At 34.9% G+C, this 72,089-nt stretch overlaps 7 protein-coding genes across 7 annotated transcripts; 1 reads left to right on the forward strand and 6 right to left on the reverse strand.

The window, feature by feature from the left end:
* Positions 1-28,037: 28,037 nt before the first annotated feature.
* On the reverse strand, positions 28,038-28,828 carry LOC128723221 (protein G12-like). The gene is made up of 3 exons (XM_053816939.1): positions 28,486-28,828; positions 28,251-28,417; positions 28,038-28,162 (listed from the first exon to the last, which is right to left on the reverse strand). Exons 1-3 carry the CDS (start codon positions 28,826-28,828, stop codon positions 28,061-28,063), a joined length of 612 nt encoding a protein of 203 aa, XP_053672914.1. The 3' UTR covers positions 28,038-28,060.
* A 6,017-nt stretch (positions 28,829-34,845) lies between these two features.
* On the reverse strand, positions 34,846-36,661 carry LOC128724181 (uncharacterized). Its single transcript, XM_053817947.1, is given in 2 exon segments — positions 34,846-36,231; positions 36,326-36,661. Coding segments are annotated over 2 exon segments (1,722 nt in total).
* A 590-nt stretch (positions 36,662-37,251) lies between these two features.
* Positions 37,252-38,607, reverse strand: LOC128724182 (uncharacterized). Its single transcript, XM_053817948.1, is given in 1 exon segment — positions 37,252-38,607. A coding segment is annotated over 1 exon segment (1,356 nt).
* A 13,036-nt stretch (positions 38,608-51,643) lies between these two features.
* LOC128723012 (uncharacterized) lies at positions 51,644-52,064 on the forward strand. Its single transcript, XM_053816714.1, has 2 exons — positions 51,644-51,729; positions 51,788-52,064. Exons 1-2 carry the CDS (start codon positions 51,644-51,646, stop codon positions 52,062-52,064), a joined length of 363 nt encoding a protein of 120 aa, XP_053672689.1.
* A 76-nt stretch (positions 52,065-52,140) lies between these two features.
* LOC128723007 (probable serine hydrolase) lies at positions 52,141-54,105 on the reverse strand. Its single transcript, XM_053816709.1, has 3 exons — positions 54,081-54,105; positions 53,943-54,011; positions 52,141-53,329 (listed from the first exon to the last, which is right to left on the reverse strand). The coding sequence occupies exons 1-3, from the start codon at positions 54,103-54,105 to the stop codon at positions 52,482-52,484; spliced, it is 942 nt and encodes a 313-aa protein (XP_053672684.1). The 3' UTR covers positions 52,141-52,481.
* Positions 54,106-54,921: 816 nt separating this feature from the next.
* Positions 54,922-55,676, reverse strand: LOC128723010 (exosome complex component RRP40). Its single transcript, XM_053816712.1, has one exon. The coding sequence runs from the start codon at positions 55,636-55,638 to the stop codon at positions 54,922-54,924; it is 717 nt and encodes a 238-aa protein (XP_053672687.1). The 5' UTR covers positions 55,639-55,676.
* Positions 55,677-57,136: 1,460 nt separating this feature from the next.
* Positions 57,137-60,951, reverse strand: LOC128723002 (solute carrier family 12 member 9). Its single transcript, XM_053816704.1, has 7 exons — positions 60,666-60,951; positions 60,446-60,580; positions 58,771-60,382; positions 58,316-58,693; positions 58,161-58,239; positions 57,972-58,102; positions 57,137-57,844 (listed from the first exon to the last, which is right to left on the reverse strand). The coding sequence occupies exons 1-7, from the start codon at positions 60,949-60,951 to the stop codon at positions 57,646-57,648; spliced, it is 2,820 nt and encodes a 939-aa protein (XP_053672679.1). The 3' UTR covers positions 57,137-57,645.
* Positions 60,952-72,089: the final 11,138 nt, after the last annotated feature.

The raw sequence follows: 72,089 nt of genomic DNA on the forward strand, positions 1-72,089 counted from the left end.
TTTTTTTATTCCCTTATATTTAATCTCTCACTTCAGCATCGGTACCATGGACATCTCCTCCCTACCAACGGATCATGCATATACTCCCACACATGGTCTGAATAAATCCTTATCATAATCATACGTATCGTACTCATCAACATCATCAACATACTAACGCACAGCATCACTGGGTACTGGTCGACATGGTGACGGTATCATCATAATAACACATAATTCCACAAAATCGGTTTAAAACGGATTAAAATATGTTTTATTACGGACATTCCCTTGGCCTCCTTGGTGATTTTTTGTATGTGTGCCGTTCAACGGACAACGACAATTTACAGACAACATGGCTTTATCAACCTGCTATGAAATGATATTGAAAGCATGAAGGATGCAAACAAGCTCGTTTAAACTCAAGAACCATTCCAATGACGATTCATAGAAATGCCCACCTTAACAGTAGATTATCGGATAAAAATTATAGTAATCAAAGACTTCATTCGTAAACATTCGTAGTAATCAAAGACTTCATTCGTAAAACATACCGGGTGGTACACTTTTCGCCCATTTTTCTCAATTAATGCATTATTTTTTTATGATGTAATGCAACTTTGCAATTAATCACGATTCATTGGCAGGTATTTCAACACGTTGTTTAGGTAGATAGTTAATATGTTTCAATGTTTATGAATATTTTAACGCCTTTTCACTCAAAGTTTGCAACGTGTGCAGTAATCCCAATCCGTCCCGTTGCCAAAACACATTGGAAATCAATCCCACATGGTGCGTTACTTACGCGCTTTTTACCAAACCAGGTAGGAATAACCTCGAAGGACTCACAAGAGAGAACATGGATAAAACAAATACATACGCTACACATGAAGAGTTGTGGTGGAAAGTGCAAACGATAATACCCTGGTGATCCCTAGCATGCTATGCAAGACCTTTGTCGGTGTGCTTGAGTTTCTTTTATGGTATTCGCCGCACATCATGTTTTGAAACCTCTTCCAAAGAGACGACGGTTTTCGTTTACCGGAGCCCGAACATTGTGCGGAATTATTTTTCAAGGTTTTCTTCCTTGAAGATACTTCAACAGCGTTCTGTATTGCCCTGTTGTCCCGCAGAACAATAATACAGAAATTGGAATTCTAATAATGCTGGACGGCTGCACGGTTGTATGGTCAAGGATTATTGTTTCTCTGTTTTACGGCTGACTGTTTTGTATCCAAAAACGCGTTTCAAGAGCTCGTGAGAACTTTATCAATAACTTTGCTTTGCATTGAGCTACAATGATGGTATCTTTCTGCAGCTGCAAATAATCATACCAGCGTATGTACCGCTGGGCTTTCGTAATGTATAATGAGAAAACCATTTCAGATACTATAATAGTTTTTTTATAAAAAACATTCAGAAAGCACAAGTATGATAAAACTATGATATCTGTTAAACGCAGTGTTCAAAAACCTTTACTTTGATAAACCTCAAACCTCAATGACTAGAACATAAAAAAGACAGTTTTAGTAGTTTGATAAAGAAGCAAGCAACAAAGCAAAGGAGAACCACAAATTCATGGAAATAAATACCTGGAAACCCTCTATATGTTGAGGTCAAAATGGTTACATAGATAATAAAAATGTGTTCGTTTGTTAAAGCCCTTAACTTGATAAGGTTCATGAGGTAAAGATGTAACAGGGTTGTCATTTTATAATTTTTTTTATATTTTTCATCTTATTATTATATGATAAATGAAAAAAAAGCACACACACATAATGGATTACATTCAATTATCATCAAAATCTAGGTAATTAAGTATATCGATACATATTGTGCGACACTATACTGCACTGATCATCTGTACATGTTCCAGCCTTCCACCGTTGTTCAATTCATTCTTGGTAGTAACAATCAACATTAATCCTAACCATCGTAAAGTAGAATGTGTTGCAACATTCAACGAGCGGTGCTGCTATTAGTTTCTTTAAATATAAAATACCTTCAATCTGATTGTTCTTAACTAACATTTTGCATATAGTTATAGACGTGAAAAAAAAACTTATAATTAAAAATGTTTTTTACATTCTTCTGTAAAATGTTGAATCCAACTTATTTATTTATATGCCCTGCCGGTAGAAAAACTATTGAGCAGCTTATGAAACGTTTCAAAACAGTAACTTTTTTTAAACTTCATTGTGGAAGTGATACAAAAAATACCCCAGGGCAGAAGATATGGCAATGGTTACTTGCAAGATGAGTCTACCCAAGTGAAATAAAAACATTTCGTTAAGCCACTTCAAATCTCCTAGGCCTAAGATCGAGCCATCAATTTCAAAAGAAGGCGACACTCCGTTTTTCGACTCCTTGTCAACCGTTTGACATTAAAAATTATGCCATGTTTATGTTGACATAAGCATCTTCTTCCATTTGTTGAAAGTGTTTTTGTTTAACGTTCGTCTGGGCTGCATTAACGGCAGAGCTAGTTCCTAGGCGTCACTTTCTCTCAACACCGCTGCGTGCTGTTACCCTAGATCACAGGCATGGGCAAACGAGAGGGATTAAGTTATTTAGCTCGTTAATTTATGTTCGTTTTCTCGAAATCAATAAGCTCTTTAGAGCCCTTAACGAAGGATAAATGTGCAAAGCTTTCATGAACAGCTCCGTTCCTTCGAACCTGCTGTTTGAAGTCATACATCACTTCAAATACCAATCGCCGTATACTGTCTGATAAAAGACACTCTGATAGCGGAAACGGTGCCACTGTGTCAAACATGACTGGCGTTGGATTTTTTTGCAAGTTAGCAAGGGACAAATACTTTTTTCAATGCTTCGCACAGAGACGTAACAAAAATCGTGCCAAAAAACATTACCGTTCTCGCAGAGCATAACATGGCGAAAATGATATTACTTATACTATTTCTAATTCTCACTTTCCACCTTTATTCAATATTTTCTAATCGCAAAACTTTCATAACTAAAACAAAATAATACTACGAATATTTTTTTCAAATTTAAGCGATTTCACTTTTCGACCCGTCAATCTGTATGTGCGCTGCTTGAAATCGGGAAGCGAAAACGAATGCTTGCCTAACTAACAATATATATTTTACATGAATTATGTACACCATGCAGCCGACGAGTCGGAAACTCGTGACACCGCGCTATAAATGTTCTGGACGTGTGCAGGATTTAGTGAAAGGTTAGTTTTTGCCCCCTGGTGACACTTTCATTACCAACGGAAATGGAGGAGGGAACATTTACAACGAAACGAGCGTGGATGAGGGTCTCTTGGACTTTTCCATTGAAGAAATGCCGCGCCGTTTTAAAATCCGAAATCTCGAGTCGCTATTACAAACAGCTGACACCTCACAATAGATTAAAGAAGGGAGAGAAACACAATCATAGGGAAAATCGGAACATGCTTTATTTACAGAATTCTTCAATCGTCTAAGCCCGTGTCTTAACACTGCTCACATTGTGTCTAGGTAAGGTTGAGGTGCATTTTATCTGTGCTGAGCTATATTACTAGGTTGGTTATTCCATTTTGCATATGAAATGCATTCTTGAAGCCTACGTTCACTTGTAGATAGGTGGTCATAGAAAAAGACACTTGAAAGAAATGGTGCTATAGTATGGTAACAATAGTCTCATTAGAATAGAGCTAGAAATACGCACAGCCATTAACGAAAACCACTTCGAACTGAGAATAAGCGAGAAAATTGCCGCGAAGCGAGTTCATGGTACAACTGTCGCTTTAGATCAATCGTGGAAAAGGTGAACCATTGGGAACATGGAGAAAACTGGTTAAGTGCGTGACTTGAACATGCATTCAGAAACAATGTTCTATTACCGGAAGCCTTTCCACATACAGTAAATCTTCAGAAACAGTTGTATGTTAGGTTCGGATGTCTCTCTGGGTACTCATTTAATCTAGCGGAAGCGCTGTTTGTTCTATTGCAATCAAACGCTTCAGTAGGTCATTCGAACAATTTTGTTGTTGTGTTCTAAAACTGCAATTATTCCACTTTTATAAATTAAATATGTATACTTAAATATGTAATTAAATATCTATACTCATTTATCAAGCTTCTCAAGATTAAATGCAAAACTAATACCAAACATATTCATAGTGAAATAACATTATTACAAGTCCTATCATTAATCAAATGGAAACAATAGGCTCTCATCTGCAGTGGCTACTAAAAATCAAACAATACACGAAGCATATCCGTCTCGAGCTATTGCTGGCAATCGAACTCACCCCTAAATATCCTAATCGCAACTCATAACGGCCGATGCCATGCTATGACCGAGTGCACATGCGTTATAATCCCCCGAGAATCATGATGAAGGAGGAAAGTAATTCAATTCCTATTCGCCATACCCGCGTCGAGCAATTGCGTCGGTCATGTAATTACAATCCCTTTTTTTGTCAATATCCCTTGTCGTTTGCAAGTTAAACAGTTTCACATCTGCGAGATGTATTTGCAAGAGCTGCTTGCAGTTAATTTAGTAACCGAGGGTGCCAATTATCGAACCTTGTGTATGTTAAACCTCGAATATCATCAACGTTAGCCAATCTTGGAATATTTTGGGTGAACTCACACATATATAAATATAGATTTGAAAAATGTGTTCGAATCAGTTTCTGCTCATTTTTTTCGTGGAACATCAAAAATATGAATGCCGTTTTTTTAACATTTTGCTGCCATGCATGTTACAACTTATGTTATAATGAGCCGATTTAAATCAAAAAGTACAAAAATGTGCATCAAGTCTATATTTCTTCAGAACGTGAACATTTTTGAATTTTCGAATCATGAAATATTTGCCTAACGATCTCAAACATTTTTTCTCACAATTTTTCACAACCAATTGTTTTATTGGGCAGAGCAAATGTCATTGATTTTAGAATAATAAAAAATATGTGTTCGCCATCATACCCCGTCTTCTATACTTACCTTTTTTGGCCGTATGTAATTTGGTGAATATTTAAACACTTTTGGCAGTTTTTTTTTATTTAAAACACATAAAGAGCAAAAACTAGAATGTTTCGTTCTCGCGGTGTTTTTAAATCTGATCGATTCATAACATACTAGGAGAACATATTCTCGTAAGTGTACATTAATACTTTTATGCATGATTTGTATTTGTATCAGTTACGGCCTTTTTGGCGGATGCTCAACTCCATCACTCTATCCCGTTTTGGGCCTACCATCCCTCTATGGGAATCTTTCTTTTCATTTCATAATAGGCTATCCGGTACAATTCTAATGCTTTATCCAACACACTTGTTTTGATACACATACGAGGTCAAAAATCCTTCTCCCCGATTACCGTATTGTAGTAAAACACTGTTCAAATCATCAATCAAATTTATCAGCGAGTAAATCTTGCTAACCTATTTGTCTGATATTATGCTGTTCTAAGGGCCTAAAATGTTTGATTTTATAATCATAGCTTGAAGCAACAGACAACCAGCTTGGAACAGCTCACTTATACTCCGTAAAGCAAAGGATCGTATCACGCATCTCTTGGGAGATTGTGTTATATGCTTATAACAAAACTTCACACAAAATTGCTTATGATTGTCTAGAGACTGCTATAAAACGTACGATATCCATATCAACGAGAAGAGTGTATGGGTGTAGGGAACCAAATACCAGAGCTGTACAAATAAAACCCAACAACAATCGCCAAACTTTGTTTCAATCTCTTTACCCTATACGGCGATGTTTTAAAAGATTGGGAAGCGATAAACCCCCTCAACATTTTCCGGCAATATTTCAAGTTTTGCAACAAAAAAACACAGTTCTCGTACAAAAACGTATTTGGTACAATTCCTTACAAAATTTGAAAATATTTTCGCGGGTAGAGCATCTCTGCGGACGAGGAAATAAGTCCTGGAGATGAGCAAAAAAAATGTTTTGTTTTACTTCAGTGCTAGAGATATAAAATATCTCTCACCCACATTATATATAAACCCTTAAAGACACTCTTCGTATCAATGGCAATGAGGTCGACCAGGAAGAAGTTTATCTATCAAATCAACGCAAATCCATCGGTGTAGTTCATTAGTGATAGTGAAATAAAATACTGTTCTGTTAAACTAATTATGCTCAGCATAAGGCATTTAACTATATTTTTAATGCATCTTTACATGTCAAATGTTACCCTTTACAAGGAAGCTCTGTAGCAGGAGCTAGAAAGCAAACGGATCAAAACCCGCGTGGCTGACTGCAACAAAACTAGTGACAAATGTTAGACTACCCTTTTAAAAAGAACCAAAATTCTGCGATTTCACAGCTACAGGACATTTAGTGACGTACGACGGCAGATGAGTGTTCTTCCCCTCGGGGCCTCGGTGAGCACCATTACGGAATAACATTGTCAGTGAGCCCGTGGCCAGAGACGAGGATCAATAATGCGAAACAACATATACCATGCAGTGTACCCCCTCACTAAAATCGTTGCAATTGCGTAGATCTACGTTGGGTTAAGTCCCCTTCAAAACACCATCCATTAACAATCCCGCGAAGATCTACAAAATCGTTGCTCTTCCGGGGCCAGGTCCTCTCTTTCTCTTTTCCACACATTTTCTTTATTTATGTTTTCTATTTTTTTGCTTTATTTCTCTTTTACTATCTTTCTTCTTTCTTTCCATTCGCTTTCCATTCTATCCTTCTTTTTCCGGCTGTTTCCTCATTGAAAATTTTTCATTATGTTCACCGTGGAGACAAACGCCTCGGGCTTGCGCTCCTTGCTTGAATGTCACTGATATTAGAAATGTTGACAGTATTTATTTTTAAATGTTTTAGAAAATAAGTTATTACTTTTTTCGGCAGTCTGAAATCTGTTACTATTTGAAAAGAATCACTGGTTCTCAACTAGCCATGCATTCGACCAAAATGCGAGGTCTTTTCTCTCTACCAACGGATGCAAATTGATGCCAAAGACAAAGTTTCTGCTACTTGGCGATGCGAACACGACTCTTGTTCAATATGTTTTGTGTAATTAAAATATTACTCATAATAAACATTTAAGGTGTTTTTGTTGTCTTTCCATTGCATAAGCATCAAACACACTAGAAGAAAAAACTAGAAAAAAATGTGTTCAAGATTATTTTCTTGAATGCTTCTTGCGGCTTCTTCTAAAGTTTCATGTTTTATGTATTTAAAGAGATGCAATCAAACAAATTCTATAAATTTGTATTAAGCAACTTTGTGAAAAACAAAAATAAATAAAACATTTGTGGGCATATGAAACGCAACTCGTTTGATTTAGCTGTGTACTGATGCCCCATGTTAAACATCTTTCCTTTACATCTGACCCGCTCAATCATCAACATCCTTTCCGACCCAAAGACATAAAACTAAACATTTCCTTTCCTGCCGGCTCTCTTAGGAGGCTCGATAGAAATGCTCAAGAGAGAACACGTCCCCATTTTCGGTTGCTGCCCAAAAACCTGGGGCCTTATTTATAGCAATTACGTTGCTAATCTAAATCAAACGAAAAATCAGAAACAAACCCTCTCCCCGAGCTATAACCAACCAATCGCTGACATTACCCAGCTCGAAAAGAAATAAATTGATTTCTACACCACCATGCAGCAGCTGTGCTCGGAACGGCCGCACGATTGTGACTAAACGTCTTCACATTTTCAACGGATCTTTCCTATGAATCCACCTCAAAGGAAACATGATAAAACAGTGGGACACAAATCCTGTTTCTACTATCGATCCGAAGGAGTTGGAGCCAGCCCTAGTATACCCCTCTAAATGGAAGTGATAAACGTGATTTCCATCACAAGTGACCAACTGTGGCTGACGTATACGTATGCGTACCTGAAAGCATCCCATGGATACCCACATCCCATAAAATAGTACACATGAAAGACAAAGAAGACAAAAACACCCGCTGGATAAATAGAGCTACTCTGTAATCGTCTATTGATATCGTAATATAAATCACCATCATACTGGCTGCAGATGTTTTTGAAATGCAGTAAAACATAATGTGTCAAAATTGTTCAATTATATATCACTTCCAAAAAAAGCACATAGGATAAAATAGCAGGGATATATGGAAAATCTTCCCTATCATATGCACCCACATGAACATGTTAGGATTTCTATTTGTCTAGTAAATACATATGAAACATATGAAAGTGATTTATTTTGTATAATTTTAGTTTAGTGAACATCAAAAGTATTTGATGTTATCATGCTATATCGTGAAAAACATTTGGTTTTTATACGGTGGTCAACAATATCAATCATATTGAAACTATATTTCAGATCTATTTCAAGGACATCAGAATAAAATAATTTCTAACAAAACAGCGTGTTTATATGATTATAAACCAAGAACCGTAGTTCTCAGAAATAAAACTATCGAATGATAAACAAAATTATCAAAATAAAAAATATCAAAGCTAGAAGCCTGTGTGCCGTTTTATCAGTCAACAAGCAATTGTCTATCTCTGTTCCTGGATTTTTGCATAAATAAACCAGTGCCTGACAAGGAAAACCATATAAATGTTAAACTAATCAAAACGATCGCTTAGACAACCGTAAAGGAACTCGTTCAACAATCACAAACAATAAAATAAAATAGTATAAATACGTCCTTTTATCTTTATAAATGTTGTATATAATTTTAAATAGCAATGCTCAACATTCAAATGATTTAAATTTTAAGCCAATAGGCTCGAATTTAGTCAAATGGCTTATTTCACGAGTGTCATAATATGGTAATGTTCAAAGATACTTGGTAGAATTTCAAATTCTTTCGCCTTATGGAACAATAATATACTATCGCCTTTTCAATTGACAATGTGCATCATATCCTTTTTCGTAGCATTAGCTAGCGTTTTACTTATCATCGAAATACGTTCTTTTCTGTGTCTACTATGAACAATATTATTTTAATTATGTCCCAAACACTGACAGAAGAATTTTCTTAGTAAAATTCATTTGTATTTCTTTTAACTAATCTAAAAACTGTTTTGAGCGGGCACCCGTTTGATGGGGAAAAACATAGGTCTACTGCATCTGGGCAATATTTGCGAATATTTGGCTTATTTAGATACATGTACAAAAATGTTGTGACATACTACCAGTGTTTCTTACTTACTATTATTCGATACTGATTGTGATGCGATACGATTCTGATGTGATGATACTAAAATACTTATACAATATATCATTCAGAAGCATTGGTAATGCATATTTTCACAAAGGTTGATTTGTGGATCAATGGAAGTTCTGTACTCATTGGGTCAGAAAGGCTCTGATCGATTTGCTATTATTTTTTCACTTGATAATATTTCAACAATTTTAAGTGTGTTCTTCGATTTAATTTATTGCACAAAAAATCAAAACTTTTTTGATTATGAAAACAAATTTCATAATATTCCTATAGCCAATAAAAAGTATAAATTATGGTTTTACTAATACATCTTTTAAAATATGGTCCATCAAGCCATTGTTCGATATTTCCTTTTTGTATAGTTAGTAGCTCATGTTTTTTTATCATTCTAGGATTTTTATTTGATTTTTTAGGAATATGTGGAACTAGTTGATGTATATGTAGTAATGCTAAATTTCGATCATCAATATTTGTCCGTCTAGCAAGCGTTTATAAGTGAAAGTAGTAAACCAGATAATTACTTCGTTTAATGTTTCCAATCCCATCAAATGTGCGGGAAAGTTAAACGATTTGATTTTAGTGTACTTGTACGAAACACACCGTTGATTTGTAGGGCACAAAAGAAATTCTATTATGGCTCCATGAGGACAAACGATTATTAATTTTGAACTTTTTACTCATTTAGCTCTGCTAATATTTTTATTACTCAGCACTTTAATCATGATCGTAAACATGCAAGCAATATACATCAGTCAGTTTCACTCATTCTGTTTTAAGTGCCCGGTACCAAGGAAATGAAACGTCTCCCATACAGCTTGTATGCCGATTCCTCAATTGGTACCGGTTTCCCTTGTCACAGGTTTGAGCCCAGCCACACGAAAATCTTCGGTCTTAATTTTATTCCCTGTATTCAACGGTTTTGAAATCTATCCAACACTTGTGAAATCGGTGAAGCGCAAGAAATTGATTCATGCATGCACCGCCTTGTATTGTGGTGTGGCGCATCATACCGTATCCGTAACTAAATATTTCGTGAGTCCCTTGCAGTTTTGTTTCATCCTATCTGCTGCTCTGTTTCAGAAGTGCTAACACAAAATGTCCTTACTGACACATATTGAAGTACGCAATCGCCTACTTGAAAATATTTCGATCTCCATACGCAGTTCGATTACCACATGGTGCTTCTGTTACCATAACGTTCAAAATACTCGTTTCAACAGCAATGAACGTTCAAAACGATCAGTTCAGCTGTAAAAACCGGTATAAGCGATATTTATATAAATTTCACTGCCATGCTCACATGATATGTCCAAGAAGTGTTGCTAGTCAGCTCTAAATATTTTTGGACTACTCAAAGACACACTTTATTTCAGGCCCCCTTGTGTTTATTGAAATTATTAAAGGCTCAAAAAAATATTATATTACCCAAGTGGAGCTTAAATTTTATATTTGAAATTAATAGGTACATAAGTAAGAATTTAAATAATAAACAAAAGTAAAAACTGAACAAAAAAAACAGATTTTTTTACGTTTACTGATATTTTACTTTAAAAAAGAATGTTTTTATTTCATACGTACATTTGATATTAAATACCACGTGAAAATACTTTGATGTTAGTATTATTTAGGATTATGAATTTATTATCATACAATAGATGAATAAAACTATACGTTTGGTAAGATTTATGCATCAAGCTTATCATATGAATGTTTTTCGTTGCACGCTGCCGCACAAACGCACATCTTGTTCTAAAGATTATTTTGATTTTCGTTAAAGAATCCCTACGAATTTTAATTGCCAAATATCCATCTTCAACTAGTGCGAAAAGCTCTTGCATGTCGACCACGGTTATCTCCGTAGTTATAGAACGATGTACCGAATGGAGTCCACGTGCTTGATCTGAAGATTTATTTTAGTTTTACACCCCTCTTAATCTCAGCAGTTGAAGGGTACCACTGAAATGAAACTGTACCAAATCGAATCGAAATGTGTTGATACTTTTAGCAACAGATTTACTAGGCCAACCTTCTCACCATGGCCGTGCATGGTAGCAAGCAAACGCTTAAGAACAGCAGCGTTGTTGGATTGAGAATGGCCTATCGCAGGTCGCGTGGCTAGGTCGTTAGGAAACGTCGCCCTTTTAATTTGCCTGAGAAACAGCGTACTCCCGTCGCATTTTTAACAAATATTCCGACACCCTACTGGAATACAATCGAAGGGAGGTTTCTTTGTGATTTATACGATGAACGTACAGATTATTTTCCCGCGGCGTGATGGAAATGAGACTCATCGTAACAAGACTTTCAATTGCACAAGCTTATAATAATATGACAAGTTTATAAAACTTTAAAATTTGGCTCAAAATATTTAGTATTCAAAAATTGCAATAATTAACATACATTTTTTTTTGTTGCTTACGTTAAGAAGTCAAGAAAAAATTAATTATTTAGTCAATTTTATTATCTATCATGAAAATAATTTGTAAAAAAAGATTTTACATTTGAATTATTTATAGGTTAATACATATCTCTCCGATTGAGCTATCTTCTCTTGAAAATTATATAAAAATACACTTGTAATGCTTAAATATTAGAGCAAGAAGTTTTTTTTAAAGTTACGGTCAACAATCAACTTTTATCGGTATCAATGTTTTACATTTTCAGTCTATGCCTAATGGACATGGTATTCAAAAATTATTCCCACGCTTCTGACGAGAACAACAGCTAGCTCATGAATTGCCAAGCAAAAGATATATTGAATTTTGTTGTTTGCCGTTAAACTTTCAGTTGTGAAAAAAATAAGATTAGGTTATTTATGTCACCCTTGTTTGGCAAGGATACTCGTTTTTAGGATTTTTGGGAGATTAGTCATTTTTAGGATGACTAGTGAATAAGGCTCACAGTTTACGTTCAGAACTCGTAGTAACCAACTAATATCAATGCTTAATTTCGAACATATTAAATTACTGCTCTAATGCCTTTTCTGTTGTTTAGAGCTAACCAACTAGACTCATTACAGAATACGAGTGTTATTGAAAGAGAGATATACACTCATAGTGTTAAAACCAATCAATGCACATTTACAAAGAGTTGCGACAAGTGTTGCCAAACAACACATCATAATGTGATTAACGCAACTTTCTGAGTGAAAAATAATTAGGGCTCCCAAATTGTCGCCAATTGTTTCCAACGCTCTCGATGTGAAAAACAACGATGTACACCACGAATAGTATACCAATGTATGAATGTGCCACGTAATTTATACGCTGCATGCATGCAGAAAGAGTATGCAGGAAAGGATCATTGAGCTAGTTACTCTTCTCACGTTCATATAATTAGTGGTAATGGTCGTGCACATGTAAAAGAACTGGTCGACGAAACAGAGAAAAACTGTTGCATATGCAGCTTGCGAATTCATAGAAAAGTGACAGCAGCACCTGTGTGTAAAACGGAAGCCCTGCGTGTTTTTAGTTTTTTCCAATTAGTAATTTCTACTGTTTTACTACAATCGATAAATACACAAGTCATTCGGTCAAATCCCTGGGAATAAGGATTTATTTTATAAAACCATTTGGTACTTTTACGTTAGTAGTAATAATCAGTGAGTAAGTAAGTAAGTAAGTAAGTTTACTGACATAAAAAAGTAAGTAAATAAGTTAGTAAGTAAGTTCGTAAGAAAGTAAGTAAGTAGTAGTGGTTTTAAATTGATAACATTTGTTCTAACATACATTCTAGTAGCTTCTTTTTTTTGTCTTATTTTCATTACTTTCGCATTACCGGCCATATAAATTTCACCAGTGTTGTCATGAAAACTGCGTTCCAATAAATTTTACCGTTCTGCATAACTACAAATACAGCTGCAATCATCCGATAATGTCTTTCTCAAATCCTTCTGCATTATTGGATTGTATTTCAATAACATTTCGGCTCTGAGAGGATGTTGGTTAAACTTGCTTATTTGTGCGATTCAAAAAGGATATGTATATTTTTTTGACATAAGATAAATCCATTTTACAATCAGCACACAAATCTAAATTGAATTGTAATTTCGATCCTTCCAAAGGGCTTATTGAACGTTTGTTGAAATCAAAATGATTCGTTATGTCAATTTATTTCAAAGATGTTATACACAAATATTTGAAAAGATATTTTTTTAAATATATTCCTTTAAAACCCATGTAAACATTAAATGTACCTCTAACATATTTTACGAAAACCTGTAGCTCCATTCTATCCTTGGTTACAAGTGGATTATATATTAATTTAAAAGATGAATTATTAATTATGTAGTGTTATGTATTATAAACACATTTCAGAGTAAACGAGACTTTGTTAATTGTTTAAGATCCGAAACCGTCATGAAGGTTGCGCAGGTACTTTTTTCAACTCCTATTCCATTACGTCCAAGTCGTTCAGCCGGCTAACATCGAACATCATACATCTAGCCTTGGGCCGACTGATCGTATTGAGAAGGAGTGAAAAGGGAGAATTTGTATCATAAGCGTAGAAACAGTCAACCTTTCTGACATATAAATCAGACTTCAGAAAGCTTTAGAAAACTACTACAAATATCAGAACATATTGAGGATGCAACATCTATTTCATGGAAACTAGTAATGGGAAATCTAGAGATCCTCTTCTCTCCATACTACAAAGAATTATTGAACTTGAAATTTCTGTGATGAATAAAACCTACAAAATTTTCTCATTTGTTCTTGACGAAAGACGACTAACTATAAAAGAGATAATTAGACACTATCAGAGACTTAGAGCTAAAGAGGAACATTTTAGACTCAGTAGTAAAAATCGCAGGGATTTTCTCGAAATCAATACACTGATAGACAGAGATACAAGTTGTCAATGACACAACTCGTAGAGTCCTTTAAGGTTGCGCACATGGAAAGAGGAGGGCCAAACTGAAATGAAGTGGTAATGTTGATGTGTCCAAACAGGGTAGAAATATTGTTTGACCGAGGGAAGTCCATCCTAACTGCTAAACGCCGGAAAAAAAGTGTGTAAATTTTAACAAGGTAATCTATCTTGACAGTGAATAGATATATATTTGTATAAATTCATTACACATAATTTTGTCGTAGATGCATCACACATATTCTTGTTATTGTGTTTTAGCCATATAAAATTTCGTTTCTTGATACATCGGTTATTTGCAATTTATGTAAATTTATGTAAAAATCATCAAATATGTAAATAACAACATGATATTTATACATCAAATTGGCCAAAAAGTTTAAAGAACCCTGTATAAGAGTTACAATCAGCTGAAAGCTTAGTAAAACACATACAATTAGAAGCATCTTCTAAAATCAATACCTATGTTCGGCATTTCTCGATGTTAACAGCCTGCGTTAATCAATTTCAATGGTTGCAGCAAAAGGGTAGTCAGATGCTCATCAAATTTAGATCACAGCGGTTTGTTCTTAATTTGATTAGTTTAGAAACAGCAAAAGGGCGGTTCGCCGAATAATGCACCCTTCAAAAAGTCAGGTCAATGATTCTATAAGACACCGCGTAGCGCGTTCCACGTGCATATTTCACATACGCCATTGCAATGACAATGATTAATGGGTGGTAAATCTCTTCTTCATAATTTTGCAACATTGTATTTTACTCAGTTTACTGATAAATAGTCAAGTAATCATGATCAACAACATGTTTAAACTGTATAGTATATAAAGCAATAAGAAAATCCTTGCAATACATGATGTACAGTAAATGAAAAGCTAGACCTTGATTTGAACTTCTGTAATTTTATTCTCACTCTTAGATCTTAACTCTAATCTCTACCTGTTTTTATATGTTCTAAAGCATGAAATGTGCCTTAAATCTAATAAATGAAAACATGAACAATTACAAACTCCAAAGAGTTTTTATGTTTTGATGTTATAAGACTTTCTTGCAATATACGATCTTTATCACAATTAGAGCAATTTAACAATAGACAGGTAGATTTAACAATATTGCAAGAAATATAGTTATAGCATTTTGAAGTTAACTAAACTCCAAGTGAAAATACCAACCAAATGTGTTGAAGTACAAAACAGTTTAATTTATATGCGTTTCTAACAGATGAAGTCCATATGATGGCTTAAAAAAACAACGATTTGTAACTAAATATTATCATGTATTAAAACATTCCTGATTTCACTTAATAAATAGTCACTTTAGTAATAGTTAACTTATATTTACACAGTATGTTAACTCTAAGCTTGAATGAACATGTTTTTCACGATATGGTTTTAAATTTTATTTCTTGGATTTGGTAACACCTTGACCATACAGCCGGTACAAAAGAAACAAAGCTAAAAAATATTCTTCAAACAAAATAAGTCAGTACACAAGTCGCATTCAATAAAAAAAGAAAATGAATCGTGATATCAAATAGTTGTCAAGCGTATATAATAGAAAATAGAATAACGGCTAATTGCGGTTTTGTCACAAATTGCTAGTTGTTCAATGAATTATAATCCAATTGATGTTCCAGAAGGATGTACCTACACGTTTTTATCGTAACGGATCCTAATTTAATTTCATACACCAAATGAACATCCGTTAACAGCAAATGAGTGTAAAAACGTCAAAAACATAACTCCTGAAGACTAACTTCAGCAATACCATTTTGTTTGAAGAGCAATGTGGTTGTTGGGAATTTATCAAGCTAGCTAAACAAGCGACGTGCAGAATAACGCTAAAATTACTGTTCATACAAGTATTTATGCATTCTTTTTACTAACTATTATAATACCTTATTTGGGACTAAGTTGTCATATCAATCAATGATTGAACAATGTCACCATAGAAGAATACAATTTCCAAACAGGCATTTATTATTTTTTAATCTTTTTTATGTATTTCATCTTTGACTATAACAAAAACAATTTTTTTATTTAGTTTAATCTAAATACCAAATCTAGTTTTATTATTCTGGCTATTCAATATAGACTTTCTCTATAATTTTTCCAATTTTTATCCAAACAATATTAGAAGTCCGCATTTAATTATAATTATCTGTTTTTCTAGCCAATTTGCTGAAAAGACATTGTATTTATACTATTCATATCCCATATTTTTATGGCATTATGTATTTACATTATGATATGTTTCTCGATACATTGGTATCAACCGAGCAGGATTCAAATTGATGTAAGTAAGGGATCTCTATGTAATCACGAAATAATTTATTTTTATTATTATCTCTTAATAATTGCTACTTGTGTTGGGCAATTTGCCAATTGGCTTTGTTCGCGGGAAGATCCAACATAGCTTCTATGGTAGATGTAGCGTTTTCTGCTGTCAATACGACAAACGATACTGTTGGACCATTCCAATAAATGTTGCCCGGCTTAATCTATGCGAGAGATGATAAAAAAAGAAACTACAATAAATGATATGAGCGAGGGCTGGATTGTAAATAAAGAGAAAGTTTTCCTATGACCAGCGTTCTTAATGCAGTGTGTACTTTTTTTGCTGGCTAAGCAAATCATCTCCCCAACTATTCAATGTCAAGACTTGTGGCGCCTTACCCAACAGCTTGCAAGCCATGTGGAAAAACGCTTTGGGATTATAAAGCGTTGGTGTACAACAAGTTGCTTAAATATTGTTGTACAACAAAATAGATCGCACATTTTTCAACACTCTGGAATACACAAAACATCTTTTTGAAAATTTAATGCTATACTTCAATTTCATTTATTATTTCTTCTATGCCAACATGGTTATTTTTTAAGAAATCTAACAATTTTTTCAAAAGGTTTAATAGATGTAGATACAATTAATACCTTCTCTGGTGATATAAAAATTTTCTTTAGCAAGCAAGTAAAATAGCCTTGAGTAAAAATATGAAAGATAAGAGTTATATTTTAATGTTATCATATTATTTTCAAGTATAACGCATTTTTGTACGTGTTCGCATGCTGTCTATGCAACATCAGAATTAAAAAGAGCATATGAAACCCTTACTATTGCTTCTGTTTATCTTCCCAAGCATCCGTCTTTTCTTTCTTTCTTGCATGATTTCCAATGAAAGTTGATTTCGATAGCCTGTCATACGCACAAGTTGAAAGCAATAACGGCTCATTTCCTGTACGGATATTGGACCATTAAGAAGTAATGATTTGGATGGCTATAAAGGGAGACTCCTGCTCAAAAAGCCTTTTTACCCTTGATATCGAAAATTTTAGATTGCATAGGAGTAAATTTGTCTTTAATTGTATGTGTATTTTCTATAAGCGCTAACGGCATTTTGTAAACTGGCAAACATGTTAACACACTGTTTCTTTCAAAATCTAATATAACGATATGTTACATTGTAGACATAGCGTTAAATACTCTTCTTCCACCATAGTTAGTTTTAATAACAGAAACGATTTTCATTTTGAAAAACATATATTTTGATTTTTCAATCACTATCCAGGCTTGCGAAGTTTACTGCTCCGCATATTTTTGTTGAATAATATCTCTAAATGCATCACCTATACCAAACAACCGTTTATTACATCGAAGCTATTACTTCCGGCAATCAGTTCCTTGAGATTAAATAAACGATTCGAGTAAAATATATTCCACAAACAGTTCAATTTTAACAAAAGATGGTGAATATAGTTTTTTTTTACTTTCCTTTCGTTTTCCTTTCTCTGTACCACCATCTCTAAAGCGTGTACCCTATTATTTGTCCCATTTCCATCGTTGAGAACGTGCATAGAAAGAAGTTGCTTACGTTGACCAAATGTTGGTCCAACTAAAATGCTAAAGTATTCAGTCTACCAAATACCTGCGTTTCATTCACGTCAACGAAACACATTTCGTGTTTCTTTGGTACGTTCGTTGCACATTGTGCATGCGGCTAGAGTTATGCCGCGCAATTCGTTTCGTTAACGGTTTGACCCTCGAATATTTTTTGCAGCCAACAAATTTCTAACCACGTTTTGCATTATCGTATGGGAGTGGTAACGTTGCACAGGATACAACGAACTCAAAAGTAAAAACGGAATAAACTACCGCAAACCTCGGAAGGGGTTTTGAAATATTCTCGGAAAATCATGAATAAGTACGCAATATTTTTCGTATGCAAACGAGTATTTTAGAGCTGTCATTTAAGGTTTATTACAAATACACCCACCGTTCGTGACGCTTTCTAGGCGTGTTTTCTGGACTGCTTTTTCAAGTATAAGAAGCTGAATATTATAGCTTTTTATCCCAGCAATAAGTAGACTTTGCTTATTCAAAACAATTGAAAATAGCACCAATAACAAATCACTTTTCTAGTTTAAATTCTGTATCTGGTTGCTATAAAAAAACCTGTAACATTTCTTCGTTCACTAATTCATAATCAATATATTCAGATACATATATCATCTTATCGATGCATATGTAGTCAAAATATTTAGGTTATTGATAATCATAAGCATATGATTGAAAACAATATGTAATGAATGTAAACAAAATTAAAACAAACTTATTTTTGTAGCAATATTATCTTAGCTCTTGTTTTGTATTATAAAATTTTAGATATATACCATTTACATTTTGTATATTATTGTTCTCATGCTTTCCCATACCTTTTTTATGTGTTTGAATTATTTTCTATGTATATTATTAATATCAATCGTTTAATCTGTTTTGTTTAGTTCATAATACAAACAAGCATTTGCAAAAATTATACAACTATGTATTTTTAGAATATCCGGGAATACAAGTAACATATCGAAATTGCCATACAAATTTAATTCGGTTGAATTCCATGCCTTTGAGTTATATTTAGATTGATCATAAAAATAAAAAAAATAAAGCAATGTATTGAATTCATTCGATGCTAACTAATTTTAAAGAAATTTGAGGGATTTTTTATTAGCGCACTCTTGCTTACCAAAATTTTTAGTCACTTCTTATTCCTCAAGTCAAATTGAAGAAACCATTCCAAAGTGGCTAAGAACGCTCGACATTCATATTGTGCAGCGGTAGAGAGTATTCTTTTCATTCGTTGACCCTTTTGTTACACTGACGAAGAAAAATGAGGATATCAATAAATGTCGGTCTGGAAATGTGGCGTGGCCCAAAATTGCCCTGACTATTGTGGCTGACAGTTGCAAATGAACAGATTTCTATTGTTTATTGGGAGCTATCCGGAGATGCATAAAGAAGCCACTCAGAATCTGCCCCTAGTTAACCATGATTTGTAGAATCAGCACCAATGAAGCCGATTTGGGTACTACTGTTCAAAATTCATTTCTACAATAGATATTGCTTAAAATAAAAGTAAATAACAAAAAAATGAAATTTGGAGAAAAAAATTAGTGGAGTATTAACGTTAAGATTCATACGCATACACATCATGTGTTTTTTATGATGATGTATAAAGCAAAGATTCAATTTATGTACATTATAAACACCTTGCGATCATCGAAGCCGGAACAGCGTAGACATAATTTGATAACAATGAGACGGAAAATTTGTTCTATATGTCTTATAAAACCGATTCTCATACAATTTTTTCGTTTCTTAGTATTCTTAGTATTAAGTATTTTGATTGTTTGCTTTCATTACTTTTGGTAGCTACAATTCATTCTAGTGGATAAATATATAATATATGAAATATGTGCTTAAGAACATTCAATCCCATTAAGCAAAGGTTTTCCTTTCAACCATCTGATACTGACTAGCTATTTGCCATATATAGTTAAACGCACCAGCTGGCGGCATCGGCGACTACGAAAACCAGATTTGTAAGTTTGTTGACCAAAACTCAAATACATTTGAATCGTATCTGACTCATCATTCGCACTTTTCGGCACATGTGAAGCAGGTTGACGCACGATGCTTCGCATACATCGCTAAACCATGATAAAAGAATTATAGTGAAATCAACCATCTATAGTCACTGAAAGAAGCATCGTTTTAGATAAAGAAGAAAAACATACAAGAAGTCGTAACGCCGCGTTGTTCACAGTTCATTAAACTCTTTCTCAGTTGTTCAACGCCTGTTCCCAAGAAGGTAGCGACATAGACATATTTTCACGAGCAACGCAATCAAGACGTTGGATAAATATTGCACGTGTATGTGTTGCACGTTTGAAAGGCTTTTTTTTGATGAAAAATACGCAGCGTGTAACACAGTCAATGAAGTACAAAATCTTAAATTTACCAAAATATAAGTAAAACGAATAAGAATTCGTTTAACTAATATTGTAAAAGAAAAAAAAATCTTTCCGACGAGAATTTTCCAACTGAAATTTTATATATTTGTATATATATATATATATATATATATATATATATATATATATATATATATATATATATATATATATATATATATATATATATATATATATATATATAAATATATATTTATATATATATATATATATATATATATATATATATATATATATATACATAAATATATATATATATATATATATATATATATATATATGTGTGTGTGTGTGTGTGTGTGTGTGTGTGTTTCTATTCAGTTACCCAAAGCACATTAAAAAACCAAGCGATTTCTCAGTTGTCAAATTATCAAAATTATCAAAAACATATATTATACAGTATGCAACAAAACATATTTAATATAAAATCAACCACCAGCCATTACATTTTTACGAAAACTGTTCGACAAAGTTTTGTTTTATTTCCACAGTTAACTATGGATCAATTGGGATCGCTACCATTAGCGCATTACTGCGACAGACACGAATGGCAAAATCTTCACTGCAGTGGAAGAAAACCGAGTCAAAATAGCAAGTCGTTGCTTCCCATAAACGAAGTTGGATTGGCATCCGAAAACAGATGAACACAGCCAGATGTGACACGGTACAGGCAGCAACTGCGGAAACTCAGGCTTCGAATTACAGAAAGAATATTTTAAATTTCTGCTCTCTAATGGCATTCTATAAATATTACAAGTATGTTTCTTGCGTTAATGTTAATCTCGTTTTTCTCATTCATTTTGTTTGTTTTATTTGTTTAAAATAATCGTTGAAGCTGAATCGTTTCTCACGTATAATTCAATGCGTTAAATTGTTTTTTATAAGATTACTTTATTTAAAAATATTTTACTTAACCTCAATCGTAACCTTAATAAAAAAAGACATTCTTAACTCTAGCATAATAAAGCAGAAATCTTCACAAAATCATTAAATTCAAACTTTTTTCAATTCCCGACTGATTCCTAGCCGATTTTACTCGATTTCATTCGGGGTTTTTAGTGTTGCTTTTTATTTCTTATTCATCAACCATCGTTCCTATTCCCCACCCATTCTATCTTGTACTATTCTCTTTGACTCTCTGGCGAGGCAAAGAAGAAAGTAGGGTTAAATACAGACAATTTACTTAATTTCAACCCAATAGCCCATCTGGCCAGAACCCAGTTAGGGGTCTAGAGGAAATAATTTCGTCACTAACATAAGGTTAGTATGCAAGCATTTCTTGGTTCTTTTTTTAAAGACCAAAGCTCAAATAAATTCAATCATCTATTGCTAAGATGGTAAAGAGCAATAAGTAAAAATAAAGATAAACATGTACTGCAAGCCTCATCTTAATTGATAATCATTTGTGCATTTGACCGTATGTTTCCAATTTGCAACCAAGGGAGTTTTATTGTGCTCCCCTCTTTTAATTCCTTTGGAACGTACAAACTCAACAGTTCTAGACAAGCAGCTCAGAAATGCACGATAGAAAATCCATAAATTGTAAAACCTATTTTAAACCAGAATCTTTAGTACCAAATCATCATTGAATAAATTATTTATAACTAATGATATCACCACCCCCTCCTCCCACGTGATACCAATAAACACTCAAAATAATGCAAACGGAACTAGTTAACGGTTTGTCTGATATTCAAATTAAAAAATTGTCTTCATGCATAGAAAAACATAAATAAAAGAAACTTTATAATTTGAGTACAGGAATGACATTTTTTTATTCTGGACAGGTGAACGTATTGAGATATTAACCATGGTAAAAAACCAATTTACTAATAACAAAATGCTCAAATTGATTTGATGTGTCTAGATAATCAGGATTTGGTTAAAAATTTTAACTTACATACTTATCAGGCGCTACAACCGCTTCGCGTTTTTGGCCTGCTCCAAGAGACACCGGAACCGCTCGGGTTGCTAGCACCTTCGTCTGCCAATCTTTAATCCCGGCCTTTTTGGCGGACGCATCCACGCCATCACTCCATCTCAGTTTGGGCCTACCACGACTCCACTGTCCACGTGAGCAACCTAAAAGGATTTTACGGGCTGGGTCGTCCGGTGCCATTCTAATGACATGACCGGCCCACCGGAGCCTGGCGAGTCTAATTCGCTGCACGATATTGAGGCTATGATACAGTTCGTAGAGCACGTCGTTGTATCGGCTCCTCCATTGTCCTTCCACACATACGAGGCCAAAGATCTGAGCATCTTCCTCTAGAACGCGGCCAACAGGGTTTCGTCAGCTTTGGACAAGGTCCATGTCTCAGAGGCGTATGTGAGTACTGGAACTAAAAATATTTTATATTGTTCCAGCTTCAGTCGTCGCGACAGGTATATTAAGTGGAGAAGTTTCCTCAGGCTATAATATGACCGGTTGGCTGCCAGCACCCTTGCGCGCGTTAAGGGTTTCGGATTCGTAGAGAATTAACTCTTTCGAATTCTAGAGTTCAACGATCCATCTATTTAACAAAATTCGTCTTTTTATACTTCTCTTTCCCTACATCTTTTTAACAAAATTCGTCTTTTTATACTTCTCTTTCCCTACATGTATATGTATAATCTCTGCTGTTTTCGTAGCTTTAATGAAAACTATGAACACTTTGACTTTAACACTTCTCTGTCAAACTTTCGTCATACAATGATTGATGCTCTTTTATTTATTTATTTATTTATTTATTTAAATAATTTTTATTTTTTTATTTTTATTATTATTATTATTTTTCTCTCTTTCATGTTTAAATTTGACTCACCTTGTTTATCACTTGACAAATTCTATCATAATCTGTTACGTTAGGTATTGTTGTATTTATATTGTTATCTGGGAGTACTTGTCTATGTATGCCTCTATGGCGAACAAATTTACAAATACAAATATAAATAAATAAATAATCGAGTTAACTAGGATGTAGACAAAGATGTAATGATACTTTAGGATGCATACAGGTCTAATCATACGTAGTATCTCGTAGTATGTTGTAGAAGATGGTCGTCGAGGCTTCCACTCCTGAGCAACGGATGGCCTGCTCTAACGCCAGGTTTAACAGGAGACAGAAAAGCCCATCGCGCTGGCGCAGATCCTTGGTGGTAGCAAAGGGCCTTGAGAGTTTTCCATCCACCATCACCTGACATGTGACGTTGGTCATGGTCATTTTAACAAGCCTAGTAAGCTTGGACGGGATTCCAAAAGAGCTTATTGCGTCGTAAAGTTTTACCCTGGCTATGCTGTCGTATGCGGCTTTGAAGTCTATGAAGAGATGGAAAGATTGGAACTGTTGCTCCGTCATCTTCTCCAAGATCTGCCGCATGGTGAAGGTCTGGTCAGCGGTTGATTTCCCTTTTAGGAATCCTCTCTGATAGTTTCCAACTATCAACTAACAAGACTAAAGAAAAGATTTTACAGGCGATATTCAACACCGTAATACCCCTGTAATTGATGCACTGTAGCCTATCTCCTTTCTTGTATATGGAATAGATGATATCATGATTCCAATCACAAGGCATCCAATCGCTATCCCACACCTCAGTAATGATTTGATGAATTTCGTGTTCTAGTGCTGCACCTCCGTTTCGTCATTATTAGATGAAAGTAGCATGATATCTCCTACCAGTGGCGTGGAGTTGCACGTTGATCGCTTAGTTCATCAAAATACTGAACCCATCACGAAAGGACCTCTGGCTGGTAGCTGACCAGATTTCCATCCTTATTCCAAAATCTGGTCACCTTAGGTATGAAGGTATTTCGGTGACCTGCTATCTTTTTTTAACTTTTTTCCTGGGACATATCGCACTCTGATTCTTTGGAGTTCGTGCACACATTTTCCTTCCCATTGGGCTTTTTGGTACGGTGTACTCGTTTTTCTTCACGTTTGAGCCGCAAATATTCCTCTGCGTTTACATTCTTCGTCGAATGCAGCCACATTTGATGGTTTGTGCCAGCCATGGTGGGAGTGTAGATTTTGCACAGTTCACTATCTTACTATCTGCAACGTATCACTAAGCCAACTAAATAGTGATCGGAATCGATGTTGGATTCTCTATAAGTTCTAACATTAAACAGACCCGCCTGTTTTCGACAGCTTATCAACATGGTCGATCTGGTTGGAAGTGGCTCCATCTAGGTACATCCAAGTGACTTTGTAGACGTCCTGGTGCGCGAACTTCGTACTTCCCACAACCAGATTACTTGCTGCTGCAAGTTGGACCAATCTATTACCATTGTCATTACTGTGCTCATGTAGACTGTGATCACCAATGTATTGGCGGTACATTGGCTCCCTACCGACTTTTGCATTGAAATCTTCTAAGATGAGTTTAAGGTCATGCTTAGGGCACTTATCAATGATTTTTGCGAGGCGGCCGTAGAAAAGGTCCTTCTCCTCTTCGATTTTGTCTTCGGTAGGGGCGTGAACGTTTACGAGGCTAATGTTGAAGAATTTGCCTCTCAAGCACAGGATGTATAGCCTATCATTTATAGCCTTGATGTCGTTGACCTCTGATTTCAGCCGCGGATCAACGGCGAAACCCGTTCCGAGCATATGGTGGCGGTCGTAGCAGCTGTAGTATGCATGGTAGCGTTCTTCACCACGCCTACTTAGCACACCAATCCCTATCCATCGCACCTCTTATAATGCTACAAGGTCTTTGTTCATTGAGGCTAGGACGTCATCTAGTTGCTTCAAGGGTCTGGCTCTGTGCGTACGGGAGTGCGTACGTTCCATGAGTACATTGTCATTGTCCGGGGGCGTTGCAGGGGTCGGTCATCGTTGAGTCCAGTTCTAGGTATTCTTTTTCAGCTTTCTTTAGTCGATGCACACTTGAAGCAGGGTGACTAGCCCCATAAGTAAGCAGCCTGTAGAAGTTAGCAGCCTGTACAATGCAGTAAGCATAAGTAAACAGCCTGTAGAATGTAGTAAACAGAAAGGGGCAGCCTGGATATCGACAAAAAAATACCTCATTCGTCTTTGGATGACATTACCAGTGCTATCAAGCAGCTGAAAGAAAGCCACACATCTGGTTGTGATAGACTGGCAGGAGAGCTCTTTAAGATGGGCCATGTGAGGCTTACCGTTCTCAGGAAACATGAACATTTTTTTTACGGAGGAGTAAAGGTAAAACACACCCAGTTTACAAAAAAGGACGACCCAACGAACTGATCTTGGACCCCAATACTGTTTCGCAGATTTGAGCTTCTTCCTAAAGATTATGTTGTCAGCTATCAAAGTGCCATCGTTTTCGGGAAATCGATCATCAATCAATGTTTTACTCTGAAGTAAATCCTTCGTAAATGTAGACAGCACCAGATCCTTACGTTTTGATCCGATGACTACTTTGGCAAGTCAACACAACGTGCTTAACTATGTGGACCAAATAAGAAGTAAGATAATATTTGGGATAGCGAAATGGTAAAAAGAAGGTGAATGAGAGCGAACGGACGAAAGATAAAAAGAAGCTGTGAAAGATTTGAAACATGTAAACGGTCAAATGAATTTTGAGAAGAAAGTCATTGCTCGAGATCGTTTTAACAAAGCTGGTAAGCTTTACTGAAATTTCATATAACCTCACTGCATCGTAAAGTTTTACTCTGACTATTTTGTCGCATACACCTTTTCAAGTCTTCTTGATCTTTGCAATCTTTTTGATCGTAGGAGTTTGTAAAGCACGATCTATAGGAGTATAGTTATCACGATCTCTCTTCACAATCCGTCTTCAGAGTACACTGATTAAATTGTTGTCCTAAGTTACATTTGTAACAATATAGCAGTGCTCATCAACTGCAGAGAAATTGTCGCCATAAACTGATACTCTGCTTCCAAGCTAGCTTTACCACGTTCAAAACCTCCGGCAAGCAGGACTTGATCTACGTCGCATTGATTCTCAATTAAATCCTCAGGGCTTTGCGTTTTAGTCTAGTGTGCGCCTCGCACACCATCGCTGATGTACATCCGATGAGGTCTGTGTCATCCGTAAAGCCAAGAATTTGGAGAGAACTGGTGAAAATCATGCCCCTCGAATTGAGCTCGGCTACCACTTTTTATCATCTTTGGTATCCATGGGCGCCGGAAAACGTCTCTATTTATTAACTAATAGAAGGTTTGTATTAGTCTGGTGTTCACGCCATTTGTGTAGGATCTGCCGTAGAGTTTTGTCGATGGTGAATTTTGTTTGAAGGCGAGGACACGGCGTTATTTTCATATCGGCTATCGCAATAGTCCTCCCTACTGTTTTCTGCACCTGCGTTAAATCTCCTGTATTTGCTCCGTGCAGGTGTTCATTGAAATAACTCTTCCACCTATCGATCATGTACCGCTCGTCCTTCAAGACATTCCTATCTGCATTGCGACACAACGCGATCTAGTGAATCCGTTCCGTATCACATTCACATTCAACATACTACAGAACACTACAGTCAAGATGAGAGTTTCCCCCAAGTGAGATAGCTGTTGTATCACTTTTCCGTCTGATTTTTTAAAGCATCGCTTCGTCTCGTGGAAGAGCCGTGTATGCTGTCTTCTCAGTCCTGTATAGTTCTCCACGTTCTGTTGAGTCTCGCGCTGGACCATACAGGCACACGTTGCGTTCTTCTCGGATAGTGAACGCCTGCACTCGTCTTCGACCCATTCATTTCTCTGGTTGGTTTGCTTCAGCCTATCCGTGTTGAGTCTCGGAGTGGACTGACTTCGTAGTTTGATAGTTACGGCAAGTTTCTGACGTAACTCTACCATAATCAAGAAATGGTCTAAGTCAACGTTTGCTCTTGGCGAAGGATTTTCAGGCCAAAGGTCATTATCATTTGTTAGCTAGGGGAAGCTGAAACTTGGTTCAGATAGTTGGTTTGTACGCCTCCTCCTGTCCAAACTGCGCATTCAGGTCTTCGATAATAATTTTAATGTTGTTTTGTAGACAGTAGTATAATAAGACAGTAGTATAAAGTATAATTTTATAATCTTTATAAAAGAGCGAAAAAGCTATTCGGTTTGATTGCAGAGTATTAATAAAGGGTGCACCGTTATTTTACGTCTCAGTAAAGCAATTCTTTACGTTTTATTATTCATATCTCTGAAAGAAATCGTTGAGACGAACAATTTCCAAAAGATAAGTGATTTTGGATTTTGGACGTTTCATTCCTTTGGATCTTTGAGTTTACTCCTTTCCTGCTTATAATAGCAGATAGTATTTCTTATGAACAATTACGTACCGCTTCTTACACTAATTAGTACTAACACTGTCGGTTCCTTGTCACTATATCGAATGAATAATTAGCAGGGCGTAGTTGGTGTTGACAAGAAGGTGATTATTACGTAAGGTTCAACATGAAGACACATCAATTCATAAGTTTTCTATTTTTTTTACGGGAATAATGATCTATTCCTATCCACGACCGTTGCATATCAATACCACGACTCACGTTTCGCAAATAATAGAGAATTAAAAAAATTCCTTAGTTTTAAACTTCAAATTTCTGTTGTAGTCTATAAATAAAAAAATTTTAGATTACGAAATAGCATTTTTGCCGAATGGCTATTAGAAGATTCCCTCTACTCAAATTATTTTTTTCTGACAGACTGAATGTGATAGATGAGAAGTAAGTAAAGAAGGAGCAAAAATATATATACATATATGGGAAAGTTGTGTTTTTATTTGAATTTACAAATGCACTGTGTATCAACAAGTGTTCATTTTTCATTCAATACCAGAATTGATATTTATTTCCATCCGAAGAAAGCTTTAACCAACTCCACTATGTAATCTACATCGATACCATGATCACGTAATTTTTGCACCAATGCTTGCACTTCAGCAGAGTTCTAAGCAAAAATGAAATTGAATAAAACATATCGGTCAATTTCTTATTGTAAAACACATGAACATGAAGGTCGATGACTTTGTACATACCTCGAATAACTCTACTAGTTTCTTGTATTCGAAACTCTGAAGTTTTTCAAACAATTCTTTGAATTCAGGACTAGTTTTCATTTTCTCATCAAACAAAGCCTCTAGCTCTTCGTTTGGCAAAAGAGCAAGTGCTTCTTGTAGCAAGCCGTTCAATCCCCCCGTACGTACTGCTGAAAATAATGGTTTAAAATTGTGTGATTTACTGCATCCTATAAGTGACAATAACTTTACTTACGGCTTCGAACGGATGGTTTCAAGGGTGTCAAACCAAAGAAGTTTGCAACGGCATTTAAAGAGTCATATGCTGGAACACCTGCATCTTCTAAATAATTCAACAAATCGAGTACTTCATTCAGGGCAAAGAATTGATCCCACACCGATGCAAATTCTTCTCCTTGAAGATACAGGAACGCATCCTGAACTTCCTTGTCGGTAAGGAAATAACGAAGGGCTAAATTCACTAGGTCGTCAACAGGAAGAAGTGCGACAAAATCGTCAAAATCATCCGTTAGAGCGCGCTGAGTTGGGGCACAGGCTACGCTGGCGATCAAAGCTATCACGATCACTGCTAGTTTCATTGTTTTCTATTTGCGTACACAGTTCTTCTGATGGTTTCCGAAGCAAGCATCCAATCCTTTTATACCTTGTACATTTCCCACTTCAGTTCATGCTAAACGTACTTCAGTGTGCATGCGGTCAAAAGTCGGCTATCGCCCTTGCCAAACAATGCCACTTGTAAGCCATCTTCAAGTGGGCATCTTTTACAGCTCACCGGTTATCAACAAGAAATTCTTTCTTTTACTGCATGTTGAATTTATTATACACATGGTTATCTTACAACATTATTGCGCAATCACGGAGGAACTATAAATATAGGAGCATTAAAACTAAAAACTGTTCATGAGCTATTTTTGAATTTTGATATGCAAATTAAATTTGTTATTATTTTTTTTTAATTTAAATAACGCAAAACGATGAACACACCCTAAACAGGCATCACTTGAATAACGTGTATCTTATTGCGAACCATTCGGTTTAACAGTACAGGAAGTAGCTTGGATAAAACATGCATTCATAAAAGACCATGTTAAAAACAACACTTATGCTATGTATGAAAGGATTCAATAACCCTCCCATATTTTTTTTTATTCTTTACGGGGTCGACCCGTAGGCGCTCTAGATTGGTATCGTGCCTAGATTAGAAGCTTTGATCTTTCCACTACACTCTTCCTAGTAATTTAACCATACTTGTTCCTCAAAATGGAATCGGCTATTCGTGTACAAACTTCACATCAGAAAGATTTACACTTCTGTGAATAATAAAATATTTACCTTCCAGATAGTATTTCCCTCCTTCGTTGCTCGATCGTTAATAGCACTCTAGCATCTCACTCATGTTGATTGTTTCGCATTCTATTTTGATTCTTGCAATTAACTTTCTTTGCACGCACTAGTAAAAATAACTGTGTAATCTTATATTCCAGCTGGTTTAACCGATGGAAAAAAATGTAAAACGTTCCAAAGTATAGAGTAGTAGTGTCTGAAGAAGGAAGTATGAGACTTGTCAAATAAACTTTACTAAACATAGTATCATTTACGCAGCTGTTACATTTTGCTTAGCTGAAGTATTATAAATTTTAGATAACATTTATATTTACCAATGGAACAGCCAAAGGCTACATTTCATAACGAAACACTGATTTTAACTGCAAGCAACTTTACAAAATTGCTATTATTATTTTATTGTTACTGAGATACAGGTATCATCGCTCGACGGATAAACTTGAGAATTACAAAAGTTACTTATTAATTCTCGTTTTAGTAGGCATATCGCTTAAAGCCCATATTCAACTTATTTGTCGAGCTTGAGCCACCGCAGTCGACCAAGTAAGCTTATAATACATCCCCTTGCATGCAGTATGAAAAAAAAACTTTGTTTACAGCATTTTTAAGAATTTAAAACACTGGTTTTACTTACAACACAGCACTGGGTTTACAACAGTATTATTTAAGACAAAGAAAATTATAAACAATTTTCATGTAAAGCCGCATTATGTTAACAGAATCAACCTATTTGGCAATCTTATGCTTTGAAAAGGAGTCATGCACTTTCTTTTCTAAATTTTTCACAAGAGATGAAAAACCTTCATAGATCTATTTCTTTCTAAATCTATAAAAGTAATAAATGATTCGTAAAGGGTTTTTTATTTATCACTCTTACCCGGCGACCAACCGTACTCAACGTGTTATTATTTTTTCTCAAAAACAAGTACACAAGTGATTGCCTGAATGAATGCGTTATTCTATGCACTAAAGAACATGTTACCTCCTCCGCGTTTCAAGCTATGGCACATTCTATTCTTGAGGATTCAAGCTACCTATTCCATTGCAAATTCAGTGTGGCAAGTTACACGTCGCTTCGATCAATATTATTTCCATTTTAGATTTCCATGTTTCATGTATTTATAAGACGTCATTAAAATTAATGCAGTCTCAAGACCTCTTTTCATCCCCGACATTATTTTTACAAGCACAAAAACGCGGTGCTAGTAGTATTTGATATGCATAATAGCTTATTTACTCTGGTCTTAAACGAAATGCATTCGAAGATTTATTTACCTTTAATAACCCATAAATGATATTCATACTTGAACATTTTCCCTTCGTATATGTCTTAGATTTATTTAAAATAATTTGTTTAAACATTATGTATATTCGTAAAATAAAAATTATTAGGAATCAAAAATAAGTTCAAAAAAAAAATATTATATTTTTTTCCCAAAACTCATAACGTTTTGAAAATAATTACAAACAATCTAGATCCTTGATGTATTATCAACATATACTTTTGCTTGAATAACTTAGCAGAAGACAAGTAATACAAATAATATTTCATTAATTTTTCGTATTCGAGAATTTGATGGTAGCATGCTCCATTAAAAATCCGATCACAGCATCTTTGTTCCTATTTCCAGCGATTTCGTACCCTGAATACAAAAGTAACATCGTATCCTTTTGGAATAGTGAACTACCGGTCGGATATCTGTTGCTACGACGGCTGATTGTCAACGGCAGAACTCGAGAGTTTTCTGCATCTCATTCAGTTTCCTCGCAAACCTCACAAAGATACTAAAGAATTAGATATTTTTCAGGCACCCATGTCCCTGGAGTCGACAACACCAAAAGCAATGAGCAATTTTGAGGAACAATTTTGCTGCTTGCTTGAAAGCCTAAAACTTAAAATGGCAATCACCCGTAGCCCACAGTCTTTTCATGTCAGGCAACATCTCTTGAGAGATAAATGTAAGTGACAGCTGTAGTGATAAAAGAATATTTATGACAACTTTTGGTAGACAATGTTTGTTTCGTCATTACGTAAGAACGGTTATTTCGCAACAAAAAAAAACAATTTAAGCAAAGATATCAATAAATCAGACATAATAAATCTGGTCATCGGCTGCAGCCAAATTTTTTGATAAGTATTTTCTTTGTGTATCCCTGAACATGACTATATGAGAGTGTCCTTTTCAATATATCTTAATATATATGCATATATATATATATATATATATATATATAAATATATATATATATATATATATATATATATATATATATATACATATAAATATATATATATATATATATATATATATATATATATATATATATATATATATATATATATATATATATATAAATATACATACATATATATATGTTTATATATATATATATATATATATATATATATATATATATATATATATATATATATATATATATATATATATATATATATATATATATATATATATATATATATATATATATTTACAAACACATATATATAACTGGCCAAAAAAATGTTGCAGTTCGTGGTGAACATCTGTACGTATTGAAAACGTGTTTGAAGTTTGGCAAGTTTCGCTGCAACAAAAGACAAATGAACGATTCACAATTTTGTAAAGAAATTTATTTTTACATCATTGCATTCTGCTGACATAAAATCGTTTGGTTGAGGTGCGCAAATAAATCCATCACTGGCTGAAGTCGCAGCTGTGTTTGTTAGAAACTTTTAGATTTTCTTTCAAGATAAATCGCTCCTTGGAAGCTTGAAAATGACAAACAGGCCACAATTATTCTTTTCAAAAGAAATCAAAAACACTAAGTTAAGAAAAACACTAATGAATGTTTACAGCTATTATAACAGTAGAATTAAACCCGAATAGATTAGATTCCATTTATATCTTCTCCAATACAGTTGCTCGAAATACAATATCAAACTTTAGCATTCATTCCTACATAATTTGTGCTTAAATATTCTCAAATAAAAACTATGTTGATTATTCGATTCAGTGTGGTTGTCATTATTCGTGTTTATAGTTGTATTTGCATTTTGCTTTCTACGTGTTTTTTTTTTCAAGTGGCGTGAAATTTATCGTAATAAACTACTTGCGTAATTTTTTAGGTGTTCATTCGGATTGAAGCTGTTTAATGTAGTTTATTTGGATAGTATATGCGGTGGAGTTATTTAATAATTATATTAATTAAAGTTATAATACTTGATGGAGTATTTCGTGCACTACAATCCCATGGTAAAACACCAATTTTCTGCGTTCATCTAATTCCGTTCAACTCCAACGCTTTCAACTTTTTTCTAATCATGTGCCGTCTTATTTTTTCATCATTTCTTATCATCGATTTATCTCCTTGTATTGTTATCCTTCATGAGCGAAATTTCATGATCCAAATGATAAATTCTGCCGAAATTGCAGTTTTACTATTACTTTTTTGTTTATTCCAATATAGACCCAACGGTTCCATTTCCTGTCCACCATGTCAAAACGTTCCATCCCATCAACATCAATGTTCCAATGGTTTACAAAAACATCATTGATTTGTGGCTCTCCTATCTAGCAAAAACATTAACTTCAGCTTGGAGATAAGCTTGACAGAAACCAAATTGGACGAACTCAAATCCAATTCTGCGCACGGGGTGATGTAAAACTGATCGCACTTAAGAAATCGTCCAAAACTTAACCTTAAAATGAAAAGTCAGCACAGCCAGGTTTCGGGTAATGTCAACTAGTCATACTGCAGCCTGATTAGACTTTTCCATTCAAAATATAGTCTCAGTACATGCATATACCTCTGAGACATGGATTTTTGTTAACTTATATACGTTTAGACAAAGATGAAACCATTACAATCATAGTACAGCGTTCAGCAGCGAAATTGCAACGGATTAATGAATTCTGTCTAGACTATGATAAAGAAGTAATGATAGGTTCAAATTGGTCTAGAATGATGATGTTTCGATTCCTCATGAAACAGATCAAATTCATGGATATATAGTGGTTATATTTCATGGTAAGTGAGTAATTAACTATTTCTGGTTCTTTTATCCAACCAACAAACCTAAAAATTTCAATCTATAGATTTTTGAGTAACGCTAGCATTACCTTTTGGTCATTTGTTGTTGAATACGAATGACATTAAAATATGTGCTCCAATTTGTAATGTTGATGGCTGAATGTTGCTGCAACTCTATCTAGTATTGTAATATTCGATGTGCGTTGCTAATTATCTTTCTGATAATATTATACGTATGTTAATATCTTTTACTTGCAACTAGTTTCCTATAAACTTTAATTATCAGAAGAGCATCCAGATTACTTCAAGTGCGGAAGTGGTCCATAATCTGGAAATCTTACTGAGTTCACAATTCACTTTAAAACAACAGATCAATGAATTATATGCAAAAATCTAGCGGACCTCTGGATTAATCTTCAAAAAGCCGTCAAAACAATTTTTGAAAATTGATCACTTTTCGCATGTACGTTGAGCAAAACATCTTGCGTAAGTTTTCCTTACTCAATTGTTGTGGGACTGTTGGACGACTGCAACCATAGCAGCTCCAAGTTTCTGTCGCTGATAAAAAAAATATATCCTCTTCAGTAAATTCCCGTAGGATTTGGGAAAGAAGTTTTAGTTTAAGCTATGAAATTATAAAATAAAAATCATAAAAATTTCACTGCTTCCAACACTGTGGAAAAACATTCCAATTCAATGCATTCCACCATTTTTATTACTCTATTCTCTATCTATCACTTTTTTTTATTTATATCCATCGCTCTTTTCTACAGCTATCTGTATCTCAACACAATCTATCTACCATTTTCCTATTCACAATCTTACACCTCATTCCGCTGTTCTACATCTGTATTACACTCCATTCCAGTGCATTCTTACTTTTTCTTACCTAACACTTTTATCAAACTCTATCTAGATATTCTATTTTGTGTGAACAATCTTACATTCCAAACGCTTACCGTACTCTTAGTACTCTCAACTTTTACATTTACACGTTAGTTCACTGCACTAGAGATGTAGAATCTTCACGAACTCTTGGAAAAATGATCTCAAGCTAATTGAAAGCCAGCATTTGAGTTTTGATATAAATATTTTAATTTTAATCATATTCGACATGATTTATTAATCCATAGAGAAATTACTATCAAAAAAATGTATATTATCTAACAACATGACAACTGTAGCACATTTTAGCATCAATTCATCTTTATAGATTTTTCTAATTTTTCTTTTTAAATTGTCCATTAGAACCTAACAGTTTGCATACAACGTTTTCCAACAAAAAGCATCCAAAACCAATTCCCAATCCTGTTGCTAACAGCTCCCATACAGGAATAAGATCATCTGTCAAAAATATTAACTCATTGAATTTTTGTTTTTGATAGGCATACTTTTTACTATAAACCCATTTCCGAAGTTCTTTCTGATACAGTCCTACCTCTAACATGATATCCATATATCTTTGATACTGTCTGACAGCTGGACATTGCCAACTAAAGACAATATGTTTTACACGATGGAATACCCTCGGTTTAATTACTATAAGCTCGACATTTGACGGTAGTTTCTGATTAAACGGATTGGAGTTGACAAAATGGGGAAGATCGCACCTCGCTACTGATGCGTTGTGTACTAATGTATTTACATCCATTACATTCAATTCTCTAACCACATGATTTACTGCCCTTGGCAACTCATATTTCAATCCTTTCTGTACAAAGAGACTTCGGTTTTGTGCAACGAATTCCTCTACTGTCTCGGGATTTTTCATGAATGGGTCTGCAGACATATGCGAAAGAAGAATAGCTTGGTATGTTTCGCTCAATAAAAAGATGAGCACAGCAATAGCGCAAGTGATTAAACGGTAAGGTGTTGATAATTTATGTTCAGGCTTACTAGTACCAAAAATATACTTAACTATCAGATTACGTGATACTCTGTTGGGAAACAACAAACCGGCTAACTGAGCAACTACTAAAACACCACCAATCACAGCCCAAACTTCCCATTTGAATGGAGCAAGTAATATCAGCAAATGCATCCGATCGTAACGGCGCGGTAGTATGATACAAAACTGTTGAAAATCTTTCCAATACGCAATTTCAAAGAAATTTCCAACCATATCTACTGGGTTTAATAACACATGAATTTCTCCAGCCAGTAGTTTCGCCAATAGCTTCTGGAATTCCTTTTCTTTATGAAGACGATATCTTGCTCCTTGAGTTTTGAGTATTGTCAAAAAGTGAGCCGTTTCTTCACTTTTTATTCCATGTTTCGTGTAGTACATATGTGAAAATATTGGAACGAAACCTATTTTGTATATAAAGTTACGAAAATTCGTCAACGTATCATCAAACAATCGTTGTTTCGCTTCTAAACTATTATTAACCTTGATAGGTTTGTGCACTAATGCTCCAGTAATAATAACATTTGCCTTTGTCTCGTTATCACGGGGAGTGATGTATTGTAACACTTTTAAAATACCACTCTTTTTCAGTTCGATGGAATGCCTAGTAATATGAAAATCAGAAACACCAGAAAAAAACTGAACAAATATGGCATATTTAACAGGATTTTTTAACCAAAGCGAACCACCCCAACGGCACTGCAAAAGAAAAAAAAGATTCGTAATGGTTCAAATCAATAAAACTGTTTAGATTGCCAATGCTTTCCAGCATCGTATATCACATGCAACTCACATGTCATTCATTCACACAAATTTGCATTACCAAGGATGGTTTGCGTTTTATTGTACTAAAATGCGAAGTTAGTCCCACGGACTTCGACACTGAACTAATACGACTCACTGCGACATATGGATATTCCCTATGGAGTCTAACTATTACATCTTCGAATACTGTTTCATCACAATTTACGCATAATAAATCATGAATTTGTGTACGATCTTCCACTATTCGATCAATTACATGACGGACTAACGAAAATGCCTCCCATGAACTAGCGTATGCATCTAGGGCATGGTGACCGATAATACAAACAATCACAATCAAACGATTACAAGCAGATTCTTTCATTATAAAAACCCAACGACTGTTGACCCTTAAAAATGAGCAATTCCATTTTATACTGTTTTCACACGCACATTGAATATTGCAGCTGAGTACGTTCTCACGCTGTTCGAAACAGAATTAAACTATTATTACAGCGTTGCCTGCTTTCATTTTTCTTTATTAGCCACATGAGCTGTTATACCGATTATAACGAATGGCACAAACGGCTTTTTTTAACTATAGCCATTAGTCCTATAATCATACATTATAGACTCTTCGATTTCTAGGATATAAATCGATCTTCGGAAAAAAGATATATATATTTTTAGCAAAATTGAAAAAATAACGTTTTTTTATAAAAAAACTAAGATATTGTTTTTTTTCTTCTTGGCATAGTAATGTAATTTTTTTTCCAAGAATACAGTTTACTGCAAATTAGATGCATTTCGACAGTATTTATTGACATTGATGTGGAAATTTTACAAGAAGTTAATAATTATAATTATAGTTAACGCTTTCTGAATTTATTGTGAGACATGCTATATCGTATTGCAATCACTTCATGTTACAGTTGTTCATGTCAAGGAGTTTGATTGCAGTTTGCGGGTAGCACTTTAACGAGTGTGTCGATAACGATTCTTGAAATAATACAGTATCCATTCATTTGCAAAAACAAGCGCACTTACTATCAAACCAAACCCGAACAGCTCCCACACTGGTATCAAATCGTCTGTCAATACAATCGAATCATTAAAAGAAGCTTCTTTTTCTCGAAACATTCTCTTCGGATACCATTTTTGATAGATAAAGTGGTAAATACCAGATTCAAACAACCAATTCATGTAAAGTTGGTAATTACGCATTGCCGGGCTCAACTGGCTAAATGATACATAGTTTGGTAAGTAGAATAATGGAGGTTGTACCGTAATGAGTTCATTTCTTTCAGGTAGAATTATTTTTAATGGGTTGGTGTTCCAAAAACTCGCATCCGAACAAGGCTGAACCGTAGCATAGGAAAATATAGAGTAAAGCGTCATAGAGGAACCTATGATGTGCGTTATCGGTATCAATTTTGTAGGAATCATGTGCTTCATGCCTTCTATGGTGTAAAGCGTCAAATTCAATTCGAGAAAATCTTCAATTGTTTTCGGAGGTCTTACATAAGAATCAGCCGCTATCAAAGATAACAGAATCGCTTGATAAGTTTCCGTGAGTAAGAAAATGACAACACACACTGAGCACACCATCAACCGTGCCGATGACGTGAGAGCATGCTCTGCTGGGCCACTTCCAAAAAAACACATCATGATAAGATTGTGTTGAAATTTAGTAGGAAAAATTAAATTTAACAACTGCATGAAAAGCAACAAAACTATTAAAACCACCCAGATGTGCCAATTGAAAGGATGAAAAAGCAAATCCAAATGCATCCGTTCAAACGTCCTTGGTAGCGTGATGCAGTATCCTTGATGCTCCGGCCAAATAGCCCAGATAATGTTGAAGCGAAACTTACTCTGCATAACGTTCAGCATTACATCAAGCTTTCCATCATTGAGGGCTTGTAAAAGTTTACCAGCGTCAGATGCTTTGATAAAATGATATTGAAAACTAGCCCTCTGCTAGGTTGTTATTAGCTGAAAAATATCCAATTCAAATCCCGTAACAGTTCTATTGACAACAAACGTTTTTGCGGACATCGGCGTGACTGTTACGTGATAAACAAATCCGTCTAGTTTGGTAAGCGATCCATTAAAGAGAATATCAGGCACCTCAGAAAGCATAGTTTCAAAGAAACGAGGAACAATGGCACCACCACAGCGTATCTTCGTACGACCGGATTGTTGACCCAGGTCGTTAAATACCTGCACCACTCGTAAAACAGCTGCTTTCTTTGCGTCAGCAAATGCCTGTAAAGATGCTTTTTCCGATGAAGAATAGAAAAATTGAAAATATATCGAATGTTTGAACATTTTGTGGGCTGGTAAGAGTTGCTGCAATAGACACTAAAAATTAGAAAATAAATTAAAGAAACAACTTCACTCATTGAATATGTTCAATCGAAACGGACTAACTTGAAAGTGCATACCTGTCCGTTGTATACGCAAGGCACTAATATAATACTAGCTTTGTACAATCCGATCTCATTTTCGAAAATATTAGTTGTGCTATTGATGTTTATAATTGGTGTGTAAGGATACTGCTTCTGGAATTCTACGAGGAAATCTTCAGCCCAATAGCCATGGCAATCGATGCACAAGGCGTCATGAAAACCTGGTACTTCACGATATAACCTATCTACAACATGCGATAGCAAAAGTAACACATCTGAATGATAATTAAATGCCTTTGCAGGTAGCATAAAGCATACAACTGTTAAGAAATGTATTAAGGACCGCATGATTGAATTTTCTGAACGGAGTTGTAGCAAGACGAAACAATGATCCTGGATTGCATTACAACGCACAAAAGATACATTACTTATATAAATAGATGTTTTATTAAAGTTTTAAAGCTCATCAAAATGTTAAATTGCATATTGAAATGAATGTTTGTTTATATATATATATATATACATTCACAAATACATATAATTATTTCTTTGTTTTATATATACTGATTTAAATGCACAAAAACGCGCATCTCTCGGCATAACACAAAAACAAACAAAGATTTTAATTTTTTATTCAATTTTTTTTATTTTATTTATTCCTCTACAAAGGGTAGTCCTATAAAAAACAGCTTGCCTAGTAATTCAAAATATAAATCAAAATTTTAAACTATAGCCGATTTGACTGACTTTTTTATAAAATATGCTTCTTCTCATACTTTGCAAAGGGTAGGAACTTTGTTGGGTGGTAAAATGGGGCTCTTGTAATACAACTCTTTTAGGAAAATATTAAAAAATGTTCAAAAAATTCAATAACGAACGATTTGGTCGACATTCAGCACGTTTGATTATTGTAGCTATTTCCGGACTGTGGTAGAGTTTTAATCCTACCCAAATCCTCCTTGATCTACGGCTGATGGCAAACATACAAAAGATGATCAATTTGCTTGAGCTTTACACATATATTTCTTATACACATACTTTGTTTATAATACTGGGATTCGCAGTTGATGCTGAGCAACGTTTTTATTCTTCTTATTCTTCTTCTCCTCCCATCATAACCCGATTAAATGATTATATATTGAGGTACCCATATTAGCACAGTTTTAATTGTAAAAAAATACTCTACAATGCAAAAGATAAATGGTTTGCCTGAGTTGTTGTTTATTAGTGGTTTTCTGTTCTTCGAAAAAAACGCTGATTTCCCTCGCTTTGGAATAGAAGTGAGAGGTAGTAATTATTTCAATAGATGACATTTAAATTGTTATTAGTGGGTAGTGTCAGAAGGATAATAAACTGATGAGCCATATTAGTGCAGAAGGATAATAAACTGGTGTGCCATATAAGGGAGTATTGTGAGAGAATCGGAAATACCTGAACATATCTTAGATGATACGTAGTTATGGAAATGAAATTATGATCAGCAAAAAAAATTTAGGCAGCTACGAGATATATAAAAAAATCACAAGGTAAGGTTGATGAACAAAAAGAAAATAATAAGACGATAAATGATTAATAATGCTTAAGCGTAAAGATGACTATGAAGAAAACCTAATAATTGAATATAACATAATAAATTATTTTTCATCCAAGAAAACAATTTAAAGTATGATCCGTATGAAATCAGGTAAAATGAAAATAAAATTGGTCTAGAATGTGTAATGTGTGTATGAAGCTTGAATAATTGGAATGCTTGAAGCACGCTACTTTATAGAGAAAATTGATCAATTAAAGACAAAAATTTCTATGTGCCGCAGTGAACCATTGATTCTTGTAACATAATAGCATTCAGTTTAGCATACGTAACATGGAAATGGCCTAGTGATCAATATATATATATATATATATATATATATATATATATATATATATATATATATATATATATATATATATATATATATATATATATATATATATATATATATATATATATATATATATATATATATATATATATATATATATATATATATATATATATATTTATATATATATATATATATATATATATATATATATATATATATATATATATATATATATATATATATATATATATATATTTTTATATATGTATATATATATATATATATATATATATATATATATATATATATATATATATATATATATATATATATATATTTATAAATATATATATATATATATATATATGTATATATATATATATATATATATATATATATATATATATATATATACATATATATATATATATATATATATATATATATATATATATATATATATATATATATACATATATATATATATATATATATTTATATATATATATATATATATATATATATATATATATATATATATATATATATTATATATATACACATATATATATATATATAAATATGTATGTATAAATATATATATATATATATATATATATATATATATATATATATATATATATATATATATATATATATATATATATATATATATATATATGTATATAAATATATATATATATATATATATATATATATATATATATATATATATATATATATATATATATATATATATATATATATATTTATATATATATTTATATATATATATATATATATATATATATATATATATATATATATATATATAATAGCATATATATATATATATATATATATATATATATATATATATATATATATATATATATATATATATATATGTATGTATATATATATATATATTTATATATATACACACATATATATATATATATATATATATATATATATATATATATATATATATATATATATATATATATATATATATATATATATATATATATATATATATGCTATGAGGAAAACGAAGTCAGGAATCCAATAGAAACTCTCCTACATATTTTTAGTTTTTTACTTGGCGATGCAAATTTAATCTTAAAATCAACATTAACAATCAAATAATGGCAGAAACACTTCCAAAACACGAAACAAGAGGATTTAACATGCATACTAAATGGCCTAAAAACCGTTTTTGAAAGGCCCTTTCTAGTTTTGATCCTTATGCATGAGCAAATTGAGCTTGATTCCAAAAACAAACAAATTCGTTTAATTTCGATGGAACCATGTCAAGGGGTAAATATTGCTAGTTGTATGTTTTTCTGTGCGCAAAGCAACTCCTGTCAGAGCATTCTACTGTGCTACGTGCAAAATGGACGTCACGTCCGTCCATGTCATTGGAACACTGATTCCTACATGATAGGAACTTGATTTTATACACCAATACCTTGAAATCTGTACATGACTCGTGCATTCCTTCGTGTTATTTGGTCTGCTTTCCTTGATTCGTTGCGCTGTCTGAACAGTTTGGGACGATCGTGAACCTGAGCACAAATAGAACCAACAACACGTTGACGGTGCCACGCACGAATTGTTGTTAGAGATTTATTTTCAGTAAAACCCCAAATCCGCCAGGAAACACGTTTAAAAAGGGTAGTCTAACCCAATATCGCTAAAACACAAAACCCTGTGGTAGACAGCAAATCTAATTCGATTGTATCCGCAGTCTTTATCATGCGGTTCTAGCTTACAGAACATTCCAAGCTGTAGATAGCGATATTAAAAATCGAACTTTTTATGATCCCATTCCTAATCGCTTTAATTTGCAACACTCCTTATTCTTTCAGAAAATACTGAGAAATTATCGTTTGCTTAAAAATCACTTTCTTCAATGCACTCAATACAGAAGACCAAGGGTAAATTTAAAAGGAAACGACCAAATATTGAGGTTCCTTTACCAAATGCTGACAACGCCGTTACATCAATCGACTGTAAAACTGTATAAAATCGTACGTACATCGAGATATGGTTATCTGTTTGTCTATGAAATGAAATAATGAATAAATTGTTTGTCTATGAAATGAAATAATAAATGAAATCAATATTAAATGTGCTTAAGTACATAAACTATTGCTCAGTGAAAACATATAATAAAACAATAATTACAAAAGGCATTCGTTAACCTGCTGGGTAGAATACTGAAATCTGATGCATTTCATATGTCTAAGAAGACTTCAACTGACCTGATTTATTACTTTATTCATACGTTCAAAATTAATCTTACTAGAAACCATTTGTTTGAGCAATATATGTTAAGGGCAGAATTATAAGAGATAAATTGGTACTCTATTGAAATTTTAGTCTAACATATTATTTTGGAATATTTGGGCTTCGCTATTTCCTAACGCTTTTATTTTTCTATCTTGAATACTACTGTATTATTACACTATATATGTTCACATTTAGTCTTTTCAATGTTACATTTTTGTATTGTAACAACATTGAGCCATGGACATCTTCAATTTCCATAGAATTTGTTTAACACAGTCAATGTTAATTTGAACTTGACTGTACCCAAATTTAAATCTTGGAACACAAATAAAATACCATTTGTCTAATTTTCCATTCAGTAAGTCAAATTAAGCTATACGTTAAACATATTAGTAGTTTCTATCGATTTTTTTTATAAAAATTTCAAAACGCTAACGTTACGAGGGGTTTCTATTTCGCTCGGAAAGCCTTTTATAATCCGGTCATTCTTCATTGCTTAATCCGTCTTTGTCTATCGTAATTAATTTATTATCTTTCGGACCACTTTTCAGAATGGAAACGGACTAAAGCCAATAGTCCTCACGTTGTTGGTAAGGATAAGAGACTACCAAGTCTGGTCATGTTCATCCTCAACGCCGCGCTTATAATAATTTTCCATTGCATTTTGATGCAACATTTTTGGGACATAGCTGTGACGGTACTACCCATCGTGGTTCAATCTATTTTGCTCTCAATAGAGAGCAAAATCCTAACGTACGAGAACCAGCAACGTCAATTACATTTGAAGACACTCTATGGAACATGACGAACGCAGTCACGATTATGATGAACAGGTAACTCATCCGAAATCATATGGGTTCAATGAAATGGCGTATGCTTCGTTTCATTTTCCGCGTAATCAAACATCAATCAATGACGACAAATCCGCTTATATTACATGGTCTAAGAGCACAAAGCATAAGTGGACAAACATAAAGCATAAAGGAAAATGTTCATGGCACATTACTATGCAATTACTATGTTTTATAAAAAAATACATCTATATCTCATAAGTTTATAAAGAATATGTTTGTCAATATTACATTTATTCATTCAACTAATTTTATTATTTGGATTCATTGTACATTATTAAAGTAGCTTCAATATGAAAAAAGATGGTTTAATATAAAGCAAGTTTATATAAAAATATCAGCTATACATACAAATTCAATTTCAAAATATGTAATCGTAAACGAAGAAGGGAATATATTCATTAAAGAAACAGCTTCTTAAATAGTATCACAGCACATTGTACATAACATAACACATTGCAATAGCGCACATTACTTTGTTTGGAATGCTGAGATGGTCTCAATGAGTTAACTAAATCGGATTGCAGCCACAAAAATAGGCATACGGTTCGAGGTCGATTTTATTTCTCTGTTGCTGTTTTTGTATCAGATGTTGTAAAAAAATTTCGTTTATTTGTCAGCATTCTATGGCGTCTACTTACTCTAGCAATGCATAGTTCTTTAAGGAGTGTAAACATAGTTCAATCACCTGTCATATTGAAATCAATTATAGAATTGATGGTATTGAAAAAACCTATCAAACATTATGATCAGTCGCATGTATTCCTATTTTATAAGGTAAGATGCGACTGCTGAGCACATTCAGCATATCGTTTCATGCAACCGCAAGCAAATCGGCTAAATCATTCAATAATATTTAACCCTAGAGAAACGTTGAGATTCATTCGATTTGAGTTATATGGCGAATTTCCGAAAATGTTACTATCACGAAACGACATGGTTTTTGATCAATTCAATGTGATGAATCTTAAATATGTTAAATCTTTTGACGACGAGTACATGATAAGGGAAAATAAGTCCAATTTTGAGGACTAACCAGGATTAATAATTGTTAAAAAAATGTCGGTCCTTAGATCAACGTTTTACATCAATAGCGTTCAAATTGTATTAAATAGATAAATTTAAGATGATACGGACTTTGTTCCTTTAATGTATACCAGTTTACATTTCCTGTTTTTTTCCTGCAAAAGAATTCATTTGACTTTGAAACTCCGATTCCTCTAGTGCTTAAATTACCGGCTTTCTTCATTCAACTAATAAGTCAGTAGGGCACTTAACATAATTAATCGAGTGTTGATCAAATACCTACCAACTGAAAAATGGCAAACAAAAAGTAGGAGCTGAAGGATGTGAAAATAAGTCCTACCTCCTATTGACTAAGTTCGCCTTTGATGATAGCATTTTCTATGATGTGTCCGTCCTTTTTCTGAAACCCAGCTATTTTCCAATCCGTTTCCGTTGAACGATATCGTATTTCCAATTTAGAAATCAAATAAAGTTATAAAGCATGTTGCAACATGTTCAAAAGATTAACATCGATCAAGCAGTATTCCCCACTATTTTACACTAAATGATTTAATTGAATTCCAATAGTAAAATAAACTAACAAAAATTTGAACCCTCATTTAAAACAATCAGCTCATGTTATCTAATTCTATATTTAAATAGGAACCACAACACTATAGGGAAAATAATTTCAAATCAATTGTTTCTGAAGCCAGCTTTACCGCAAATACGATAAATTTAAGAAACGTCTATCCGTTGAAATTTAATTACATTCCAAACTGCACAGTTCTATGTTGACATGACATTTTACCTTTCTCACCGACAAAAGGAATGTGACAAATATGGGATTCTGTGATACGTTTTTCTCAAAACAAAAACTCAAAAGACAAATCTTTCACATTAATTTTATTCTCATTCAAACCATTTTCGTATTTGTTACATGGACGCTCAAGCGGCACTTTTCGAAGTTTTAGGCAACAGGTCGTCTTCAGCAGCTAATTGATGCTGTAATAACTCTGAAATCTTGTTGCTTACAATGTCAAAAATGTATTATTCATAATTTCCTGGATAAACTTTCACCTGTTAACTTATTTTCTGCTATACTTTGTCGGTTTCACGAACAAAACATTCATCACCAAGTTTAACAACCCACGAAAAGAATATTTTTTCCAAGCCGTGCGGAATTTTATCTGTCATAAACTGCTTAATTGCTGTCCAAAGATGTTGGTGAAGCATCTGAAAAAGTTTCTTAACTCACCATATCCTTACTGATGTCAACAAGTTTCTCTTGATTCACGTATAAGACAAAAAGTTACGCTGGAAAAATGATGCGAGCATTAGCTCTTGATTATACAGCCTTTACACTTCAGTGAGCGATTAAAGGTGAAAATTTCACTAATTCATCAAACATCCAGCAACAAATTCTTTATTTTACTACAGCCACAGCTTACATTTTTCATTAAATTTATTGTTTTCCAATATTGTGAAGCTTACCATTGAAAATAGATACATCAAGGGAATTCAGCTCCAACAGATAAAATTATTCGACAATAATCAAACTATTGGTTGGTTTTCTAAAATATGCAAACCCATTTTTGAACATGCTAATAATTATTAATTCCAATAAAATTTTACATAAATAAAATGTTTTTCTGTTTGTTTTCATACAAAAATCAGTTGTAAAATAAACAACGAGTGATAGATTTATGATTTTAGCGGATCATAAAATTTGATTTCCTAATTTTTTTTCATCTCTCAAAAGGAAGGCTTCCTTACGGCCCTCAACCGAAATGTCGAAAACTATACTAAAAAGTACATATAATTTGTTTACATTTTTGTTAATTAACGTACATACGCTTCGTTTCACACTTTTTACAACAAAAAACTCAATTGACGGTAAAAACAAATTTTAAAATAGCAGTATGGCCTTGTAATTTGATGTATAAGATAATTTATTACAATACACATAATAAATTAGCTAAAATTTTAGTGGATGCTCTTCTTCGTACATTTAGTTTACAGTAGCAAGCTTTACCATGAAAGCTTTACGTATGAGTCATTTTAAATGTTAATAAAAATTACATTAAAATTCGGATTTTGAAACATTTATGTATAAAAATGTAAATTATTATATTATGAGGCGAAAGCAAGACTCAGCAACATAATGAACCAACCAGGATTTTATTTTCCATATTTGATTCTTTCGTTTAAAACTTGTAATACATGATATCTTTTTAGAGGAACACTTTTTTGGAATGAAATTTAAGCATTTACAACGATAAATTAACGCTTTAAATTCGATTCAATCAAAACATTATGCAATTTACGTATGTAACAAATACAAAGCATGTATATGCAAATTATGTGTACATAATTATCACGTGTAATCATAACTTACATATACCAGCTTAAGTGATTTTTCTTCACGTTGCAAAAAATATGTATCTGCTCGTAGTTATCAGTTATAATATTTCTAAGCCAGCTTAACCATCAGTAGCACCATAGCCAACAAAAAAGATTAACATCGTTAAGACCCAATGCAAATCCCGTATGTGTACGCATTTGCACAAAATAATCTTTTCCACCGGAGGACCCAAGCCCAACATGACTAAGAATGAAACAGAAGTATAGAAAAAAATAATATATCTGTTGTATAACATCAGCATCTAAACTTTGAAATAGTATCATCTTAGTTATCAAAAAAAAAGGAATTTTTGCAATATTTTTCGTATACTGTTGCCATATCTTCTTATCACACAATATTTTGACTGTTTTTTTAAAACAAATGTTAACTTTGGTTTAATTAGAACCTACTAACTTTTTTCAATTGTAATGAATTTTATTCCGATCAAACATTTTTTCGCATTTCGCATGTAATTTATTTATTTATTTATTTATTTGTTACTAATTTTTTAAGTTTGCACTTTTCATGTCTTTCAGTTTTTTTATAACTTTTCATGATTACATGACATTCACGGTTGAATGTAAAATCAATAACAAACACAGCTATGATGAAATATAGTATAAATATGATTACCGAAGTGAAATATATTGAACTATAATGGAAATGTGAATTGGAGCAGTATACAAAATGATTATCCAAAAGGAGTGAAACAAATTTTTTCCAACATGTGCGTCATCGCCTTTCAGTTGACAAATAGGAGAAAAAAATCCTTGATGGCATTACATCGGCTATTAATCTTGTGACTTTTGTCTCAAATCGTTTTCTAACCATTCAAGACTCAACTGCTAGGACCATATGGTCGATCATGAGATTTAGGAAACTTCGCCATCCCTGATGATCTCAAATGTGTCAACATCTTTCCTTCAAATGATCAGCCGTTGCGCATATTCGCACTTCTACACATTGTAACCGGTGAACGTGTGGAAAAGTTTGTCGTCTAAAAAACGGTTTTCTTAGGGGGCACAGTCACGGGATAGAACTTTTGCTATAATTCTGTTTTGTAGCTAACTTTGCAGGCAAAAAGAAGGAAACGATGATTGCCATTTAATGCCAGCTCGGAATGATGATGATGGCGACGACAACATTTATGTCGTTTACAGTCTAACGAAAAGATCGCATGTGGTCAAATGAAAATCAATAGAATAGAAAAAGGGATTCGTAAAAGAGACCGTTCCAAAATCTCACAAAAATGTGTAGTCACACCGCATGAAGTACGAAGTATGTATTGAAATCTGGAATGGTAGAATAGTGTCTAAAAATAGCGTGGTAACCTAACGCTAAGTAAACTAAATTATCCTCGGCCTATTCCATGTACCAAACAGAGCTCATAAACATAAATAATACAAAATAATACTATATAAATAGTTTATTTGAAATATATGAATGTGAAATTTGAGTGAAATGATACCCTGTATTATAACTTTAAAACTAGCAGATAGGGATTAAGACAAAACCTATTACATACAGTTTAAGAAGTTATTGAAGGTTATTGAAATTTTAAATGATCAACAATGCACTACAACCAATCGCTAAAACCTATTTGGGCTTTAATAAAGTATATTTAAAAATTAGTGTTTTATATATTTATGCTGAGTAAAAAGCGCTGAGCAATTTATCAAAAACTTTATCAACATTACTTCAACATAAAACACTTTTAAATCTTCTTGAATCTGAATATTGAAATCTGAATAAATTAGTATTAAGCAGTTCACAATGATTGTCTTTTAGAATACTTATGCTATCACCATCTATTTAACCAACGTGGATAACCTTCAGGAATATTTAATTCATTTCAAGAAACGTGGCTTAATTTAGCACTTCTAAATCGTAAACACTACACAACTCCACAAATGTATGAAAAAGTCAACTTCAATGCAAACATTTGTAGTTAAAACTATCAACTCTATCAACTATCTACAACCATTCATTAACGTGCAATATTCTTAAAATGTTCCAGCAATATTATCTATAATAATATTTGCCAGACCAGAATATAATCAAATATTCCGTTAAAAGTACCTCTTATCACACAGTCGTCATTGGCATAATCATATAATCAAACCCAATCATAACATAACTATTTATTTAAAATAAAAAAATATTCTAATAACCTGTTTCTACACAGCTATCAAAAAAATTTAAGGTGATTCAAATGAAAAAATCACTATCGGTAATGGTGTGCTACAGTAATCGCATAACTCGAGCCAAACGAACAAACTCTTTCGTTGTAAAAAGTTTCTGTACGCGTGGCTTAAGTTACCCGATTTCCGCTTTCTGAACTTATCCAGCTTTTGTTACGAATCAAACACAAACACTTAACAGTATTAATGAAACAGAAATTCTTCAGACATTTTCAAAATTCACGTAATAATGGAACACCGAATTTTCACAATCGTTAAAACATTTTTTTCAGCACTACAATTGACAATATACTTGACGCAGCAAGTACCTCTTCTGCTGGTGCTGACGATTACATTCTCGTATGGCTTTCCAATACTTTACAACTTGCTATTCGAACGACAAATGAAACTGGAAGCATGGTAAATTTTAAATTTATACACCTGCGCCTTATGCCATTATCAGTAGCAATTGAGGAAAAATTGGAAACAGCAGCAATGCGACCGGCTTACAGCAGCGAAACGAATCAAACAAAACCAGAAGCCTGCTGCCAATACACCTGTACTCTCGCGTAGCCATCAGTAAAGACGACCATCTATACAGCTTATGTCGAGCTGTAACCCAACAAATACGTGATATTCTTCAACGCAACTATTCAAGCATTCGGTTCAGCGATCTTTCTACATGCATTCGGTCTACATGTAGCAGACGAACAAATCATAATGGAGTGGTGATCGAAAGATGTTCCACACGTACAATCATACGAGTCAAGAAAACACTTGCTTAGATGACGTGTATGAAAAACGAGGCTTATGATTAGTATTTGACTACATCTGCGTTGCGTGGAGCTAGTTATGCATTCCCGTTAAGTATCCATGTAGTGCCCAGAGTGGGTTACTGACGTCGGATCCGACGGTGTTTACTTTTTATGGTTTATGTTTGCTTAGGGTTCTTCGTGTCTCAAGTTCCATTCTAGAACAAATTTTAAGTCTATAGAGCTGCTTCTTCAGTATCAATCAAGTTATAATTGTTACTAAATTTTATTAGAACCAGTTTTCTTTTTGTTTTTCAAAGTAAATAAAACAAAATGTACTCTAAATTAGGTAATGTCCTGGCTGTTATCATTACTTATTTTTTTAAATATTGTAATATATGTATCTTGTTTTGTCAATGTATAGACAATATTTGTTACATTGACTAAAGACAACAAACAAGTATTATTTATTTTGTATCAGTTATTGCAATAAATGGTTGAATCACGATCTTCCTATAATAAATAAAAAACGGCTTCTATATAGATGGGAAATAGAAAAGAACCTTGTATATAAAAGAAACAACTGAATAAATACACATTTAACATTTATGTCCCCAGAAGAAAAATCTATGTACACTAACCTATGCGAGAATGAAGGTAACATACCATATGAATAGCGACTATGATAAACAATCTCGATGTCTAATTGAAATATTTTTCCAAAAAATAAGGCCTATAATCATTTATGTGTTATACTTATTAGTTCTACAATAAAGTCCATTGACGGAGGAGACGTAATAAAATTAAATGATAGTATGGGAAAAACTCTCATTGGAATATGAGTGTATGGTTAAAAACTCTCATGATGTATTCAGATTATCTTTATAATATTTTATTATCTGAGATGGAGTAATACAGATGATGAGATGGAGTTGATGTACCCATGTGCGTTCATTACTAGATTAGATTTATCTTTATATTACGGCATACGGTCCTACAGCGATTGCTGTCCTAAATGAAATTAATTTAAAAAAATGGCTAAAATGTTGCACATTCTCTGAGTATTTCGCTTATTATTTTATAATCCTTTACCTCTCGTTCGTCTCCCCCGCTTAAAACCTTACAATAAAAAAAAGTTACAAAATAAAAAAAACATGAAATGCATAATTTAGGCGAGATAAAACGTAAATAGCTATAGCACAAAGCAGATTATATCGATGGTAAATGAGAATGCGGTTTTTAAAAAGCGGTAGCGAAGCAAAAAAAGTAAAATTTCGAAGAATGAAAAGTTAAGTAAGAATAAGAAACTAAAGCGATTCATTCTCATTATTAGGGAGATTTATCCATAGTAATATTGTATTGAGCAATATTGTTTATACATTTGTTTTCTGCGTAATATTATATTTCAACTATGTTGTGCTTATATTTGTTATAAAATCGCTAAAATAAAACTGTCAAAATATTGACAGAAAGAGAGCAGCTTATTTTCTTTTTGCTATAGCAACCATAGGTATACCGAAAGGTCAAACATCAACAATCTTTTCTCGCTAATTTACCCCTGCAGCCTTATTTTTAGTTTATAGCCGTGTATTTTAAAGATGGCAAAAGATATAAATTTCATATCAGATATAAATGAAAAATATACATCTCTTGAGTGTGACTTGGAATCAAAACTAAAAATGATGTAAAATACCTTAATCAATCTTAAGATAATCAAAGAAAATAAAAAGAATGTATTTTAGTGTTAAAACAGAACAAACGCTTGAGTTAAAGGATGCAACCAAAACTGGCGAGACTACATCATGCAGGATTACTTCAGCAAATTCGTCTTGTAACTCTTTCAAACAAAGGAACTTCGAATTAATGAAATCATTGGAAATTTCCAAGGCAAGGCTCCGGTCTCGTGCTACGTTCAGTCCATTAGAAATAATACTTCAAAAGGCGATTGGAAATTATTTAAAAGATACATCTCTCATTCCATGTAGTACAAAAAAAATATATGGACCCACTTATGTATAACAACAATAAACCATGATATCCACAAAGTATTCATTTTTACAATTTTATTGTACTTTTCTTATTGCTTTTTTGAGCATTATATCAACAGTGCGTCGTAGAAACATTTACTTAAATTTTTAAAATCACACGAAGCTCTTGCGTGCATATTTCCAACTGAAGATGCCGTTATTACATGCGAAATAACAAAAAGTTTAAGTTTATTTACTTCTACCCACATCCACATCCATGGTTTGAATAATATTCAATTTGTTCTCTAGGAATGTAACGAAATTTCGAGTTATTCGACACGGTTTCGTTATTGCAGCAGCTCAATCATTTGTGCTGTGCGATCATCTCTTGATTCTGAGAGATCTGCAATATCAACGACGAGCTAATCATATTCGTTATGCACAAAACATTGAAGACAACTAAATGTCTTCATTGTTCTATCAAAAAGTCGCTTATTTGTTTTGAAACTCTATCCGGTGTTACAAGATGAATATGATGTGAGCCTGGAATTTCATAATAAACCACTTTGGATGCGTTTTGCTTAAGTGTTGCCAACACTTTTTCGTACACTTCCGGATTATCAAACTTCATTCCAGGATTTGCACGAATATTTAAGACCATACATTTTATTCGTGCGGCATACGCCATCACCTGGTCCATTGAAAACATACCTAACAACGCGACTTTCAGACGAAGATCTCTAGCAAAATGGTAGCCATTCTTGTCAAAGTGCGCTGGGGCTAACGCCATACCTCGTCGCATCAGTACTTCGACTGAATCATAATCTACTGAGCCGTCATATGCCGCTAAAACTAGATCAATCATTTCGTCATATTCGTAACATGGCATTTTTGATTCTGGTAATGTTTCATAATACAAAAATTTGTCAATGCAATCACCGGTTGTGGCTGCTGTTTTATGGTGATCACGCACGGTTGGACCCGCAATATCAATACTAATAAAGCGATCTACATCATCAGGAAAACTAGCAGCGTACATAAAACTAAGTGCTCCTCCTAGTGAATGGCCCAGAAGTGTTATTTTTGTCCATCCATAATATTTCACAATACGGCGAATAAGCGTGATCCCGTCCCAGAAGATGAAGTAATGCATTCCCATCGGATAATGGGTGGATTTTCCGTGTCCTGGTAGATCTATGGCCAATAGTGGAATATCGTGTGGCAATAGAGGACAAAGCCGATCAAACGATCCAGCATTATCTTGCCAACCATGGAGAGCTAATACAGGTTGCCGCAGTCGGGAGCCCCACCATTTTCCTAAAATCAGACCAACAGTACATACAAAAAAAATTATAAAAGTTGATATTTTTGCTATATTTTATGGAATTCAATCAAATTTCTTAGAAATTGAATTCCAATAAATTTTCCTACACATTTATATTGAAACAATAAAAAACAAAACATCAACAAAACAGATTATTTGGAAATGCGGTCAATAATTGCCATTTAAAACTCTGTTATCTGTTAAAATAATAACGTTTTGTTTTAAAATAAAATAAACGTTGATAAAGGAAACGTTGTTTCCAATACAGGAAATCAATCCAATTCACTTCTAAAAGATAGTTGTACACATTACAAAAAAATAAACGGACGTGGAATAAGAATTAGGTAATTTGTGTTGCAAATGAACTAATTGCCTACCGACACAGCACGACACGCTACCACTTCCTGTGCCTAGGTACAGTGTAGACTATTTTCTTTTTAGCGCTTATCATGCCCGAAATCGTACTATCTACAGTTACATCTAAAATGCCTAATAACACTAGTCATTGAGTGCATGACGAGGCTTTGAATTGATTACGTCAAACAGGAAACCGAAAACTTTGAACGTAAAATTTGAGCACTAAGGTGCCTTCTTAGAATTGCTTACCTGCTACAACACCCCAAGGAACTGGAATTTCTACCTCCTCTACAGTTCGTAAAGCTTGGCTGCTGGCACCTGAAAAGTAAAATTTTGTAACTAAGATATTTCTGTGACAATGCTACACATAAACAATTAAGTCTATACCATTCGACACAGTCGGTTCACTCATATTTAACGGCCAACGTGCAAAAGTAGTATATTTGTTATAATTCTATTACGCAACAGCTTGGTAGTTTCCTAATGTATCTAAATTGTTTTTTTTTTCTATACGCAATGCCTTTTTTGCTTAAACAAGTTGCAAACTATTCCGTTAGAACCAGTTAATCAGCTCGCACAGCTGATATTCTGCCACCTTGGTGTTTGACCACTGTTGTGTATAAAATAGAGTAAACGAGAAGGCACGAACCACACGACAATTTTGGCAAAGCCACCAACCTTTTGCATTGACAAACAAACAGCTCTATCGGGCCAAACTGTCAAAAGATATTTTTTCGTTAAGAGTACTATTGACTACATGTTTGGTGAAAACAATGCTAAATTCACCACTCGTTATCGTAATATTTTTAATTTAAAAAATAATCTACGATAAGTAATAAGAACATATGTTTCGTTCATTCGAAAAGGATCGAAGATACCATTGTGTATATATCTTAAATTTATGCTGTTAATTATTCAAACAAATGGCCTGTTTAAACATTCTTTTTAAATATTCCAATATAATGCTGATAACTTTCCAATCTCCCTTTATTACTGCATTGTAGCTTGTCTCCGTTCATGTACACGAGATAAATGATGCCAAAATTCGGCATCATCCATGGAATTTCGAGAGTAACCTTTTCTATTATTATTTGTTTAATGACATAAAAGGCCGTGTGGAGAGTGTAACTTTTAAAATGTGTTGAGTATTTTTACTTAGAAAAAATATAACCAATTATAGAATGAAGCATACATTTTCTTATGAAATTAATTTTATCTATAGATACTTTTATTTTACGAAACCTGAAACATAAGCTCCGATGTCGGTACAAAGATCTCGGATGCGGTCGTTTGATACATATTCTAAGGCCAGTATTGCATTTCCTACTGCGATTGTTTCTTTGATTGTTTTTCCTCGAATCCAAATGCGTCCATTCATTCCAGCCGCCATTTCAAATGCGAGTTCTTTCGCAAGAAGACTTAAAAATGTACACTTGGGGTTGAGTATTTTGCGAACCAAATTTAAACTGCAACACAACATAAAACCTTCGTGCAAAACGCCCAATTTGCCTTTTTTGCCGTGAGAATCTACGCACACTAGTTCTGGTTCAACATCAGAATGAGCTATTAACAAACGAGCATACACAATGTCTCCAACATTTACGTCCGGACGATTTTTCTTCGTCGCTCCTTCAAAGGCCATATAAGACAAGGAAGCAGTATCATTGCTACCAATATCTAACCGAAATATGTCTCCTGCCTTTGCAATGACCACGCCAATCACAAGCTCTCCCCGGTTTGGAACGTAACGCCTCTGGTGAGCATCCACCCAAAACGTGTTAGGGGCCTTAATCTTCAGCTGTCCACACTTGCTAGCCCGTATGGTGTTGCCATCTATTCGTAGCCCTGGTCCAAGAATAACCTTTTTGTTGACTTGCATTATGTCCATTGGCTCCGTCATGATATCTCCGGCGAGGACGGCGTTATCATTGTTTTCCAATTCCATTGCTTCTTTCCTGTGGTGGCCGACTAATTCGATTTATAAAACAAAACAAAGCGTATCTATAATAACGCGGTCACCGCGTTAAAATGTTTTTGGCTGACAGGCGCTTTATTTTATTTACATTGGAAATGTCATGCCTCAATGTAAAGCGAATGATAGCCGGCGAATCGAACAACCAGTGGCATATTTAACGTCATATCTGATTCAACTGAACAATGGTAAACATTTGTGACAGGAGTTAAATAGATAACTCAGAAGATATAATTGATAGCGCGAAAGCGCACAATGAAATACATTTTGGATTTAGAAGAACTACATTAACATGGGCCGGAAATACTATTGTGAATACTGCGATAAACGAATTCAAAACGATTTCAGGATTATTAAACAGCATAACGAAGGCCTTTTTCACATTCGTTCAAAAGCAGAACACTTCGAACAATTTAAAGGTATGCATAGCAAATCCATTTATGACATGCTTGAATAGAAATCGTTGCCTTAATCATTTATGTTAATTTCACATGCAGAACTAGAACAAACTTTACAGGAAATAAAGAACAAAAAACCATGTCGCACGTTTGAAGATGGAAACTTATGCATATTTGGTGTGTTATGCCGATTTCGTCATTATACTGCTGAACAAATGTGGGAAATGCAACAGCTAGGTTCGTATTGTAAATGAATACAAACTGAAAGTATTTTAATGTTACACATGGCACTGGCCAATTGCAGTTGATTTTACAAAACATCAGCGCTACAAGAAAACTGAAAGATTGCTTAAATATATGCGCAACGTAAAGACTCGTACGGATATATTTCTACGGAAAAGATTTCATCAATCATATTACGAATCGCAAAAAATACCTCCGTCAATGTACATGATGAGAACTTCACATAATAAAATTGATTCGGATTTATAAATTTTGTTGTACATAGGTTTTAGATAGGTACATAGTAAACAGCTTAAAAACAAAGATGTATAAGGAAAATAAGGAACAAAACAGTACTTCATGAATAAACAACGTAACGAACTAGCGTTCCGTCTTGATACTGCAACACATCTTGATACTGCAGTTTTCAGTACTGAATTTCAATTCTTTCCTCGCCATAGGCTCGTAAACGGACTAATCCTCACGCTAACAGATAGGAATGACGCTTGACTTAAAAACTTCAGGTGTTTATTATCTGGATTCATAAGCAACCAGTTTTTGTAAGTTTTGCTACGATTTAATGATCTTGCCGCACTTCATTAGTTCAGTATCATTTTGTTGTGAGAGTTCCGAAACCCCTGTTTGTTTAGAGAAATGGTTTGTTTGAATAAAAATAGAAAAAAATTCGTTTTTCGGTCTACTTAAGCGGCTGCAGATCAGCTTGTTTGGATTCAGACGCGTTTTGTCCATATATATTTGGAAAAATTAAATCATTTTCAACAATGAAATTCACGATTGTACTTTCTCTATTCAATTAGTTTAGTTAAATGAAATATGTTTTTATTTTCAGATCAATGTGAATACTATAGTTGACAATTATATTGGACTTTCGAAAATTATACCAATTACTTAAATTATAAGTATATAAAAAAAATTCTATTACGGCTGTTAGGCTATGTTGTCACGTAGGAATGCTGCGCCTGTTAATAAACATGTGTAAATCGAACAAGTTAGAGGATAATTTACCAATCATCAGTAAAATGTTTTCTTCTACTGACATTACTCATAAATTTATTCACTGTTGTCAGTGATATGCTCGAGGTATAAATAATAAATAGGGATTTCAATGCAATGTCAATACCATTGAATTGCCGTGTGTTAACAAACTCAAAATATGATCTACACTATACTTGTATTAAACTGCATGGATATGCTAAATTCTAAATACTTATATTTGTGTTAAATATTCTCTGTTGTATGTTTAACAACTACAATATGTGTTTTACAGTCAATTACACCTAGTTTTGCGCTGCCTACTCCACACCATTTTGTATGAAACAGGTCTTTTGTTTTATACCTCTTAAAGAGTGGTAGAAGTCACGGCATCTATGCCATGCACAAGGATAGTGGGTGGTAGATCAAAGGTTAGTTCAGTCAATAGATCTAGATAATGGTGACACTTTTCTTTAAAGTCCACGGATGGCGTAGCCGGAGGAGTAGGAAGGTACATGAATGTCACAGCCGTTGCGTTCGACCTATCTCGTATAATTTGATTGATTCTGACGATAAACATTTAAAAAAACAGTAAAATGGAAAAAAGAAAAGGATTGATTACAAAACTTAAGCAAATAAACGAAAAGTCATGCTTAAGCATGGCATATAATAGTAATCATTAGCATTCCTTACCTCTGCATGTATAACTTAGAACGATTGATGTTTTCTTCGGCCATTACTTGATTACTATCACTGCTTCCGGTAAACTGTTTTAAAATGCTACGATGTTTCGCAAAATCAATATCCTTATTCCACTCAGGGATCTGAAAATATAAGCGTGGATTTATTACAGGATATTCAACTTTTTACCGGATCGCTTACTTTATGAATTGACGCAGAAATTCTTAATAACTTCAATCGTTGATCCAGCCTATGTTCAGCAGGACGTTCAAAGGTGGCGCTATTAATACATTATGTGGAATATTCGATATATCATATTCTTTCATCATTCTATTATCACCAGTAATGCATCTTACCTATTCTCTGGAATGCTCTCAGACTCGCATAGAAATACTCGAAGTTCAAGCTTCTTCCAAACTGGCAACATTTTAATGATGCAGGCTAGCTGCATCATAAACTGTGAGACAACATCGAATGGATCTTCATTTTTCGGCTCAAAAATGTTCACTGGCCATACGTCGATGAAGCGAATGTGGTTATTTCGTGCAATCATTTGCTTATCCAATCGATGGAAATGACGACAGAGACATAAATTTTTTTTCATCCGCAACACATCATCGATGATTCGCACGTACTCGACTACACCCATAGATTTCGTTTCACCACTCTTTCGATACGGAAACAGCTTGATTTCGTTACCATCGAATTCATTCGTTTTGTATGGTGAATCTTCACTGCAATATATAAATAAAGAATGTTTGATCAATCTCTTTGCAGATTCATTTGGACATTAATTTTTACTTTCACTCACAATTCAAAAAAATCCCTCGATTGTTCCTCATCGTAGAATCCAAGAATGGCTGTGTTCGGTTTCATAGCTCCCATTCCAGAAATACGAATGAGATGTTGTATCCCCTCGCGTACGCTTCTAGATAAAGTCAACTCAACAAAGGCTTTAACTTTCAAGTGATCCACCAGCGAAAGCCACTGCGTGTACTCTTCTATCGTAGGATCATTCGACGAATCGTTCTCAACAAATTCGCCAGCTTTAACATGTCCAATTATATATAAGCCACCCTTTTTCATATCGTTCACGAAATGTAGCAACGGACAACATGAACGTGGGCTAGAGACAAGAAGTAACATTTGCGGTCGCCAAAACTTTACGTGGTCTTTTCGGGAATCTAACATTAACAGATATTTGCGAACCTGATGGAACATCAGTGCTTGCGAAATTGAGCCCCATTGTGCACCTTGAGCGGCAGGAGAAAACAAATGCAAAGCAATGACCAGTAGAAGACAAAGAATGATACTGGACAAGGCATAGATGGAATTAATGACAAACATCATTATAGCTGTTCCAAGAAGACCGATGAACGCAGTATGCCATGAATAATATTTATATGTTGGACGGAAATTTGGTGCTCCTGTTATATCGATGCCAAGGCATGCTAAGTTTGTCGCCAAATAAGCAAGCATGAATAATACAGAATTGATCTGTGCTATTGTGTTCAAAGAACCGATCAATAAAATAATTTCTACCAAAACCCAGCTAGCAATCACGGCTGCGATTGGATTGCTCTTGAAGGTACCCTTTACGACAAAGCTAAGCAATGGGCCAAACACACGATCCTTCGCTAGCGCCTCCATTACACGACTTGCCCCGATCAAATTACTTAATCCGGTTGAAAAGGTTGCCGTCAAAATGCCAATAGTTACAAATGTTGGCCAAATATTGATTGGTCCTAAAAACAAAAAATTATTTTGTAACAACGTACTTGTCGTTGTGGCGGCTATCAATATCGAAAGTGCCATATAGCACAAGAATGTAAAAAGCACGGCAGAAAGGGTACCCGCTGGAATGCTTTTAGATGGATTTTTCAAATCTCCGGACATGTTAGCTCCCGCCATGATACCTGTGACACCGGAAAACAGTACTCCAAATACAACCGCAAAATTAACCTGGTTTCCATTTGAGGTGTAGTCTTTTGTGTAATTGGTGGCCAAGTTTGCTAACAGTGTATCTGCCTGTAAGCCTGTGTAATGGGCGGTTGTAAAATTCACCAAACTGTTTTCATGCGGAATGGCGACTTCCATTGGTCCTTGAGTAAGAAAACTGATATAAGTTGAGAGCAAGCAAATAACCACCACTCCAAGAATCATCATAGACGTTTTCGCAAACATTTCCGCCCCAATCAGAACAACTATTAGCATCAGTGTGTTGATAGAGCTGCAGTATAGGAAACGCCACCAGCGACCATCCGGAATAGAGCCACTTCCAGTACCATCGGTAGGACCAAAGTTTTGTATGATACCTTCAGCACATCCAGATATCGCCAAACCGCAGCCCACTACATTGGCCAGAAAAAACAGCGTGCCAATAGAGCCGCCGAATTCTGGGCCAAGAGTGCGACTTATCATGACTAAAAAGAAACCATGAAACACATTAAAAACCCGTCCGCTAATACGAGTGGGCGTATACATACAGTACACACCACCGCCTTCTACGGCGCCGTTTGTAGATATCGCGCACACAGAGGAAACGGTGAAGAGCAGAATAACATAAGCGATAATAAACTGCAGTAATGTAACGTACAGGCCAGCATTACCAACGATGAAACCTGACGAAACACAGAAACAACATGTAAAAAAACATCGAATCTCATTCAAAATATATATATGTGCCGTTTCAGTAGCTATACGCACCAACTCGAATAAACACCAAAGCACTAAACATCGATAACGCTACAGGACAAAACACTCCAGCAAACGTTCCCAACGTTCGACCAGAGTTTGTCACAGGATCAGTAATACTTCCGAATTCAACATATCCTGCAGGATCATTAGTTTGTGCGGGCGATGAAAACAAACTACCAAATTGTCGGATCAGACGAGATGTTCCCACACCATTCGTGCGTCCCGTGATTGGGGAAGATTCGGACGATTCAACGGGATCGTTGTTCGTACTACGGACATTATTTTGAGCGATCATTCTAATCGCAAATGTCCAACTTGCGTTAGAAATCGATGATAATATCAAAATATAAGCTACCAAGATGTGATTGTATTTTGGAATAAAATATGCAGATGTTGATAATCCACCAATTTCAACGCTCAGAATAAGAAATGGATGCTCTGAAAACAATATAAGAAGTTATACCACAAACAATTATTGGAAAACAAAATTGACTGTGATACTATTTCGACATCATTCAGTTGGTTTCTAATCACAAATGCTCTGTTCACTATTACCGAGATCGAATTCAGCAACCGTTCCAACACATATCAATCACAGATGCTTACCTCATTAGTTCCTTGTTGTCATCGATAAAACTAGGCTGCAGCAGGCTTTACAAAAAGCAAACAAAGAAGATCACTGTGTATTAGATTAGAACCAACGATGAATGTTAGTAAACACACATTGACTCATGCCTGCTAGATTCAACATCATCTTCTTTTGCTTTTTTTGCTTAGCCTCAGGTTCTATATACGAATCGAGCATCCGGAGCTTTCACAATAATTCGTTACTGTATTGTTACCCAGACTTCAAGAAACGTTGTGAAATTGGTAGAATATATAGTTTTAATGAATATCTATACTTATGATTGACTATCAATTTTCAATTTTTTCTAGTTTATCATTATGTTAACATTTGTCGCAATCTTCTGTACTTTAGAAATGTTAAAGTAATTTGATTATTTTGCAGATTTGTTATTGTTGTTGGCAATTGTTTGTGTATCAAAGTCAGATGCGAGTTTAAAATGCATAGTCGAGTTGTTCAGCTCTACTACAAGTTACTGGTCACCGCACGCAGTTTTTCGATGAAACGTAAGTCGTATTCTTTTTTTCAATGTAGAAACGACGGTTGCAATGAGCACCAACGACATGTTGCTATATTTGTTTCATAACTTGTTGATTTTATGATAAGTTATATTGGATGGCTATTTTAAATATCATCTGCTCAGCCGTTTCATACTATGACTAAGCCATGACTCATTCAAAAGTCGTTACCATCCCTTTTTTTCTAATCATTCACAGTTCACCCGGTATTTTATCTGTTTATATGTTTGATATACTGCAAAGATTGCTGTTGCATACGTAATTATTCCATCTTTTCTGTGTGTTAATTGATATATTCCGAGCTGCGATCGCGTCAATGTAGATCAGACATGTCAAACATACGGCCCGCAATGGAATTACAAGTACATCGATTATTATCTGGCTTGGTTCGTGGTATAGCTTGAAAATAATTTGAATTTGTTGTGTATATACACAATTTACGCTTAGGTACCACCCTGTGATAATCCCACTTGAAGTCAAAATTAATTCCGGGAATGCGCGCGTTTTTCTGGAGACCATATGGACAGGAAATGTAGAAAAAGCAAGAATTAAGCGGATCACGAACATGAACACAAATTTGCGCTCAAATTTGAAAATCGCTCGCACGAATATCTTCATCCATTTCATTCTGACAACCGCGTCAGTTCTGTTCTATCGTTCCAAAGTTTACATGTAAAAACACATGCCGTCACTGTTGCGAACGCAACGGGTAGGTTTGAAAATATAATAGGCATTACCTGTAACTTATGGAAGGATCGTTATCGTTAGGCCGATATAAACATATAAGCATGAGCGGGCACGATACATGACACTGAAAACAAGCGCATCAGCCATAAAAATATGGATCGAGTTTACAAGAAACAGCAACTAGCAAACAACGAAACAACAACTGACACCTCTGCAAGATAAGCAAACACACTACAAACGATGACACCATTCGACGAAGCAGCTCACTGGGACGATGTTCAAACCGCTGACTGGCCAATTTTTTTTTAGACCAAACCAAACCAAACCAAAAAATCCGTGGGAAATACCTTGACCATTAGTATATAAGCTCAAATGTGTGGAAAATAAATCAGATTCAATCAAGAGCTCATACAAGAGGAGGTTCTTCATTTATTGAAACGCTTTCCTCACTTACAGCACGCGGTTGTTTCTCACGCCGGGTTTCTGCCCATATCCGAACTGTCCAACACCAGATCTCCCCCTTCAGCAGCATGGGTTCCCCGAATTATTCGGTAGCTGGAACAACTAGCGGGAAGGTTGGAAACTCTTTGGAGATCAACGGTGCGAGACCTTGCTCGGGCAGATTCCCGTACAATAATATTTTTGCTGCTGCCAGCGATACTCTCTTGCTAGGGGCCTGCTCGAGAGTCCGCTCAGCAACAGTCACCGTGAATGCAAGGTGGAATTTTGATTCTGGATGTCAATTTTCCTGAAAATAAAGTCAGCTACCGACTTATTCTGGATATCTTATGATATCCAGAATAAATGGATACTGATGTTGAAATTGAAAAAACAGCGATTTTGTTTTGTCAATCCGCAATAAATTAGTGAAGGTGCAGTGAAAGCTAGTTACGTAACAGCAAATGAAATTGCTATCTCATCAAAATCATTCACGGAAGGGGAATTCGTCAAACGATGCATACTATTGAACTTAATAAGCCTGTTCAGAAACACAGTAGCCGACAAAATTTCGGACCTTGCAACTGATCTGGACAATCAGCTGAAAAAAAGTGAAAGATATTGTGACGGTTTCAATTACCATCGACGAAAGCACCGACATAACCGATATCGCTCAATTGGCTATATTAAATAGGGACATAAATGCATTGCTGGATATAACGGATACATTTGTTCAGCTGGTACTGTTCGGTACGAGTATGATTTTACCTTTACGGCGGCTCGGTGATTTGTATATTTGAATAAATGTGTGGAAAGTATACAGATTTTGTTTTTGTTTTTGCCTAATCAACTTAATTCTACCTCAACCTATCTAAAACTACGATAGCGTATTACAACTAACTAACATTTATCTATGTCTAAGAAGATATAAGTTCTCTTATGTGAGTATAAGGAGATGCTGCAAATGTTTCTTTCATCTTAAAGGTTTTCTTTATTAAAAATTCTTCTAGCGAGACTACTTCTGCTTGTTGATATAATTCTCTGTTCCTAGTGAATCTGTTTACATTTACGATCATGCGTAGTACTTTATTTAGCATTACCTGTATGTTTTGCCTGTTGGTTCGTGCGGATGGCTCCCACACTGAAGAGGCTTACGTAGCTGCTGGGAGCAGAATTTGTTCATAGACTGCCAGCTTATTTGGCTTACATAATTTGGCTCTACTATTTATTATTAACCTAACCTAGTAATCTATTACTAACCCTAAGTATTTCACTACTTGGGTCCGTATATTTTCAACCTTAAAGCCTTGGTTGGATTTAGTTTTTGCTTCATTCTATGTGGGAATATAATTCTCTTATCTTCCAATCGTGGGCATACTTGATGAAACCATCAAGGCAATGCTCAGCCTTGTTTAGAAGCAAGGACTAGGGACCTACCTTTCACGGCAATGGCAGTGTCGTCTGCAAACAGATACTGGCCAGAGCATAAGATAGAACCGAGTGTAAGGCCACTCTGAATGTTCGATGATTGACATTGTTTTTGATGATCTTCAAAAGGTAGTTTGGGGTAACAAAGCCGTTTAGCTTGTGTATCGTTTCATCATGCCCTACGTTGTCGAATTGTTGCTGCGCAACCGTTCCGACGGACCGCGTGAAAGTACTATTTATTTAGTACAGTCAGTAGTGTATCAATTGTCAAAAAATGTATGGAGTTCGCTTGCTGGTTTGGTCCGAGTAATGGACACGCAAAACTTACGTGGTGCTTATTGAACTCGTTTGTATATTTAGTTTTTCTATATAAAAACAAATCTAAAAAAATTCAATTAATTATTTCTCCTTTTGCTATGAAATAATAGTGTTATTGTAAATACAGTCCCGTTCAAAATTGTTTATATTTTAAACTGTCATCGAGACAACTCGTCGTGTCCGACGATGTCCGATAGCGTAGGTCCACGACTCAGGAAAACACAAATTGGTCGCTCATTCTTAGTCACTCATAACTAGTCGCTCAATCATGCAGTTTGGTCCGATAGGTGGCACGCCCCATACGACATAAAAACTGATGCGATGGTATAATATTGAGTTCGGATACTACCTTTTGAAGATGGTTCAGAATGAACCGTTCAAAAAGTTTCTCCAGTGTTGGTAGCAGGCTGATAGGTCGATAGCTCATAGGGAGCATCGGATCTATGCCGGGTTTGAGGATAGGCCCTACTTTTGCTATTTTCCAGTTGTCTGGAAAATAGCTTAGTGGTAGGAATTTGTTTAACTGGGGTTTTCATGTTCTTAATCTGCTTCAGCGCTAAGTGGATTTCAGATATTATTATCCTCCTGTCATGGGGAACCTCGGCAATCCTATACCATATTATCTATACGTTTTAAGGTGGCAGCCACTACAGTCTCGTGAGGGCTAGCCAAAGTGCTTCCCCGTTGGTGCACAAAATAGTCAGCAAGAGTGTTACTCTTTTCCGATGGGATAACCAATATCCGATCAATATTCAAGGACGGAATTGGCCTTAGTTTCTGCCTATGAACTTTGGCTACCTTCCAGAATGGAGGAGAACGGGTATCAAGCCCTTCAACAAATCTAAAAATTTTCATTGCGCATTTCTTCAACGCAGGCAGAAATCTGCCTTGACTATGTTAAAGCTAGTTTCTTGCTGTCCAAGTTGCCAGTGCGTTGAAACTGACGACTCAGTCGGTTTCGTTCTCGAATTAGGTCAAGATTTAAGATTTTACTGCTAACTGGGACTTTTCTGATACTGACTGACTCAACCTGCTTAATTGTCTGCTCTATGGAATGGATTTCGCGGAATATAATACCAGCGTCTACCACTCGGCCGAAGCGCACCCAATCGACGTTGTGATAGTCCTTGCAGCAGAAAAATAGTTCTCTGGGGACGGCACAGTCGATGACAGTCACGTCCGGAAAATGGTCGAAGGTTAGCGCATCCAGAGTTTCCGGCTTGCTCATACTGATGTTTTTTTTCAGGAAGCGGTCCAGAGTACTTGTTTCAGTACCTGACGCTAGTGTGTTGGTGTATCCGGATGGTGAATGGAGAAATACCCTTCTTCAGCGCAGGTGAACAGCAGTTCTCAGGTGAAGTTGTTTCTGCCGTTGTTCCATTAAGGTCGGTGCCGAGCATTAAGGTCACCACCAACAGTCAACCAAGAGTTAGATGATGTTGGTAAGATCCCTTTTTAAGGCAGCAGCAGTACCGTCGTTCCGCCGACACTGCATAGGACAGTAGACGACCACAAGCTGAATGCCCCCTGATGGTGTAAGAAGTTCAACTCCAAGAGCTTCAATGATGCGGATGTTTTAGTGCGGCAACGGCGTAAACCGCTGCGGATGTTTAAAGGCACTCCTCCCCCTCTAGCGCTGGGATCAGAACAGTTCAGGCAAAGTACGGTGCAGTTGGGAAGAGAGAAGCTTTCACAATGACGCAAATGAGTCTCAGTTATCAGTGCCACGTCTACTTGATTTCTAACGAGGAATTCCAATAAGAGCGACCCTTTTTTTCCTGATTGAGCAGGCGTTCCAGGTGATGATTTTAAGTTCATCATCCATAGCGAATGGCGTGCTCCGATATGACGGCGAATTGTTCTTGGCGGGTGCAGCATGCAGCCAACCGCTCCATGATTGTGATGCATTTGTCCATCAGGGTGGATATATCCAGTAGAGTGGAGTTATTGCTGGGTGTCGAGGCGGCCAGTCTGGGGTCTGCAGCAGAATGGGCAGCCATCTTAGGTCATTCAGGTCGGGGAATGCTGCCATAGAGGAGATGGCAACCAGAGGTAGCACTTTCTGTGCGGCTGTTTTACTTTGTCGACCTCCCGTTGACCCTTACTGGCGTATCTGGTGATAACGATCGCGCTGCAAACAGTTGACGTCATGACAACAGTTGAACAAGAACAGTTGAGGTGACAGTCGCTGTGAGCCTTATCCCGGGCTGACTCCGTTAAGGACGCATTCTTTGCGCATGTTACAATGTGAGTCGGCCTTTTGGGTCTCGGTACGTATCCTATCGTACCCGTAAGCAATCGACCACTCCAATCGACTTGAGGACCATTGTGGTGGTACCCTTGATGAAATGTATGAGATACAGGCAGTTATTGTTAAATTGCTCCTGCTTGTTTTCTCGGTGGAGCCGACTCCACATGGTTCAAGTTGGAGGGACCTGAAGGTCGCCAAAAATTTTATCATTCTCCATTACCGGGAGTCCACGGATAACTGCTTTTAATTGCTGATAACCCCTCTTATCGTGCGTGTAATGCTCCACACGAGCCGCCATTAGGGTAGTTAGAAGGACTGTATGGGTAACCTCCTGCTTCACGTGGAGTTTGAATTCCATTCAAATGGACTGAAATTTCAATCCCGGGATGTCGGTCAAATCAGCTCGGAGCTGATGATAGTTATTGGTTTTTACCGTTATAGGTGATAAAAACACGCTTTTAAGCGTAGTGGTGGACGCGCTTTTAGCTCTAAAAGCAGATTTTTCGGTGGTAGTGACTTTGGCTTTACGCTCACTACCACGAAAGCGTACTTTGATGAACTCTTCCATCTCGATAATCGAGCGGCCGTCGGTATCGTCGCTCTGCAGAGTGTCCTTTCGAGGTTTATCCACGAGGGCAATGACCGCCGAATCAGCGAACTCGCTTGCTGGTGAAAGCGAGTTCTTCCTCTTCTTCTTTTTTCGATCATCCCTGGACGATGAGCGGCTCACTTTTTTCCTTGTTCACTTTTGTCGAATCGCACTAATAACTCAGGCGTCCGTCTGGATCGAATGCTGGAAGCTGACTTTCTAATCTCGACACTGGTAAACTAGAGCCAGGATTTTATAGCCAGTACATTTCGGGTTTGATTTTTGAAGCAGATTTGTTTTTTAGCTTTAGCGTACGGTAATAACTCACGAATGGTTTCAGGTTCTAACCCCAACTCAGCTTCCCCCGTACGTAGAAAAATCCTAAACTATCAGCTACGTAAAAAAATTGCAAGTATTGGAAAGTCTGGCTTTCCTTTACCGTACAACGGTTGTTGATTCATTTAAGAAGGAGATATGGAACGTGATAATTTTGAACAATAATTGGTACGTAGTTGGTGCACATCGGATTGATGTATTCAATGTAGCGATACGCGTTATTACATACTTTTTTATATCTATATAAAAACATAAAAATTTTCAGTTTTATTTATCAAAAATATAATGTGTATAGGTATATCGATGTAACTTGTCGTAGAGGATTAATCTATAAACCGATTGGTGTCAGAAGTGCCTAGAGTTTCCGGAGCTGCAACGGATTTCCGTCTACTTCGTGCTAGCAGTTGTTGAAGAATGTTTTCATCAAAAACAGTGGAATATTGAGAATCGGTACACACCATATTGTGAATGTTTCGTACATGTTTTCTTAAACCCGAAGTCGCTAAATAATACCTGTTACAGAGATTACACATAAAGCAACGACGTGTCCTTGTATCGGCATTCAAAGATGTTTGATTTATGGTAATGGTTCTATTTGTACCACTATTATGTGTTATTTGACTGCCACCAATAGTGTTGTTGAACACAGATTTGTTTAATTTATTGTAGGTGTTTTCGACAATATTATCCAAAGCCAATGGATCCTTTACCATTGATTCTGGAACAGGGTCATTTAGTGCAGCAGGATTACTTAAAAGGATATTATTCTTCAACATTGCGAACTGTGCTTTTTCCGGAGGTTCATCAAATAAGTTGGAGGAAACTCGTATATAAGTACTGTGACGACGTTTTGTTAATGATGAAAATGTCGGTCGCAACTGGTTGGAGATGTTTGTATTCACCGTAGGTTGCTGATTTTTTGCTGATGTTTCTTGATTAGACACACAGTTTGAAGCGACGTATTCAGCAATTGGCGAAACATTCAAAAAAGGATGAAAGGTTTCAGTCGCTAAAATAGTATTTGCATAAGAAGCAGAAGAATGTTGAGCTGAATTGCCATTTATGATATTCTGCTGCCCAAATGGAACATTTGCTACGATCGTTGCCACCAGTACAGAATCTGAACTTTCTGTAGTTGCAGTTGAATTTGCAGGTACGTTTGTCGGGTTTAATTCTTGTCTAATTATTGTATTTGGAACATTATCAATTAAAGCCTTGTTGTTGCACCGAACCGTCGTTTCGCCTTTCTGATGTACAATCGTACTGTGACCACAATTTGTTGATGTTGAAAACGCCGGTTGGAACTGGTTGGTGATGTTAGTATTCACCATCCGTTGCTGATTTTCTGTTATTGTTTCTTGATTAGGAATACAGTGTGAGGTATTGCATTCAGCAATTGGTGAAACAGTCAATTGAGGTTCCAACGACACAGTCGCTAAATTAGAATTTGCATAAGAAGCAGAAGAATAATGAGCTGAGTTGCCATTTGTGATATTCTGCTGCCCAAATGGAACATTTGCTACGATCGTTGGCACCAGTACAGAATCTGAACTTTCTGAAACTGCACCTGAATTTACAGGCACGTTTTTTGGGTTCTGTTCTTGTCTAATTATTGTATTTGGCACATTATCTGTTAAACCCCTGTTGCTACACTGAATAGTCGAATCGCCTTTCTGGTGTGCTATGGTGGAATTCATCGATGCTTTATGAGAGTCTACAACTTGCGCATCGGCAACAGTATGCGTGCTTGATTCAAATCTTGAGTTATGCAAATTAGCATTTGCATCCGTTGATAATTCTTTTGGCACAATGGCTCGCTGTACTGCAATCGAATCATCTGTGACGACCGCAACCGTACTTGTTTCTCGTTCTGATTGATTTACCAATCGTTTAGTTCTCTTTGTATGTCTCTTTTGTTTATACGTTAGACTAACATCAACGGTTTTTCTGGTACGGTTTTCGTTAAACATTTTGTCAGGGTACTTGCATTTTGTTGAAATTGTACATTGTGGCAAATTGCACATGTCACTTCTTAGATCGTCCAGTTTACTTGCACCTACATCAGGAGTGATACTTTGTTTGCTTGTACTGATAACGTTTCTTTTATCCAATTGCTTCTTATTTTTTGAAGAAGGGGCTGGTATGCCGACAGTACTTTCGGTTTTTTCACCACATGACGCTGTTGTCGGAGAGTTTACAAGCATATTCGTTGAATGTAAAACTTTGTTCGCCACCATGAGTGATCTGTCAGATAACTGGAGAGAGGTACCGATATCGTGGCAATTACTGTTTTTAGATTTCGCAGCTAATACTTTTTGATTCGATAATATTTTGAGATGCTCTTCCTTGTACTGCTGATATAGCTTAAGTTGATTTAGTGTCTCTTCAAAACAAGAACAACATATATTAGTGGTGAATTCATCGGTGACATCAATCTAAAATTGTTTATAGAACAAAAATTGTTTGTTTCAATTTATCTTTTATCATTTCACATTATATACTACCACATTTATAATATATAACTTACCTTGACATGAAATACATCCATAACTTTTTTTCTTAGCCCCATAACGGAGAATATATCGAAAAGCTGATGAATGGAACCATCATGCAAACACAATCGACAACAAAACGTATGAAGTACAGTGGACATGTTTTATATCCCGCCAACAATTAATACACTGCTTTACAAGTTTTGTTCCCCGCGCCTTTAAAGAACAATGATATTCTAGGCTATATTATTGAATGGTACTAGTTAGCTTGTTCTGCTTACCTACAATTAAAACGAAAGGCGTTCTTAAACAAAAGCAATATTTTCAACACTTTCATGAACTTCGACTGTTCTTCTTGTTTTTCTATACTAAGGGTTTAACACGGTACAAGTCTAGGCTCCTGGGATCTTCTGTAGTACTCCAAATTTCATAGCGAATCTTCACAAAATTATTTATAAGACCGGAAGCTACAGGCTTTATGCCCCTTTTCTTACAGATTTGAATGCTTGTTTACGCGGATTTTATCCTTTTCTGAATCAGTGTGCCAATGACAGCTTGTCTGCTATTTTCCAAGATGTTTACACAATAGTGTACGTTTCTTTGGTTATTTCTTTCCCTTCTCTGCTTTGTGTATGTGTGTTAGGACATAATTCTGTTTTCCTGTATGAATTGTAACACTGCTTTCAGTCTCTTGATATCACCTTTTTTCACCTTTTTTTAAACGATTTTTCGTTAATACTTATGGCATTCCTTCTCTATATATCAGTTTATCACAGTAAAATAGTCTGTATCTAGGAGTTTAACAGTCTGTTTAGCATTTTTATATCCGTTGTTCTCAGGGTTGATTGCCACATTATCTTTAAAACGTGCGGTTGTATTTTTTCTCTGTTTTTACTTTGAACATACACGTGATTGTATACCAATTGACGACTTCTAATTGTGCTTTGTTTTTGAATTCACAAATGGTGTCTTCTTGAAGAATTTTATTCCTAATGCTAGTACACAGGTTGTTCCTGCCTTGCCAAGAAGGTCTGCCGTTTCATTTTCTTCTACCCGCACATGGCCTTGGAATCCATTGAATTTTTGTGTGGGTATTATCACAGAAATATAAAATTTTTATAGGAGACAGGCTCGTCTACCACTAATTTCGTTGTTGCATTCTTTAGGATAATGCTTTGTTATCCGTAAACACGGTGGGTTGCATCAGCCTTTTCTTATTTGCAATTTCCAGCTTCCTTGAAGGCATAAAGTTCGGTAGTGCATTTGAAGGTTGGGATTCTTAGTTTGGGGGCTATATTATATTGATTGTGTTTCCTTATGTGAATTGTGTTCTTGATTGTGTTTCCTTATGTGAATGCCTATTCCCCAGACTTTCGATATTTGCTGTCGTCAAAAAAAGATTCGAGTTTCTTTTGGGTATGTTTCTATTGCACTTAATGTGAGTAGTTTAAAATCTGTTAGGTTGATGTGATTTTTTTATTAATTAATCCTGGGAAACTTGTTTTGATATTTAACTCGATGTTGGAGCTTGAGTGTGTATTAAACTCCAATTCGGCAATGGCCTGATACGCATCTTCAAGCTCAAGGTATATATTTTCATGTGCAGAGTTTATGTGCGTTTTATCTTTGGTTTAGTAGTTTGGTTAAAATACTGTTGTAGAGTTTAGAGTGGGCCACAAATTTGGCCAATTTCTTTGCTACAAGGAATATTCTTCTGATATGAAGAGGTATTTCGGTGGCAATTGTTATTG

This window comes from Anopheles nili, chromosome 3 (genome assembly GCF_943737925.1).
Source record: "Anopheles nili chromosome 3, idAnoNiliSN_F5_01, whole genome shotgun sequence".
NCBI lineage: Eukaryota > Metazoa > Arthropoda > Insecta > Diptera > Culicidae > Anopheles > Anopheles nili.

What these genes read in the sequence shown, in the direction of transcription:
- LOC128723221 (XM_053816939.1), bottom strand. Translation starts at nt 28,828, where the DNA reads ATGAAACTAGCAGTGATCGTGATAGCTTTGATCGCCAGCGTAGCCTGT. An exon ending in GAAACCATCCGTTCGAAGCC is followed by an intron (nt 28,418 to 28,485) that starts GTAAGTAAAGTT and finishes TATTTTCAGCAG; the next exon opens with TACGTACGGGGGGATTGAAC. An exon ending in AACTAGTAGAGTTATTCGAG is followed by an intron (nt 28,163 to 28,250) that starts GTATGTACAAAG and finishes ATTTTTGCTTAG; the next exon opens with AACTCTGCTGAAGTGCAAGC.
- LOC128723012 (XM_053816714.1), top strand. Translation starts at nt 51,644, where the DNA reads ATGGCAAAAGATATAAATTTCATATCAGATATAAATGAAAAATATACA. An exon ending in GAATCAAAACTAAAAATGAT is followed by an intron (nt 51,730 to 51,787) that starts GTAAAATACCTT and finishes AATGTATTTTAG; the next exon opens with TGTTAAAACAGAACAAACGC.
- LOC128723007 (XM_053816709.1), bottom strand. Translation starts at nt 54,105, where the DNA reads ATGAGTGAACCGACTGTGTCGAATG. An exon ending in TGAACCGACTGTGTCGAATG is followed by an intron (nt 54,012 to 54,080) that starts GTATAGACTTAA and finishes TTTACTTTTCAG; the next exon opens with GTGCCAGCAGCCAAGCTTTA. An exon ending in TCCTTGGGGTGTTGTAGCAG is followed by an intron (nt 53,330 to 53,942) that starts GTAAGCAATTCT and finishes GTCTGATTTTAG; the next exon opens with GAAAATGGTGGGGCTCCCGA.
- LOC128723010 (XM_053816712.1), bottom strand. Translation starts at nt 55,638, where the DNA reads ATGGAATTGGAAAACAATGATAACGCCGTCCTCGCCGGAGATATCATG.
- LOC128723002 (XM_053816704.1), bottom strand. Translation starts at nt 60,951, where the DNA reads ATGATCGCTCAAAATAATGTCCGTAGTACGAACAACGATCCCGTTGAA. An exon ending in TTTCTGCGTCAATTCATAAA is followed by an intron (nt 58,103 to 58,160) that starts GTAAGCGATCCG and finishes TTATATTTTCAG; the next exon opens with ATCCCTGAGTGGAATAAGGA. An exon ending in TCTAAGTTATACATGCAGAG is followed by an intron (nt 57,845 to 57,971) that starts GTAAGGAATGCT and finishes GTTTATCGTCAG; the next exon opens with AATCAATCAAATTATACGAG.